General features: G+C 44.2%; 1 protein-coding gene across 2 annotated transcripts; it reads left to right on the top strand.

The window, feature by feature from the left end:
- The first annotated feature begins 23,624 nt into the window (after positions 1-23,624).
- TAOK3 (TAO kinase 3) lies at positions 23,625-70,488 on the top strand. Of its 2 annotated transcripts, XM_027714376.2 has the most exons (20): positions 23,625-23,714; positions 24,893-25,104; positions 27,305-27,376; positions 28,363-28,464; positions 29,376-29,421; positions 30,344-30,440; positions 33,071-33,184; positions 34,059-34,150; positions 36,153-36,246; positions 37,647-37,728; positions 42,760-42,927; positions 45,756-45,962; positions 54,781-54,915; positions 63,345-63,581; positions 64,147-64,275; positions 65,204-65,407; positions 67,725-67,964; positions 69,130-69,342; positions 69,713-69,895; positions 69,999-70,488. In XM_027714376.2, exons 2-20 carry the CDS (start codon positions 24,985-24,987, stop codon positions 70,158-70,160), a joined length of 2,697 nt encoding a protein of 898 aa, XP_027570177.1. In that variant the 5' UTR covers positions 23,625-23,714; positions 24,893-24,984; the 3' UTR covers positions 70,161-70,488. The 2 variants fall into 2 exon arrangements, with proteins under 2 accessions (XP_027570177.1, XP_039240126.1); XM_039384192.1 differs by lacking the exon at positions 45,756-45,962.
- The last annotated feature ends 387 nt before the right edge of the window (positions 70,489-70,875 follow it).

Here is a 70,875-nt window from a genome sequence, read left to right as displayed (position 1 = left end):
AACTGGCCCGTGATTTATTCTGTCTTCTCAGGGGAAAGGCTGTATGTAACATACAGGGGTTTTATTGTTCAAGAACTTTTGTGCTGCCTTTTTGTTAGGGCAGGTGAGGGGAGAACACTTTTCCTTTTTTACTGGGAGCTTCCAATATTTTGTAGCATCTTTGCTGCTTTTGTGTCAGACCACCTTTGAAAGGGGCATCTGCACAGTTGAGTTTTACTTTTACATTTTCCTACATTATCTTTGGTTTTTCTCCTTCCCCCACTATCACTATCCTCCTTTATGTTTTATATGCAAAAACTGAACATCAGATACACCTGAATGTTCTCCTTAAAAGCTTGCACGTTCAGGGGTTTGATCCCTGTTACTGGCATAGCAGCACTATAAATGAACATGCTGATGTTCTACAGTGAGATTGGGGAAAAAAAATTATCTAATGAGACACTGTAGTGGAGGGAGCAAACCTCAGAAAGGAAAATTGCTTTTCTGTTTTATGAACAGTCAAAATATTTTGGAATTAAAAGCGAAATTGAAGCTGGGTAAATTGATTTTTCTTTTTTCTTTGTTTTTGAACCACTTAGAGCTTATTTTATGTAATTACTGAGGCGTGACTTTAAATTCTGGGCAGGACTTTGTGGCTTGTTAGCATTGAGTTGAGCTTCTGATGTTGCAATGAAGAAGGAAGTGAGCACGTGTCTGCCTGGGGAAGGGGAGAGAGAAGCACTTCTGCCTGCCTGCCTAAGGTGGGATTTGCAGCTGGCTGGGTATTTTTAGCTTCAAACCACCTCATTGTGAATGTGGATTTTGTTGTTTTTTTTTTTTCTTTTTAATCAGAATGTTTGGTAAAGTAATCTGTCGGTTACCGTTTTGAAGGGTTTTTTTCATACCAAAATGCACTAAACAGATGAATTCTTCTTCCTAATTTTATTCATCAAAGGGTTTTTTTATTCTTAAGGGTTTTTAAACCTCTGAAGCTGGTGTGGTGCATTTCACAAGTATCTCTGTCTGCTGTTGGCTTTTGCAGTTGGGCACCCATAGCTGAGGATGTTGGCATAGTAGGGATTGCAGGGAGGGGCGAGGCTTCATCCATCGGCCTCTGTATCCTCTGTGTTTCTCCAGCTTAATTAAAGGAAAAAAGGAGGGAAAAATCGTGGATCTGATTTTGCTCTTTTGTGTTTATGAGGACTTTTTCGTGGGTAGGAGGGAGAGGCAAAAGATACCAGCAGTTTCCATGGGTGTGTTTTCCAGTCGCTTGCTGGAGCAGTGATTCACCTGCGTTCAGTTGTTCATCCTGGCCTGAGGCGAGACATATAGAATGTTTCCATTTTAAGCTCTTCAGCATAATGGATGAATAAACTCACCCTTCCAATGTTGACTTTTGCCACAGTGGGTGAGCTTTCCTCCCCGGGATCTCTCTGTTTTGCTGCCCTGGTCTGAAATATTTGCCCTCTGGAAACTCTCGGTGTGCCACCGGAACACCCGTGGAAGAAAATGTTCTGACCATTATGCTGCAGGGTTGCTGATCTTAAACTGCACTGTTAAAAAGAACAAGTTTTCTCAAGGCACACAGTGATGTTTTCCTGGCTCCCTACCTCTTCCCCCCCCATATCAGATGCTCTTAAATGCCGCCAAACTTCAGCAATCTCCAGGTCAAGCGCATTTGCTGCAGCATTAATAGTGTTTGTTCCAGCTTCCATAAAGAAAATTAAGGAAGTTTTTAATAAATGGAAGCCTGCCACAGGAGGTAGCACACAAGCAGTAGTAGAATGGACTTTTTACACCAGGGAATATTCTTCAGCCTTTGGTAACTAGAGATTAGTTAGCTGGGGATCCTGAGCTGTCTCCTGGTCTTTGGTCAGACTGCCAGCTGCAGGAATTGTGTTCCTGCCCTTTGTGAGGAATAGCTGTTCCCTTTAGGAAAGGGAAAGCTCTCTGTGTGCAGGGGAAGGCCCCTGCTGTAATTTTGGGAGTGAAAGAGCAGAGGGTAGGTATGGCTCGTGGTAACCTTTAATAAACAGCGTGGTGCTCACATGGCAGTGAAATGCTGCCCTGGTTGTGTGCGAGGGCATGGAGTTTTGAAATTATTTTTATAGTGCCTTAAACTGTCTCTTATTGACTCAGTTTGGCTGTAAAAATCTGAAGACTTATGATCTAAAGCAAGCTTTCTTTTACTGGCAGATCAGGTGTATCTTAGAGGTCAGTTTTTCCTCTGTTACCAAAACACTTCTGTTGCTCACGAAGGATCTGCTGCTCTCGCTGTGGTTTTCTTTCCCCAAGGATCATTTCACTCACTGAGCTCCTGTTTGGGCTCAGTTTGCTGGTGTTTGTGGTGGCCCTTTCACATTTTCTGCTTGGAAATTTAGAGTGTCTGATTGGAAATAAGACAGACCTGATGGGGAATGCTTCCAATGACTGGTGGAATAAACCCACTTTGGAAGGAGGGGCAGGGCTAGGAGACATTTGCAGGGTGAAGAGGCATTTCCAGGCTGATCATGGCAGACGTTCGTGTAACTGTCTAAATTCCTTGTTGCTTTTCCAGAATCTTTATATAGTAATCTGGGCATATTCCACTGTTTTCAGAGGCAGCTTTAAAGTTTTGTCCTCCCTCTTAAATTAGATGCCAAATTATGCATTTACTGAATTGAATCAAGAAAGCTCTGATGGTTCAAGTGGAAATCTGGAGCCCATGTGTAAGGCTGCCAAATTTATCTGCTGAGGTGTGTAACTTAGAGCAGGTAGTTAAGGAGCTCTGCTGCCTGATATAAACCCAGGTCCCAAACCATACCAGAAAGCAAACCAAAATCTGCCGTGCAATATGTTCGAAAAGCTTTTGAGTATTAGGACACTTGCTGGGCTGCAGTTAATTTTAATTAAGATATATCTTTAATTAGCTGTCAGAATTGTGCCTCAGATGATTTCGAAGGATATTTCTTTTTATGCTGGTCAGCTTATTCCTTGTCCTTAGAGTGCTTGGGCTCTGTGTGTCCCTGTTTGGGAAGACAGTTGAGCCGTTTGAAGGCCACGTTGGTGTCTGTGCAGCCTTTAAAATCTGTCAGGTTTGTTGAGTGTTTGCCTTGGGTTGCCCTTTGAGATTTACAGTTTGTTTTGACTGTTACTTTATCTCACTTTGTCAGTAAGTCCAGTCTCTTCTGGCCATGAGCGATAGGATGGGAGGATTAGGATGTTCTTGGAGCCTGTGCTTGGAATGCTGCGCTCCAGGGTGCGTGCTTGGATTCTTTTTTCCCTTAGTCTTTGTGTCGAATGTATGACTGAAAGAGCTGTAAAGTTATCATGATTATATAAATGAATTAGATGGTTAAATGTTTTAATAATTCAGATATGAAATGACCTTGCTGCTTGCACTTCCTTTGGTGTTTTGGGGTATTGGCCCATCTTTGGTGACTAAAGAATCCAGTGTTCTGCTCTTGCACAGTGAAGGGGCTTCCACTGCTCAGCTCATTTATTAGTTTTTAAGCTTGATACTGACATTTCACTTTCGGATTTGGGAACTGTTTTACACTGCAGACACAAAATAAAGTTTAATGAAGTTTAATGGTCATATTTTTACAGTATGGTGGTTGGTTAATAAATAGCCCCATGGCAATTTGGGGGTGTTTGTGTTATTCTGAACAGGCTGTGGGAATGGCTCTGTCTTCCTGACTTACACTTATATAGCAGTAATGGACATGAAATAGTTTTTAAAACCACTTGAACATGTCAGTGCTCACGTTCAGCTGTTTACCAGAGCTGTGAATGAAGCAGTGCTGAGAGCTGGGGGTCTCTATATTGAAGAATTCATAGAGATGTACTTCAGGGTGGGTTGCTGGTTTTTAAAGAAGCATTTCAAAGCTATACACGTTCTGTGTGTGTATAATGGGGTAGCTGAATCATACTCTGTAGCAAAGAGCATTTTAAATCTACTTATTCATCCAGTGCCAGCACAGGTAAAATCTTTGGATCCTCCTTTTGTCCTGACCAGGTGAATGCAGAGCTTCAGCAGAAGATTCCTGATGCCTGTGAGTGTAATTCAGCCAGGTCTTAAGGGTGAGAACAGAGTCAGGCTGAACTCCTTCTGCATCCCATAAAGGCCCCTCAGGGATGCTGTGCTTCGTGAGCACTGTCAGCTGAAAGCCAAATTGGGGCAGCCAGGTCACTGCACGGGTTCTGCAGATGTTCCTGGGCTGGAGCTTCTGGCCATGAGTGACCTCAAGTGCCCAGCAGCCCTTAACGTTGGGAAGCACTGCCGGATCCTGAGCCTCCTTGGGTTTGGGAAATCAGTTCATGCAGTTCCTGGGAGCAGCAGTGCTGCACTTGTCTCCCATCAAAAATTAAGCTGCTTAGAAGCCACAGTTTTTAATCTTTATGGAGAAGGAAATAGGAGCATTGCGAGCACACCTTATATAATGCCTATAATTACTTAAATTATAAACTCCTGGGCATACAGTTGGCACTTCACTGGAAAGGTGACACATGACAAGGGCCATTTTGCTGAGCAGGTTTCCTGGAGCAGCTGCCTGTGAGTTGTTCTTCAGACTCCCAGAGATCTCTCTGACAAATCTGGTTTGGTTTGTGTTTAAACAGTGCTTCCTGTAGCATAACTTAAAATATGTTAGGGCAGATTTTGGCCATTGTATGCATTGGCCCGTCTGTGCACTTTCCTGTGGCTTCAGGGAATTTGGATTTGTGTTTTTTGGAAAGCAGGAGGGACCTGGGATTTGGATGGATTTACATACGTAGAAGTTTTGGTTATAATATTCAGATTTTATATCTTTATCTCATCTTTGTAGCACTGATTGCAGCTTGAAACAAGATATTGTGTATGTTTATATGCTTATGTTGGTTATCTTTTGACTCTGCTTTGGTATTGAAGGAATGTTGCTTTACAATTGAAGGCCATGTGTCTGAAAAGTGAAGAAATACTGATGAAATTTATATTCTCCCTCAGAACTAAAACCAGCTATGATTGCTGCAGTGGTGGTCTGTCCTTTACTTCGTTGCTACCACCTGTGGTGATCTGGTATTTTGGCACAAACCCTTAATGTATTATTTGCAAAAAAATCCAGCTGCTTCACAGCAGGTGATACCTGAAAATCTCCTGATCAGGGGTCTTTTAAAGAAAATTCAGTGTCTGGGGGGAAAAAAAATCATAGGCTATGTCTGCTGGCAGGGGGGTCCTGTTGGGAAAAGCCGTGTGTGTTCTTACAGTCAACATTTATCACCTGATACAGAGGACTTGTTTATACCACTGATTTCAAAATAAGCAACTTTTATAATGGACTCAAAGCACCACAGACTATTGAAATGTTTAGCTGAGCTATGTGAGAATATATATTTAAGCTCATGCTTGGAGAAGTTCATTGTCAGGATAAATGTTGCAGATAAATGGGTGATGTCACACTTTACAGAAAGTTCTTGTGCTAAGAGAGCTGAAGACTGGGCTGGGGTTGCACAGGGAGCCTGCATGAGTCTGAGGTCATTCTCAGTAAAATTAAACTTTCTTGTGGACTGTTACTGGGATAGCAAATAGTTTTTTGTCCTCAAACTTAGGGCTTGGAGCTCTCTTTGCAGTCACCTCCCTGGTGAAAAATAGTGAACCTTGTTCCGTGTCAGTGGTCTTGTGTAAGCAGCTGTCCTTCCAGCTGCTGGCTTGGGGTGGGTTTTTTAGGCTCACTCCTTTGGTGGGTGAGGATGTGACTTTCAGGTATTCAAAAGTGAGGTGGAATTTCTCTTTTGTCCTACTGGATTTTTATCAAGAGTCCCGGTAATTCAAGAAGGCCATCGTGTACTCTCTGAAGGTGAGACTGCTGCTCTTCAGTAATTCTAGAGCCTGAGGCCTTATCTGGAAGGGTTATTAGTTGGCTACTTGCACACAAATGTTTGAGCTCTCCTTGTCAGATTAGAAGTCAAAACTAAAAACATTTTAGCTTTAAATACACAACCAGGACTGTATGAATCTTCACAGCAATCCAGTATCCTCCCAGTTTCCTTGCAGCTGTTTTCACTGTGGAGTAAAGGTGCTGAAAGTGGTCAAAACAATATAAAATAACTTCATAAAAGTTTGGCTTGTACCTTGAATTTGTACATAGGAAAAGATTCATCTCTTCGGTACCTGCTAAAGTAAAAATGAGTTCTGCGCTGTCAGTGAGGCTGCATTCCCTCATTAGAGACCATCTGGTAATGTGACCTGACTCTTAAAATCCAAATTGTTCCGACTGACCAGCCTCCAACCTGGAGCTCGGGTAAATTTAGATTTTGCACATCACAGTCCCTCTGTTACAGAAGGGCGTGGCAGCGTGTTTGGAAAGTGAGGGATGAACATGACCTGGGTGCTTTTAAGCTCAGGGTTTACTCCTGAGGCCAGTCCAGAGGCAGCTGCTGTGGATGTGTTTGGGGAGGGACAGATGTGGTAAGTGATTATACAGTTAATGATGCAGCACTTGAAAATGGAGGCAAGTGCTGTGGGGTGTTGAAGTTTTGTTGCATATTTACTTCCCTCCTTCAAGATGTCCTCAAATTCTTGAAATTTATTTAAATTAGTTTCTATTCCAGTCTCTTCTGACCTTTGACAAGATTTACATTGCATTCAAATTAAACAGGGGAATGTTTTCCCAAAATAATCTTTCTAACTGTAATCTCTTATTTGAAATCTGCAGCCAGTATGTTAAATATAATGAACATTTATTGATAGAAATGATTTCCTCTCATTTGTGTGGGTGTATATATAGTCACATCACTGTTTCAATCACTGGCTGCCTAACTGGTTCCTAGAAAATACAGGGGAATTTCCTCCCATGACTCATCTTGGAAGTAGCAGATGCTACATGCTCTCAAGCTGTGTATGGTAGTTCTGGAGTCTCAATAAATATAATTGAGTGTTGGGGACTCAAAAATATATTGGATTACTTTAATGATTACACACTGCTGCTATTTATCCCTTTCTAATGAGAACACTTAAGCCAAATCTTTATAAAGGTCCTGGTGCTTCCTTCCCTTTCTGTCTTTTAGCACTACTGTGAAAATGTCATTCCACTTTGAAATGTCATTTTTACCCTGTTGTCACCAGGGAGTGACTCCAATTTTAGTACTTTAAGGGTCTGAGAGACCTTCCCCCTCTTTATTTTCCTTTTTTTTTTTTTTTTTTAACTCTTTAAAGTGACTCCTGAGCCACTGACAAGCAGTTCCAGTCCCTTATCAGCAGCAGATCGTGTCGCTGCTGGGTCTGTGCTGCTGGGGGGTTTCTGGGAGACTGCTGATCCCAGATGCAGAAGTGAGTCTGTGAGGGCTGTGCCATGGCCAGCAGAGTCACAGGGGCCTCTGCAGGGTGTGTGTCATGGTGTAGGTTCACATGTGGTGGGGTCACGTCGGGTGTGCAGCAGCACGAGGAGGATGGGCTTAAAGATGTGATGGAACCGTGCCCTGCTGGGATGTCCACCTGTAGCTGGGAATTTGAGACAAGGAGCTGCCTGGGCTGGAGATGAAGGTGATGCCTGGCCTGGAACACAGCTCTGTGCTGCCACAGAAGAGGCAGGAGGGTGGAGGAGGAGAGGACAGGGACAGTGTGGAGGGATATCAAAGGGAGTGGCTCTCCTGCAAGCTGAACGTGCGAGATACCCAGCTCTGGCTTGCAGAGTCCAGGAATCAATTCTCATTTCAGCATTATCCAAATAAACCCAACCTACTGCTTCAGCAGCTGATGGGCCTCTTGCTGCCACTGTGGAGGTCTGGATTCCCACGCAGGGATGGATCTTCCCTGGAGGCACACAGGGAAGCCTCAGAATGTGAGTGGAGTGCTGTTGTGTCCAGATCCACTTCAAATCCAAGAGAGCCATAAGGCTGGCCCTGTTCCACGGTTAAGTGAGGGCTGGCTTTGCTGAGGGTAAAATTTAAAGCTTTGGGAAGCAGCAGAATTCCAGGCTGTTGGTGTGCAGGGCTCTGGGATGCCCTTACCCAGCCCCTTTGTGTAGAAGCTTTAAGACCTGGAGACACGTGGCCACCTCATGCTTGGGGAATATTCCCTGAATTTGCTCTTTCAGTTGTCCAGGACACATGGTATTTGTTTTCCTGATGTGTGTTTAATCTGGGGCTTGGCAGGTTGGGAAAGTCACTCATCCTGGTGTTGGGGACTAATCTGGAAGTGAACAGAAAAATACTGGCTGGGCAATACAGCCAGGGATTTTGGGGGGAAATGCTATTATTCAGAAACACTGAACGAGCAACGTGTGCCTTATCTTCTGGGACACACAGTGACATAACTGAGGAAGGATGGAGTTACACTGTCACTCGAGATTTTCATGGGAAAAGGCTCAGTCCTTAAGTGCTTTTCCTACTACAGTTCGTGCAGACTGGGGCCTCCTCTGGATTGCAGAAATGGGCTTTTCCTGTAGTTGCAGTGCAGGGAGCAGCAACAGCTCTCAGTGGAAAACTGCAGCGTTGTGTTTGGATGAAGAGCCAGTTCTGCCAAGCCAGACCCAGTTGGTGCTTCCCAGCCCATGACTGGGGGGTGAACGGGGCAGGGAGGGGTCCCTGTCCCTGCTGTGCCTGGAAAAGGGGAAGCCTGGAGCTGAACCTTGCTGTGCTGCACTTCCCTAGAGAGCAAGGTGAGGAGAGGCAGTTCCTCTGTTGGGCTTCATGCATGTTTAATGGAGAGTTTAAGCACAGTATAGGCTTGCTCTGTAACCTCGCTGTGCTCCTCGTGTTCTCTGGGAAAGTTTGTTTCTGACCAGGGAAATCGGTAGCTGAGTGTTTTCAACAGTGTCTTCACTCAGCATAATTTCAAGTGGTTTGAAGCCTCTGTGTTCAAAATAAATTCCTTTTTTTCCCCCCGAAGTCTTGTAACACTCAAATTTGGCTGGGTTGAAATATTCAGTTGTGGTGTCTGTTGTTTGTATACAAATATTTGGTGGTTTTCTCCTGTAGCTACATTTTTGAAAGTGTTGATTTTTTTTTTTTTTCCCCAGTATTGTGAATATTAGGAAGAAAACCACAAAACTGTGTGGTTGCTGAACACAAAAGGGCTGATCAGAAGAGTCCAGTGTAGCTTTCCCTCCTCGGAGGCAACTGCTTTAAAATTTTTAGTTATATTGTGTAAAATTCATGGTAGCTCTGGTTCTAAGGCCTCTGTCCTTGTCATATTAGATTTAGTTATACATTTATAATGGGTATAGATTAGTTAGGAAGACCCAGAAAGGAGTTTTCCCCCATTTTTCCAGCCTAGAGTATCCTTTTCTAGTGGCAGGAGTGATTAGAAGCTCCTGTAGAGTGGTGACCCTGGTGCAGGTGACTTTCTAAAGTTCCCTGAACTCCTTTAAAATTTTGGGCTGATATGACCCTGAAGAAAAATATTGAACTATCAAGAATTTATTAGTTAATACTAGAATTTTTCATTTCTTTAATTAGTGGTAATATGCCCCAGCCTGCAGAAAAACATGCTTCATTCACAGAGTGTCTGGGCTGTGTTTAAAATTAACCAGAACAAAATAATGAGCCTTCCAAGCTGCCCTGCAATTGAGAAGTTGTCTCCAACTAAAAATATTCCTCTCTTAGAAATGAGATTGGATTCTTTCATAGTTTTACTGCTAGTATCCCCTTAGGTTCATTATGCCTTAGATGCTGAATCTGTAAAATAGGGCTGTTAATATGTACATGAGGCACCAAGAAGTGCTGGAGACTTTCAAAAACTGATAATTCCTTGATTTATTCATAAAGCTGGGAGCATAACTCTTGCAAATTTGATCAGATGCCAGTTCCTTCAGTAGCCACTCGATCCAGGAACCTTTTTATAGCTGTGCTAACATCTCTGAGGACTGTTAGACTTAATTAATGTTTAAGACTCTTGTACAGAACATGTCATGAAAAGGGAAGCTCTTCCACGAGAGCGTGGGGAGCAGGCAGGAGTTTGGCTTCAGGGAATGGGAAGGCAAAGGATGTACCAGCATTTGAGATGAGTAAGTTTGTGTCTATTCCCTCACTTAAAAAATATCCTGTTTGTGGTTTTTAGAGAATTACTGTTATTTGGGGTGTTGAATTGACAGGGGTGTGTGCGGAATCCTTCACAAGGACTTTCTTTTAGACACCTAAAGGCAATTCTAGGATATAAAAAACACAGAATGGCCTTGTTAAAAACATGTACCCCTCCCAAAAAATAGTTTTTCTGTGCTGTGAGTACAGCTCAGCCTGATAAAATGGTCCTGAAAATGTTCACTGTCAGGCAAAACACTTTAATTTCTCCCATCTGCGAAACAAAATAATATTTATATTCTCTCAAGGGTCAAGTGTGGGGACCCTTTCTCTGGGAAACTGAACATCTTTTTCTTGTACATAAACTTGTTATGGATCCAAAAATGAGTGTTTTCTCATGAACACTGACATCTCCCTGCACAAATGCCCTCAGAAGTGCAATGCAGAACATCATCGACCAGCAGGAAAACCTTTATCCTGTGGGCATGCCTGGTGCTTCTGGGACTGCTGGAAAGTTGTGTGATATCCTTTATCAGGAGGAGATTGTTTTCATGTATTGAAAACTTGCTTAAAAAAGGTGTCAGGAAACTCAAACCTCATTTCCCCGCTCTTCTTCCTCAAGACATACTTCCCCAAAGTCTAAGTTATTAATAGTAATATATTCAGTGGAAAGGAAACTGTAATCACAAGGTAGGAGTGGTTGCATAGATGTTTGTATAAATTTACTTGGGGAAAAAAAGTTGGATTATTTCAGAAGAATTTGCCTTAATGCTGCGAAGGATGAATTTCTGTGGTGTAGGTCCCTCTATCTCACGTAAATACATTTCTTAGGGGAATTTAAACTGAGTATCCATCCCCAGACAGGTGAAATTCACCCTGGGAACCGAGAGGAGAATGAAATGTGGGAAAACAGGAGGTTTACCCAGCTCTGGTGATGGGAAAGGACTTCAGTCTGTCTTAATAGAAAGCAGAACTGGAATAGACTGACGTAAATGACTGATTTGTTTCTGATTTAAGTCCAACAACATTGGCTGCAGGGGAAAACACTGTTGGCAAAGACAGTCCTGGTGATGAAAGCTTTACTGTGGCAGTTAAGCTTAGTTGTCTTTAGACAAAAACCTCATGTTTTATTTAATCTCTATTCAGGCTTTTTATTTTTTTCCCCCCCCCTGGTTAAAAAGGTAACAAGTGGGGCATTGAGACCGTGTCAGTGAATGAACTTGAGACGTTTTATTCAGCAAAAAGACCGTTTTGGTTTCTATCAGAAAAGTTTAATGGCTTAATTGCTTGAGATTTAAGATTGTGATACTGAAATTCTACTACAGTCTTCAAAGCCTGCTTTGTTTGCCAATGCTGGCAAGGCAAGGTTTGCAGAAAAAAATAATGAGGAGGATATTTAAATAGAAAATAGGGAGTTTCTGTCAAAAATCAAGCTCTGTAGTCTAGACTTAAAATTAAGGATGCCCAGCCTTATCTGGTGGTCTTGAGCTCTGTGTTTTAGCCTGCAAATACAGCCTTGCAGAGTTTAAAAATAAGCACTTGTGTAAGGAGGGCCTTGCTCACACAGTCATGTTGGTTTGGAGCTATTTTATCTCAGTATCTGTCCAAATAAACAAAGCTTTAAGTGGTCAAGTGATGCCTAAACATCTCTCTCTGGAAATCATTAGGCTGTGGCTGCTCAAGTGGCTGTGAGAACGTTGTTTAGATCAAATTAGGTGCTTAATGGCAATATTTGTGTTGTTTTAGCCTTGGCCATGATCAGATGTATCTGTTTGCCAGTGGGGTCCAGTCCTGAACCAGCCTGGATGGTGATGGGAACTGTGGAATGCTGATCTGTGTATTATGCTTCTGCTTAATATTTTTACTATTGTATTATCTCCAGTAACCATCCTTCTTACTCCCAGAACATCCTTGGGATAAGTTTGACAGCTCCAGGGAGCTTTAGAAAGTGTAACTGGAATTTGTCTGTTAGATGAAAACAAATCTTCAGAGAGAAAAAGTGGCTTTTCCTTTCCTTGCTGTTGCTCCAGAAACTTGCCACAGAAATAATGAATAAAAACCTCTGGATGTGTTTCCTGTCTTCAGCTGTTATTCACTCTCAACATCGTTGAAATACATTGAAGTACCAAATAGAATTATAATATTTGACAGGGATAACTTCTTACCAGGAACAATAAAGGTGGCTGAAAACAGTTTTTGCCACTTGTTAACAGCAGGTTTGGAGTCAGATGGTTTGAGCAGGTGTGTTTGAGGGAATGAAAAGAGTGAAGTGGGAAGGGAACGTGCTGGAGTCTGACAGGGGTTTATTGTCAAACTGTGGGTCGAGAGAGAACTCCTGAATAAATGCAGAGGGCAATGGGTGTAGTGTGTGGGTGCCAGGAGCAGTGGGATGGGGTGGGTGTGATGCACTTGTGTGTTATTGAGGGCGGCGCTGAGCTGGATCTTCTGAGGGGACAGAAGCCCATGGAGCTGCTGCTGGGGTTTTGCCTTGATACAGGGATCAGACATCCCTGTTGTCTCCTCAGCGAGGTGGAAATGTGGGTCATACCTGAGCTTTCTGTTCTGAGCCTTGCACTCGGTGCTGAAAATCAGGGAATTCATTAATCGAGCGGGTTTTGTTTTTAAAACCAGAATAAAAGCGCAAAATATGTTTATGTCCATCTGTCTGAATTAGTTGCTGTATTTCTAGTTGAAACTTGTTACTTTTGGCTATGTTTATTCTTTACCTCTTCTCAGAGGGGAGAGGAAAGCACAGCCTTGCTGTGTGCTCTTCTTAAATGCACCATTACCCTTGTATCTATCCCCAGTGTAAGCTGGCCTTATCTTCAGTTTACCTTCATGCTGACGTCTTCCTCTGCATCTAATACTTTTATTTCTCTTTCTGCTTTATATCTGCAGCCTTTCTCATGTATCTGATGTGGGATATTGTATTTGAATAATACAGTATTTTTTATCTTTAATTTCTGTTGTACTTTTGGCACGGCTTTCTGTCATTGCATTTATCCCAACACTCCATTTGCCTTTTTTTTTTTTTTTTTTTGTCTGCCTCTGCACACTGAGCAGATGTTTTCAGAGAGCTGTCTACAGCAACCCCCAGGTCTTTTTCCTGTGTGGTTACAATTAATTTAAAATTCAGCAATGTGTGCGAGTAGCTGAAAATATTACTACTGCTGTCTGTTACCCTATTTTTGTACCAAATGCATTTCATCAGCCACTCTTCTGCTGCTGAGATCTCTCAGGTCTGAGCCACTTGAGGTGGACCTGGCTGTGTGGATTTTTTAAAATGAAGATTTATCATCTCTGCTGCAAATTCATGTATGTACAAGATAACTGACCAAAACATATTTGTCAGTTTGGTGTTAAATTTGGTATGTACAAATCTGTGTCAGTACTCTAGCTGCTGTCTCAAAAATAGCAAACTACTAAATGGCTTTTTTGGTGGCGATTCAAGATAGTAAATTATCATTAGAGCAAAAATAAAACTCAGCCATATCTTAGAGCAATCTCTTAATGGTTCTTCTTGTGCAGTGTTTGCCAACGAGCCTGGATTTTGTTGCTGCTCAGCCACTGAACACACATTCCAACATGAGCTGTCAGTCCTTTGGCTGCTCTCAGGCGGGGACACTTCTAAATTATGGGGGCGTTTCCTTTCCTTTTGGTGTCCTTTTTGTCACATTTTCTTGTTTTAGTGATGCCTCTGACCTGAATTTCCCTTGCCTGTTCCTCCTGCCCTCAAATGCCAGCGTGTCTGTCACTGCCTCAGAAGCCCCTTTGTCCCCCCAGCTCCCCTTCCAGGTGCTGTCTCCTGGTGTTTCTGTGCAGATGTGCAATGATCTGATGTGATTTAGGGATTTGACATAGAAGTTGGGCCAGCAGTTAATAAGTTTGACCCTCCCTTCCTGATATCTTCCTTTTCCTGGACTCTGTAAGTCTTCAGCTGTTTCCATCAGGGAGCCCAGTGAGCAGAGAATTCCATTGAAGCTTTGCACATGATTTCTCTCCCTGTGGTACCCGTGGTGTCTTTTGCAGCATCCGTTTTTCATTACTGGGAATTCCAGCAGACAGAAATGCACTCCCTGTTTGTGCTAAAAGGTTTTCTAGTTGGTTGGCAGAGCACTGCTGCTCTGATTATGTTCATATCAGAGCATATTGCACTGCTGAAGTATCTCATAAAATACTCCGTTGCCATGGTGATCTACCTTCCACTTTTCCTAAAAGGACCCACGAGGTCCTGGGAGACAGGCTCTACTTTCTTTGCCTGTGAGAAGATTAGTCACATCCCTTATTTTCCCCTTTTTTTCTGTCTTGTTTTCTTGAGGACACCAAGTAGTTTGAGTTTACTGATAATTTTTTTTTTTTTCTCTCTCCGGGTTTAACATTCTGAAATATTAAATCTCAGTAGGTTAAAGCTCATCTGAGGGGTGTGCCTGTACAGAACGATGCAGTGCTGAAACTTGCATTTGGAATTTCACGTGGAAAAAAATGAAATCGAAGCATAGATTATTTAAAATGAGAATTAATGTCAGTTAAAACTGTATATTGATTCTTCACGACAGCAATGCTAATTAAAAAGCAGAGAATGCTGAGGGGATGGATACCTGGCATATCCTAATCCAGCTGACTATTTCTCCTCTTCCCTGCCTCTGTCATCTCCCTTTGGTGGAACCAAAACCGAGTTTGCCTGAAGAAGGCTCTGAGCTGACCCAGAGATTTAAGTTCATCTTACACATCTGATTCCAGTGCCCAGTGGAGCAACTTCTGTTCCAGTTCTAATTCAAATTTTTTTTTTTTTTTTTTTTTTTTACTTAAAGCTGCTAAAAATCTTCATTAAAGCAACCTTAGGGGCCTTTTCTGACCTGATAAATCCCAAGAAGACAAAACTTAAGGCTGAAATCACAGACCTGGACCTCTCCATTATCCAGCTACTTAAAGAGTCTGAGCACTGGATGTTCTGATGTAATGGGAGTGATGACACTGTGTGATAGCTATAAATTCAGTCTTAGCTCAGAATTTGTTGTCTGCTAAAACAAAATGATTGTTTCAGTTCGGAATTCAGCAGAATTTGAGGTTTTTCTTTCTTATGCCTTCTTAATTTTCTTTTTCCCTTCCCTGTAACGTGTGTGAACGTGCTTGAAGGGAGGAGAATTGCTTAAACAGCATTTGTGTGATGCTGAGGGCACTCACTGATGAGTAAATCCCTCCTGCCTGGGGTGTTGAGGTACTGCAGGAATGACTACCTTGGCAAGGTTGATATATTTATAATTTCATTACCCTTATTTGCTTTTATTCAGATCTTTGAGCTCTTTGGTGATTTATTTTATGGATGTTCAGTCAGCCAGAAAACCAGCTTGCCGTGTCGATGTGCGTGATAGGTAAATCAGCCCAAAAATCAGCGTGAAAGCAGCAGATGGTTGTTCGGTGGGATTGCTGCCCCAGCTCCTTCTAATCTGGAAACCTCAGTTTTATTTGTGGTTATTCTTTGAGTGACCCTGAACAGGGTTTGGTTCTCAATTTTAGCAGCTTCTGTGTTTTGTAAGTGTGATAACTGCTGCATGCAAATGATGCTGTAATTGTCATAAGGGTGTTAAAATGATCCTGAAGAAGAGGGACCCACAAGTGGAGTGTCTTATAAGCACATGTGATGGCCAACAGAACCAACTTTGAGTCCTTTCTGGGTGTTGGATAAAAGCAGCACATGATCCTCCTTCTTTCCAGAGTTTCAGCCATCCAGTTTTCTTTTCAAAGAGTAAAAACCCTCTTTTCTTGTTCACAGTTGTTAGATTATAATAATGACATTTTGGACAGTAGCCATCCATATCTCACTTCTATGCATGTCTTTTAGTAGTAGCCATAAAATACATGTTATAGGAGAATAAACTTAGAAAGCCAGTGACTAAGTCATGTAATATTAGTGACTGATAATTCCTTGGCTGGTATGTGCGAGACCAAGTTTGTTGTCTTTTAATAATAGTATTTCCACATGAAATTGAGTTTTTGTGGGTTCTTCCAAATGAGCTTTTTCATGTTTTAACTCCACTGCTGACTTTGACACCTGAATGAAACAGGTGTAGCCATTTTTTAATGATAGGAGCGTGGACCAAATTCCTGTTATTTCTGTTAATGGTTGCAGTTGTGCCTCTAAATAGGTCAGGAGAGCTGGATGTGCTGGAGTTGGAGGCACTGAGGGTGGGTGGAGCAAAAATGATAAACTGCCATAGTCGGAAAGGCTGTTTCCTAAAGAGTTATCTCTGGCTGGCACAGAGGAGGCAGGAAGGAAGGAGGGGCTGCAAAAGGAGAAGTTTTAGTAGGGAGAGATTCAGGGAGCAAAGAAAGGGGGAAGTGTAACACAGTGAAGACAAGATGTGCTGGGGGATATATGTCACAGATCAGGGAATGCCAGGTTGGGAATGTTGTGGAATGCTGTGGCTTTCTCTGCTCCTTAAACCAGCAGCAGTACGAGGTCAGGATGCAGAAGCCTTTCCCTCCAAACCCTGTCAGTGGAGAGGACAAACAACACCCAGTGCACTGTGCAACTCACTCTCTGTACAAATTAAAATGCTCGGGGTGGTTTTATTAATAAATAGTAAGCTCATAATGAAGACTGTGGATTTTCTTAGAATCATGAAGAACATACTTCGCACTTACCTTTCCCTGTCTCTTGAAACAGGAGTAAAAAAATTTTAAAACCCCCACAATTTGGTTTGTTGTGAGAAATGCTCTGACCCTCCATGACCAAAGAATGTCTTTTCTTTCCTCCTCTGTGCACATAGCCTGCATCTGTTTCCTTATGTTTTGTTAAGGACCCACTGCATGACTCCTTTTGGCCAGTTTTACTGTGATACAGCTTCCAGAAAATTAGCATCCCATTTAAATTTCCTTGCAAAAGGAGAAAACCCAGGATTTTTAAATGAAAACGTCCTTTTTCGAAGTCAGCTGATGGTATGATAAAATCCACGTAGCTACACCAGGACACTGTGTTACATCAGAGGATTCTGTTCATTGTCTTGCACTTACATAATGAAATCACATTTTGCCCCAAATGGTATCACAGGCTTTTCATGTGTAAATATGTACATATCCCTCCCCTAAAAAACACCTTTTCCTTGTGTAGCACAAGGTAACTGTCCAGTAGCATAATTATATGTTAACCTCAGTTAGTTAAATCTAACAGTTCCCTGCAGTTCTGACTTCAGGGGCAAACCAGAAGTCAGGCCATCAAGCGATCATTTCTTATCAAGTCATGATAAGAAAAGTAATTTTAAAACTCAGATAATTTTGTTGTATTCAGAGGTGTTGTAGCAGTCGCTTCCTACACTTCACAAAAACTCACTTTGAGATGGAGATGTGGTTGCAGCCTTGTTATGCCTTGGCTATTTAAATGACCTGGTGGCCCCTGTGGTGGTTTCAGTGTCACCAGTGGGGATCCCACAGCTCTGAGTTGCAATGCAGGTGAGCAGGAGCAGGTCAGCATCACCCTGGACAGTCTGGAAAGCTCTGGGAATAGATCTAACCAGTTGCTGGGTTTTGGTTTTTTTTTTTTTTTCCCCTTGATTATGTGATGGTCAAAATATAAACTCTTTGAAAAGTATCTGAAAATAGCTTTAAACCACAAAATGGATACAGCTCTTTGGAAGCCAGTACATTAATAGGTAGGAAACTCTGAGTGTGCTGGTGTCTCTTGAGGCTTTCATTTCATAAACAAATCCAATGACTTATTTGTGCCTCTGAGTAGCACACAGCATAATACTCATCAATTTATAATGGTCTGCAGTTCACTGTCTTTTAAGCAACATGATGAAGAGCCTGATAAAAATGCTACAGGAAAAAAAAGAATCTGACGAAAATAAGGAGGCAATTTTCTCAATTTCATGACCCACATGTGATGCTTTTTAGAGATGTTTTGATGAGAAGATCTGATGAAATTTGTATTTCTGTGTATGATGCTATTTGGGGTTATGTACATCAGGGTTTAAAATGATTCATGGATCTTTCCTCCCTTCCAGATGTACGACTGAATTATTTCAAGTGTGCCATGATGAAATATTATGAAATGTTGTTGCTGGGAGCAGGAAGCCTTTTTCTTTCCTTTATTTTTAATTAGACAAGGTTTATTTCATGATTGAAAGTTTTTAATCTTGTTAACTAAACCTGAAAAGCCTTAATAATGCATTCTAGGATTTATGGTGAAATACATGCTCTAGTCCAAGACATGTTAATTACCCTTAAGCAAAACAAGGGCATGCATATTTTCATTAAATTGTTTTAAATTCAACAGTAAAACCATTGGGAAGCAGCACCCAGTGTGTCTTGCTGTGAAGTTTTGCTTTTTCATTATGTATCCATGGTGGAGAATGATGCTGTTCGACTTCTAAAACAAAGCCCAGGCTGTACCCCATGATTTTGGGTAATTAGGGTTACACACATTTAGCAAAACAGTGGAATTCCAGTGAACACAATGGGACTATTCCTTTGGGGAGGCCTGGCCTGTGGCTTGACTTCATACTTGTTGAAATGTTCCCGATGACTAAAACTGATTTTTCTCTTGACTTTAAGCCCACTAGTTTTATATTTTTATTTTGTAGTAAGTTTATTGTCTTATATTTTTATTAAGAAGTTTATTGTCTTATGACACGTAAGTAATAGTCACAGGGGAGTTGTAAATGGAAAATTTCCTTTAAAACTACTGCTCCTCCTCAGGAAGAAGAAGCTGCTTTGGTTAAGGTCTGTATCTGCAATAAGACCTGCAAGTTATTAGTTGGATTTCATATCCCAGGGGCAACTGTGCAGTCAGAACAGTTGTGATTCAGGAGTTTTATTAGCATGAGTAATCCTGTGAACTCCACATGACCTGATGCACGAGCACTGGACAATGCTGAATCAAAGGATGGAGTGGTAGGGTGGAATTCCAGGTGGATTGCTGAGCAGAGCACCAGGCAGAGCCTGAGTCTTGCAGTCCTATTTAGAAGCTGTAGGTGGTGAAGGGCTGTGATTGCACCCAGATATTAATACAAATGGTGTGTGTCACTGACTGGAGCGTTCTGGGAAGTTATTTCTTGTAAAAGCAAAGCAGTAGAAGTGGTGTTTGAGGAACTGGTGTTTGAGTCTCGGCTGTTAATGATATCACTGAGCTCCTTTTGTGCTTCTGTTACATTATCCAGCTTTCCTAGCAGACTGTGTCCCGATTCCTGAGCCTGGTCCTCCCGCTGTGTGCCCTCAGGGAACGCTGTCCTGATATCTGCAGACCGATTTCAGATTCTCAGGAATATTTGTCTTTGCTGCTGAAGGTCACTGGGTCCCTTCCCTTTCTGTTCTGTACCAAGAGGATTCATTTCACTTCTGAGAAATCTGTGGAGAGGACATGAGAGGACTTGCTGCTCCTGGACCAGAGTGAAATCTTCTCTGAGTATCTTGGAATCGGTGATTAATTTAAGCAAACAAAGGCTGTAGTACAAGTGCTTTTTGTGCACACCATCAGCAAACTTGCAGGTAGCTTGAGTTTCTGTTCCAGATCTGTGTATGACTGGTTTAAGCATTAAAATAAGTTAGGTGCTAATATACTTGGAAAAAACATGTATGCCGTGTTGAGTTTCATAAAGTTAGCTGGGAAAGTAATTTTTGCAATCAGAAAATTACACTGAAAAGCTTAAAATACAGAGGTGGAAGAGTGTTTCCCAAAAAGCCAGAGTACCTACTTCTGCAAAGTAATGGGCTGTTCATCCAAGGTTGTGGGTCTGCAGGTGAGTGGACCAGCTGGAAAAGCCTGGGATGAAGTGTTCTGTGTTTGGCCTTGCTAGCCAGCCATATGTACCAATTCAAGGAAAAGGAAGAAGCTCCAGCTTCTTAAAAACAACAGAAAAAAAACCCCAAACCAACAAAACAATGTCACTTTGCATGTGAGGGCTGCAGTGGGACTTGAGCATGTGCCTACTTTGGGCTCTAAAGGTTTCTTACTCAGGACAGTTGTTACCAGCTGAATTTATCTCAGAATTTCCTCCTTTGCGTTGTCTTCCAGATATTGGAGAGACTGAAATGATGGAAGGGGACTCTGTGCTCGTCCTTCTTGGGAAAAGAACTCTGGTGTCAATTTATTCCCCTCAAAATACTCGTCTAAAAATGGGTGCATGAGCTGTGTCACGTTGCTCCTCCTCTGAGTGGAATCTGCTGCTGGTCCACCCTGTTTCCTGTAGTTTGTTTTTCTGCACGGAGTGGAAAACTTTGTCCTTGTTTTGGGAAGTACCCTGGTGTAGTTAGGAACTAAAATTAATGTTGTGTATTTCTGTCCACATTTCAGACAGGCCTTTGGTGCTGCGAGGCGCGTTTCAAGCTGTGTTTACAGGCCACACGCACTTCGTGGGGATGCTTGGAGGGTGTGGGAGCTGTGCTGGGTGTATTGGATGTGCTGGGAGATGAGGGAACTTAAGGATGCTGGGCAGGCTGCTGGTTGACAAAGAGGGAAATATCTTAACTCTTCTGCTACTGCGCTTTGAAAAGACACCTCATTAGCAGTTACAGAATTTGGTGTTCTCAAGTTTGTCTTATTCATGGATATAATTTTAGATCCATGGGTTATGTAGAAATGTGGATAGTTCAGCCCCTCTTAAAGGCACTTCCAGTTATGTTTTGTTCTTTCCTTTATATTTGGGTCAAGGTCTTTTCTGTTGTTATTAATACAGCACCTAGAGATCGTAATTGGCGGCGAGAGAATCCTTGTGCAAAAGCAGTAATTCATGCTTTTGAAATGTGAGGCTTTCCTAGGATTGAGGAAACTGTTGGAAAACCCTGTGTGTTTGCTCTGGTAGTGTCACTTGTCACAGCATTATCCAGGGCCCAGTCTCTGAGCAGTCCTAGTGTATCATTCCTTGTTCGTAGGCAACATCATCCTGCTCTCTGCTTCCTGGCCTGGCTCTTCCCATACTCTCCACCATCATCTCCTGAAACTCTGTGATGATGCCCCAGCCCCTAAAAGCACGAGGTTATTGTACTATTTAGCATAAGGAAGGAATAGAGAAGCCTTGTGAAACACTGTGGTGAGATGGCAGTGGGGCCAAAACTCTGGCAGTAAGTGCCCACTCCGTGGAGAGGGCTCGTTGTGACTGGAATATTCCAGAGCTTGGGTTTGAAGGGAGAGAGGAGAGCAGAAATACAGCAAACTGCTCCGAGCAGAATTGCTTCACTGCTTCAAGAACACCTTGTGGTTCTCAGAGCAGTTCTCCAGTGTTTCCCTCTTGCTGTGGGCACTGCTGGCCTGGGCAAACTGCAGCTTGCCAGGTGCATTTCCCATAAGGAATTTTAGAGCCATTTTGCATTCCTCTGCCTGTGGTGTTGCATTGCCACATAGATGTGTCCAACTGTGCTCTGTAATCTTCATTAGAGAATTTTTTTCCCCGGAGAATCTTTTAAATATTTTTCTCACCATCATCTCTGATGCTGCATTTGCTCTCAAGAATTCATCCTGTATTTCTACCCCTTTGCAGGATTTCAGAAATGGGGCACAAGTGGTTTTTCCTCCAAGGCAGGGATTTTTCACTGGTGATTGTTGATTGGAGAGCTTTAATTTTCTAGGCAGGCAGTTTGAGGGCTTGTCTGAACAAAATGCTGATCTCCCAAACCCTGAAAGTCTTGAGTCACTTGTCACTCCCCCAAATCACCACCAGTGTGATTAATGCTGTTTCCATTTGAGGTCTTCAGAATATGCAGAATCTCAAATGCTGCTTTAGAAGTATGAAGAGCAGAAATCAGGCTTCTAAGAGAAATTGTTTCTTGCTTTGTTAATCCAGTAGTTTGGTAATGGAAAGAACTTGCCCAAATTGACCTACCTTGAACTTGAGGTTTTCTACTAATGGCACTTGACTCCCACAGTGCTCTGCATGTTTTAAACCATTTTTATTTCAGTCTTCACATATCTAGAAGAGAGTTGTGATATTGAGGATTTGTGACCTTGCCAGGTTACCTGGGAGGGGTGGGATGTGTATCTGTGGTGTTTTACACTGTCCCATGGACAAATTGTGCACTTGGTGCTGTGATGTGGTTGTACAAAGGGTTCTCAGTGCTTGTCCCAAGGCACTGCCAGCACTGTGGGATCATATGGATCACCCTGTGATCGTGTTCAATCATCAGGACTCAAGTTACTCTTGATACACTTTCCATCCTAAGTTTTTCTGATAATCATTACTGGGAAATAACAGCTTCCTGCTGAGAAGATTTACTTGCCTCACCACATATGCCTGTCCCGAATGGAAAAGGACATTATTACTTGGGGCTGAGCTCTAAGTATTGACATTTAGCTTCCCATTTTAAATACCTTGAATATTAGGGCTGCACAGGCTTCATTAACGGCAGAGAAGTTCATTTGACTAGAGATGGATAAATTGCTTTCTCTGTCAGTTTGTTTTTATTGTTCTACAGCCAAATGGATTTTTCTGTTGGCTGAAGAATGCCAGACCTGAAATACTGCATTCTTTGCCCTGTCTGCAGGCCTGTAGTAAATACAGCACCTGTGGGTGAGGCCAGTCAGCTGAGAATGAATAATCATTTCATTCATTTGGCTTTTGTTTATACTTGAGATATTTATTTTTTTTTTAAAACTAAGCACTGCAGAACCTTTTTCTGGTGCTCTTCAAGTAGCTGTTTAACAGCTCAATAGTATTACCCTGCAATGAGAACAGCAGACAAAAATAACATTTTTTGGTAATGTTAGCTGTTAGCAGGAAGACTTCTGCTCATTTATTTTTTTCTTAATAAATGGGAAGATGAGTTACTGTATTTGTCATTAAGTCAGGTGCCTATGAATTCAGATTTTGGCAATAGAACTTTTGCAGTATGCTTAACTTGGAAGCATTTCTACTGTGGATGTAACCACATGATAACATTTTCTGTGAGTTCAAGCTGATTTCCAGCTCTCCCTGTATCCCACTGCTCTGAGAGGACAGCGGTGGCTCTTTGGGAATGTTCCTACACCCATAGGAGTGGGTGACACTCTGAGTAATTGAGACCTGATTTCAGCTGATGAGTCTCACTGGTTGCCCTCCTTTTCCATCTTTTCATTCCTTATGCTCTCTCTGGTGGAATTCAACAATGTTTGACTTACTAATGCCCAGGACTTTCTCAAGAATCTCGTGTGTCATCAGGTAGAACATCCAGACAGAAGTAATGGACTCAGCTTTGTCAGCTTACCATGGAATGGTTTGGGTTGGAAGGGACCTTAAAGACCATCTCATTCCACCCCCCTGCCATGGGCAGGGATGCCATTCACTAGATCAGGTTGCCCAGGGCCCCATCCAGCCTGGCCTTGGACACTTCCAGGGATGGGGCATCCACAGCTTCTCTGAGCTTTGTCCTTTTTATAAGCGATCTAAAAAGCGTGGTCTGAGAGGGAACTTCCACGCTCTGCCTGTGCCCCTGCAAGGTAAACAGTCCTTATGAAAGCCAAAGAACTTGGCATTTAACCCCTTTTCCTGGTTTTTTTATCTTGCAATGATATGGAACGCAGGAAGTGCACATCCTCACCCAGAGAGGCACCATGAGCATTCCCAGCCAGTGCTCCTCTAACTGCACTTTCCAACGGGGCCTTGTAGTCACTAGTCTTTACTGGACGTGGTATTTTTGTGTATAAATAAGGTACAAAACTTAAAATACTTTTTCTAAACCCTGCTATTTGTTTTCCTTTGCAGAATAAGAGAGTCGGGGGGGCCGGGAGCACAGGACGATGCTGCTGAAAGGAGTGTGAGCCACGGAGCATGTTTGGTGCCACAGTTACCCAGGTGGGCTCCTCTAATTGCACCTCTAATGAACCACAGGCTGTGGTGCTTGCTGCTCCATCAGTGATCCTGAGTCAAGAAGGCTCAGGCCAAAATTCTGCCCTGCTTTCCTTGTTCCATACAGATGGCACTTGCAGACTGAGACCTAAAACCTTTTACTTGTGTCTTAATTTTATCCGATCGTTGGGTTGCAGCTGGTCCCTCTTTAGGTGTTACTCTGGTTTATATCTTGAGGTAACCTGAACATTTCATGCACAGAGAAGATGTGGTCTCGAGAGATGAGGTGCTGAACTACATATGTGACAGTAGTTCTGAGACTTTGCTCCAGGTGACTCATCTACAGATCGTCTGCTGGGTTTCACAAGTCAAAAGCAGATGGGTAAAGGCTCCCATCACTGCTTTGCACACCAGTATTTAATGAACCAATATAGATTTTTCAGGATGTTTTGATAGGAAATGGGGAACTTTCTGATGTTTGGATGTTTCTTTTCTTTATCTGCCATATATATAAAATTTTGGGGACGGATACTGAAAATCTTCACTTAGATGCTGCTCAGTTCTGTGCTGTCTTAATTATATGCTTATGGTAAGGAAACATGTTCAGGAGGCAAAGATCTGTCTTATGTGGTGGAGTCTAGGATCCTTCAAAAGCAATTCCATGTCCTGGAAGCGATCACAGTCCAGCACCACTGGCTGTCTTGCAGCTCTGAGTAAATAAATAGAGAAATAACAATTATATGGCTGCAAAGTGTTGCTGTGGAATGGCAGCTAACTTTTCTACTAGCACCAGCTGGCAAGTGGGAGTGAAAAAACAAAGCAAACAGCTCAGAAAAGTAGGAGGAACAACAGTTCTAGCCTAAAAACTGACACATTGGGAGCCCAGCATGAAGAATAACAAACTCCTGTCACAGGATGTTTTGCATAGCAACAGGACTCTTGTCTTCAAGTGGACTTTAGTGTAACTGCAGCACTTGCTTCCTGTGTGAGATAAAGACCTGTTGTGCTGTGAATGCATTGTAATCTCTATATCTAAATGGGACTAATAATTAAAAAGAATTAGCTGAAGGAAGCGATAGTGGAGCCTATTGCTCCTGAAAGTGTTTCCTCTTATTTTGCCGTCAGAGAAGCGAGAACAGAGACTCGTGGAAAGGAAGCAGATGAAAGATGAACTTTCTCCCCAGGTGCTGAATGCTGCCTGCAAACTGCTTTGTCCATGAGGGAAGGAACTGAGTGGGAATTGAGAGCACGAAGGAGTCCATAACACACTTCAAACATGCGCAAAGGGGTGCCAAAGGACCCAGAAATAGCTGACCTGTTCTACAAGGATGATCCGGAGGAAATATTCGTGGGTTTGCACGAAATCGGACATGGAAGTTTTGGAGCAGTTTACTTTGTGAGTATGGTTCTCTCCTTTTTGGGAAACAGAGTCATTTTAAGTGACGTTTTGGAGATTTTCAGCATTTGTAGAAATTAGCATCCTTTGAGCTTCTTAGTGCTTTGTGTGTGTTAATTTTCTGATAACACATCTCAAAATAAGTGCTTCCAGAGCACTCCTGAGCTCTTTACAGTAGCTCTTTCTACTAACACTTCACTATAGTCTTATTAGAGCACCCAACCATACAGGTCAAGTATATAGTGTTTTGTGCTGTTTGAAAATTGAATTTAAACAGTTGGAAATTAATTTGCCAGACCTGGAGTTTCAAGATACTCTAGTTGGAGTTCATATGCCTGTAAATCACTGCAAATTAATAGCTCTAATGTCTTCAATAGGAAATTCTTACATGACAAGAGCAAAGAGGAAGTCCTAAGAGAAATGGGAATTCAAGTGGGAATAATTTATGGCATTAATTGATACAGTCAAGAGAATTTAATTCAGGAAGTGAGAAGAGTAGTGCTTTTACAGTTGGTATCAAACAAAGTCAAATCCAAAATACTGGGTTTGGAAATAATTTGTAATCCAGTTGCCATCAGTGAAACTAAAATTGAATCAGTATAAAAAGTCAGTCCAAGACAAATTAAAGCTGCTTGGTAGCTTGATCAGCCACTCAGAAGATCAGATTCACTGGAATTGGGGTTTCTGAATACCAGACATTATTAAAGTATTCACATAAGATCTGTTACACCTGTAACTCCATAGGCTGGGAATAGCTGACATGAATTATTTTAAGCACTCCAATTCACTGTCTGGAGCTGTGTAAAGTGATGGAAGTGTTGCTAGAACAGGACAGGAGCTCGAAATGTTGTGTCAGATGAGCAGTGCATGTGTGTTTTGAGGGATAATGATATAATTCCTCAAGGTATAATCTACAAATATTGCCAAAACTGCTTCAGCAAGTGGCTGTTTGTCAAGTGTGCTCGTACAGCCCTGTCAGTTGGTTCAGCCAGGAGGATCCCAAGCACTTGGTACAGCCAGAACTTTTCCCCACAGCTCTGGCAACATGGCACTGTGTCCTTCAGGGACAAATTCCAGCTGGAATGTGAGATACCGCAGTCAGGTGAAGATACTTGGAATTAATGTGACAGAAATACAGCATTAATACATCTGTCTGAGTCAAATACTCTTGATCTTTTCTGTGCTGAATCAGGAGGGCGAGTGGCTGGGAAGGGTTTTGCCTTATCCATAGTTCCTTGTTTTCAGCTTTCTCTCTCTCATTTGAGGAGTGTGTGCTGTGAGCACTCTGTGTCACCTCCCTTCAGTAATTCCTGTGCTCTGTTGGCTCACCCAACATCACTTTTCTTTGAAGTCACTGCAGGCATCACGAAAGGTCTTTCGTTAATACGTTACTTGAAAGCAGTTTGAAAGGAGGATTTACCACATTTAGCTCCTATTATAGTTTAAGCTTTTAACTGTCACTAATTTTTTTTGTCCCAAAAATGGTTGGAGGTACAGAGATTTCAACAGCTCTTTTAAGAGCGAAAGCTTGAAGTTTTCTGTCCTTAACATGCAGAAATGAGGGCAGTGCCAGTGCAGGCAAGGAGAAATCTTTCCAAAACTGAATTTTCAGTCTCCATCCCTGCATCATACAGGCTGCAGAAAAGTACAATTTTGAGTCAGTACAGAATTTTGATGTCACTACTACATAATGTACCTTGCAAAACTGAGATCTGGTGCGGTGAAAGGGAGGCTGAAAAAAATTCCAGAATGAATCATCTTCTTGAAGCTGGGAATTGAAATAGCCATTGAAGAGTGTCAGTGTTGTATGGAGGTATTGGGTGAAATCACAGAGATTTTGGTACACCTCTGTATTTGTCTCCTTGGAAAACATTTTTCCAGAGGTGTATCTAAAACTGGTTTTGCTGCAGTTGCAATAAAACTGTGTTTTGCATGTTTGCTTGGTTTGTGTATCAGTACAGAGGTAACAAGTGCAGTAACTCTGAGAGGGGAACAGCAGGTGCGGAGAGATAAAGTCAGGGAAAAGTATCCTAATAGTTGTCTGGTAAATCTTATCACAAGGAAGACATCTCTGAGATGTAGGAACTTGCAAGGTTATGATAGAGGAGGAAAAAAGCCTATGTTTGCCACAGGCACAGCTCACTCCATGGGGAGGAAAAAAAATGAAGCTTTTTTCAACCTATTTCTTTCCCTACTCCAGGCTACAAATTCCCACACTAATGAGGTGGTGGCAGTCAAGAAGATGTCCTATAGTGGAAAGCAAACGAATGAGGTAAGATGGATAAAGGCAATTTTTCCTGCAGAAGCTGTGGCAGCCATAGTGTAAATCTGAGCAGTGAAATGAGCTGCAGGTTTGATTTGACCCCCAGCAGAACAGCTTTTCATGGCAGGAGCTGCTGCTCCCTTCCTTCCATGGGAAGCGTGGAGTTTTGTGGAGGGAAAATGAGTTTATGCAAATTTTGACAAATAGTTCAGTTTAAGGAAGTGAATGGGGATTCAAAGTGCCTGTATGGGGGTTGTTGCAGAAATAATTTCAGTAATAGTGCAGTAAGAGCACACTGGCCACTGGAGCCATAACCACAGCTCTCTGTAATGTATAACTCACATGAAACACTCTTCAGGATCTATAATCTAAAACTGCAGAGACCTTGTATTGAGAAAATCAGTCTCATTTCAAGTGTTGCTTTTTAATTGTTCCTCTTATTTTTGCGTTGTGGTGCCGTGAACTTGGGTCCACTGTTCCTTTGGACTGGTGCTTTGACATGCACTGCAGGGTGTGTTTGTTTGTTAAGAGCAAACAGGGATGTTTTAAACTCATTTTTCCTCGCTTCCCTGTTGGTCTCCCAAATGTCAGTGGTTTTATGCTGCGTTACAGAAGGAGGTGAGCAGCTCATTGCCACTCCCTGTAGCAATTCTGGTGTCTCGTGGGGCAGGTGGGTTTGTAACTAAGTTTGAGACCCACTGTGTAAAACAGTAGCATTTAAGTAAAATGTATTGCAGTTAAAATGAGGGGAAAAAAAAATAATTTTTGCAATCCTCAAGCTGTTTAAATGTGTCTTGGGGATGTCTCAGTGCAGTGAGGATCCACACAGCTGATGTTCAGTTGTGCTTTTACAGCTCTGACTCTTACCATCTTCATATTGCACAGTAGTTTTATGGTCGCTTCTCAGACTGTCCTACAGCGTGTGGTGATTGAGAGGACGTAGAGGATTAAGCAGACAAATGTATTTATACTTTTTGCCTTTTCATTTTCATTAGAAATGGCAGGATATCATCAAAGAAGTCAAGTTTCTGCAACAGCTGAAGCACCCCAACACCATAGAGTACAAGGGCTGTTACCTGAAAGAGCACACGGCATGGGTGAGTCAGTGATGGGCATTTAGATCTGCATGGGCAGAGAATGTACAGCACAGCAGTCAAATACTCAGTGCAGGCAGTGTCTATACATGCAGCAGTACTCATCCCATGCTGCCTGCAGACCCTTTCACCTGAAGAATCTTCCAAGTAATCCACAGGAAATAAATACTTAAAATATTGTGAGAAATCCCTGCTTCTCTGAGGCAGGTCTCTGTGTTCATACAGATTAAACACTTACTAAGGAACATCCTCTACAGCTTCTACCCACAAATTTCTCAGTGTCTAAACCCTCTTCACAACCTTGAAAGATGTCTTGACGTTGCTGAAGTGCTTGCAGGATCTTATTTTGTTCACCATTGGTTGCATTTCTTGCAACTTCAGGTTTTCTTTGTGTCTGTGGCTGTTTCTCAGCCATTCGAGCAGGAACTGTGTGTGGGGAAGTGTCTGCCCCTGTTACTTCCAGAATCATAGAATCACAGAATGGTTTGGGTTGGAAGGGACCTTAAGGATCATCTTGTTCCAATCCCCTGCCATGGGCAGGGACACCTTCCAGAAGCAACATTATTATTGATTATTCAAGGAAAAGGCACAGAATAAAGGGCAAGAACTAACTTGCAACACTGTCCTTCCATGTCTCAAAGTCTGATTTGAATTTCCTACTTGAATAGCTGTAGAGCAATACTGGCTTTGTGGTGAAACAGTACTAAAATAAAGTCAGATTTTGAATCTTCTGATTGAAAAGTAACAAATGCTATTACTTGGGTAAATATTTTATTTTTTTTTTAACCAGGGCATTAAAGTTACCATGTGACTTAAATTTTCTATGTGCAGCCCTTCCTTAGTTGTAAAGACATTTTTATAGTTTCAAAACGCTTCAAAAAGTGCTTAAAGGCCTGATTTTTTTTTTCTTGCAGTTGGTTATGGAGTACTGTTTAGGATCAGCTTCTGATTTGCTAGAGGGTAAGTTTTACATAGTTTTATATAGTCTTTGGTTTTCTTTCTGCTGGTGCCCCTACTGAGTATGGTGGGAGGCTGTTTTCTCACAGGCTGGGGATTTGCAGATAGTAGAGGTGGTCTGTCTGTCCTGCTCCATTCTGTACCTAGAATCTGGGACATCAAGGGTAAGCTGAGACTTTCCCAGGAGACCAGTGCTGTATGCATGTTTTTGTGTTGTAAAATGAAGGTATAAATGTGTATAGCAATGTTCCTGCAATTGGTGCCTTCTTGGCTGAAGCAGTCTGCCTATTTTCTGAAAATCCATCATAAAATCCTGCAGAGATCACCTTTGTCCTTGCCTTGTAGTTTGTAGGAATAATTACAGATGGTTGAATAGAACGAGAGGCTGATGTGACCTCAAAACTAGAACAGCACCTGCAGAGAAATAGGGAATCTAAGCCAAAGTTTGCAAAAACTAGTACTCCTTGTGGGCCAAGTCTTCTGTGTGTAAGATCACAGAATGGTTTGGGTTGGAAGGGACCTAAAGGTGATCCAGTCCCACCCCCTGCCATGGGCAGGGACACCTCCCACTATCCCAGGTTGCTCCAAGCCCCGTCCAACCTGGCCTTGGACACTTCCAGGGATCCAGGGGCAGCCACAGCTTCTCTGGGCAACTTGTGCCAGGGCCTCCCCCCCCTCCCAGGGAAGAATTTCTTCCCAATATCCCATCTAAAGTGGCAGTTTAATGCCATTAAGATACAGTCAAGCCAAAGCACATACTGGTCGTATTTAGGGATATATGGAAGGTGTTTCGGGGCACCTCTTTGTACCAGACTTGGGGGAGTTCCTTCTCTTCCACTTTCTCAGGAAAAGATCACTCTTAGTTTCTTCTGTTTTTTGGGGTTTTTTTTCTTGATTTTTTTTTTTTTAATTTATTTTTTATTAGTTCACAAGAAGCCACTTCAGGAAGTGGAGATTGCTGCCATCACCCACGGTGCCTTGCAGGGGCTGGCCTACCTGCACTCTCACTGTAAGATCCATAGGTAAGGCTGGAGCTTGGGGCTGCTGAGCTCCTTCCATCTGCTCTTTTCTGATGTCTAAAATCTGCTTCACTGTGTTTAAACAACTCTGCTAAAAATTATTCTACCAAAATTCTCACTAATGGACATGTCAGTACTCCTAGTGCCAAGGTAGATGTATAAAATAAAAGCTGTTGGCTGTTAGGGAGTGTATTTTTTTGGTTGAAATAGTTTAATGTGGGTCTGTCCTGTGCTGGATTCTCTTCCATGTTGGCAATAGTTCTCTGCAGACCCCGATAAAAAAGAATGTTGGCACTAAACACTAACAGGAAAATATCACCCTAAATTTGCCAATTAGAATGTAGTGCTATGCTGGTTTTAAGAGAATATTTTACATATTAGAAGGTAAAGCTTTATGCTTTCAGAAATCAGGCAGTGGAAGTGTAAGTCAGGGATAAAACCACTTCAGGAGAAATCAAAGCTCACAGGCAGAGGAAGATTTTATACAGGCACTTCCTAGATCTGTCGTTCATAATGTGGTGTTTTTCAGGAGTTTGGATTTCTTTTTTTTACTCATTTGTCAGCAGTGTGTTGCATGTTCTCATTTGATTTCATTTCTTTGGTCTAATTTTGGGTACCACTGATATGTCAGGGACTTGTGAAGTGGATGAGAACTGGATTAATGGGTGGGAATTCATCAGAATAAAGCAACTTGAAACTGATTTATGGGGCTAAAAGCCTCTTTGTAGTCTACTGGAAATCTTGAAACGAAAAATTGGTGTATCTGAGGCTGAGTCAGTGAGGGATTTTTAGAGACAGGAATTATTTGTTGCTTGTTAAAATAACTATTTGGGGCATATCTATACATGGTTAAATCATATTTAATTAAAAAAAATAAATGCATTCCAATTTATGAAATGAAAATATTATTTTGGATGAGTCCTTTCCCCGTATTTGCGTGTAAAATACCTGTTTTGAAGTATTTTACATGTTTTCAAAGTGCATTGAATTGTTATTTATAGTTAATGACTCCCTGTATGGACACTGTTGAGAATGAGGGGGTTTTTTTGATAGCACTTCCTAGCATGGTGCAGTTATGTGTTGTGAATTCAGCAGTTTCCCCTGATGAATAATACCACCTGCTCCATGTGGCCTTTCCATCAGCATCCTTGTTCCATATCAACACTGGAATGGTTACTTCCCTTTCCCACTGGGAAGTTCCTTTGCTGTTGCAGAGTTCTGGGAGCACCCATAAGGGATTTGCTGCTGGAAGGGCCATGTGGGTTGTTCCTATTGATCTTCCTAAGAAAACTGAGAGTGGAGATCTCATCAATTCATGTAAATACCTCCAAGGGGAGGTCAGAGGATGGTGCCAGACTCTTCTCGGTGGTGCCCAGCAACAGGACAAGAAGAAACTACCATAAACTAAAACACAAGTTTCACCTCAGCATGAGGAAAAACTTCTTTATGGAACAGCTTCCCAGGGAAGGCATGGACTGTCCCTCTCTGGAGACATTCCAAACCCATTGGGACACATTCTTGTGTCACCTGCTCCAGGTGGCCCTTCCTTCACAAGGGAACTTGGGCTGGGTGATTCCAGTTGTCCCCTCCAGCCTGAACTGTCCTGTGGTTCTGAGACCTGCTGTTCATCCAAGGGATATTCCACCTTTTAACTTCTGGGATGGGAAGGCAAATCTGCTCTCCCAGAAAAAAAACTTGTCAAGGGATTTCTGGGTTTGCGTGTGAAAAGGAGAGGCGAGAGAGCCAGTCCTGGCTGGGCGGGGAGCAGCGTTTGCTGCTGTGCACCACTCCTGTGGCCCTGGGGACAGCGAAGGCAATGCCGAGAGGGAGAAAGGACCGAATTTTTGGGAGCGGGGACCGAATTTTGGGAGCGGGGACCGAATTTTGGGGTCGGGGAGCTGGCGCGGGGGGGACACCTGGTGGCGAGGGAGCGGCACTGCAGGCCCGGCCTCCCGCGCATCCCCGCGCCCGCCGCATCCCGGGTCACCCTGCGGATGGCTCGGGAGGAGACGACTGTCGTTGTTTAATCGCAGGCACAAGGCTAGTGGATATATTGCTGGTGTCTTGACGTGGCTGCTGAGTCGTCATATAGAATCACAGAATGGTTTGGGTTGGGTTGGGAGGGACCTTAAAACTCATCTTGTTCCAACCCACACCTTCCACTGTCCCAGGTTGCTCCAAGCCCTGTCCAACCTAACCTTGAACACTTCCAGTGATGGGGCGGCCACAACTGCTCTGGGCAACCTTTGCCAGGGCCTCACCACCCTCACAGTAAAGATTTTTTTTTCCTAATATCTAAGCTAAACCTACTGGCTGTCAGTTTGAATCCATTCCCCTCGTCCTGTCACTCCAGGCCCTTGCAAATAGCCTCTGTCCATCTTTCTGGTAGCCTCCCTTCAGGTACTGGAAGGCTGCAATTAGGTCACCCCAAAGCCTTCTCTCTTCCAGGCTGAACAAACCCAATTCTCTCAGCCTTTCCTCATAGGAGAGATGCTCCATCCCCTTGGTTGTTGTACAGGGAAGGTAGCAGTGGAGGTGACAGCAAAGGGGACAGCATGTGTTCTCTCTCTCTCTCTTGTACTTTTGAGGTGTTCGTTCTTGCACACATACTTTTCTCTTTTTTTCTTTTAAAGGGATATTAAAGCTGGAAATATTCTCCTAACAGAACCAGGTCAAGTGAAACTCGCTGATTTTGGGTCTGCATCTATAGTCTCCCCTGCCAACTCTTTTGTGGGAACGCCTTACTGGTGAGTAAAGCCTGTAGTACTTCAGTCCTTTATAAAACTTACCTTCCATTTTCAGTATTTCACAGTAATATGTAGCATAAGAAGTTTTATTAACCGAGCAGTTTTCCTAACATCCCTGCATCCAGGTCTTGAGGAAGTGTGTCTTTCCTCAGTGTCCATGAGTAGAGTTTTAGGCTGTGCAGCACTTGGAAATGCCACCAGTTAATGGCTCCACTGTTGCAATGCCATGGGCTTAAAAACAATTAACATTTGCCATAGGTAATGGAACTAAAACAGCCCCATGGAGAAAGGCAATCCTGTTAATCTGGCCATGCAGACTGCAAGTCACACAGCCACTTAAATCCTGTTTTGAAGGAACTTGCTGAAGGGTCACTTGAGTTCCTTGGCATTCCTAACACAGTGGACCAGCACAGCTCCATGCTCCACTGATTTTGTGGCAGAGGCCCCAGGAATTGCTGGGAGGTCACCGTGGCCCTGAATGAGGCCATTTGGCAGGAAGCCTGTTTGTCTTGGACGAGCACAATTTAAGAGGCTGGATTTTTGCAGGCTGGGCCTGCTTCTTCTTCTTCTTCCCCTGCCTCATCCCTTTTTCTTGGACCACCTTATTTCCCCACTATTCCAGACATCCCTGTTCCATTCATAGATATGCCCACAGACTGCATAAATCTGCTGGAAAATTCTCCTGGTGTGCCAGTGGGAAGCTCACCAGCTCTGGTGAGAGTGCAGGGGATCCTTTTCCCTCATTTAGGGCTCTCCCAGCCCTTGCTGTCTGCCTGCAGGTACAATGCCTTTGGGATTAGGGGGTCTCCCTCATTTTATGTGCTGGGAGTGACATCCATGTGCCCTAACCTGCCCTTTGCTCTGTGGTTGGCAGGATGGCACCAGAGGTGATCCTTGCTATGGACGAGGGACAGTACGACGGGAAGGTGGATGTCTGGTCCCTTGGAATCACGTGTATCGAGTTAGGTGAGTAAATACATGGCAGCTGAGATGACTAATTCCCTGTCTGCAATATATTAGGAAGTCCTGAAAAAAAGGAAGATTCTTATTCCTCATAAGAGTCCTTTTTTTTTTTTTTCTCTCTTTAAAATGCCTGACTTGGAAAACACTGACAGTTGAGTTAAAGATTTAACTCGCTGGCAAGCCACTGATGTGCTGTGTTTCCATGTTAGTCTGGTGTGCTTGGTTATTCCCTTAACAACCAGAGGATTCTGCTCTTGTGTGAGAGGAAACCATCATTTGTCATCTGTATTTTCCAAGCTGGATTCTGAGAAAGTTGTTCCAGCTGTTATGTCAAGGGAACTGGTGTCCTAAGGATTGTGTGTCAGGAGGGGCTTAGGTTTAATTTTCAACTCTTCTTACATCCCTGCTCTCTGAAACAAAAATCTTCAATCTCAGCTGAAAGTTTGGGCCATGAATCATTGTGGACAGGCTCTTTACATGAGAAGAGAAGGGTTTGCACTGCAAGGGCAAATGATACACAGCCTGGAGCAGATGTGGATGTGAGGGCAGGTATACAGAGCAGATTTGGAGTGCATTTTGATTTTGAATATTGACCTTGCATGTGCTGAGTATTCTCAGAAATAGTCTTGATATGGATTATACTTAACATAGTACATCAATAACTTATTGTGAGGGTGAGTTCACTGAAAATGGTATTGATAAGTGTTTAATCAGGAGAAATACATGTGAGATAACAAAGAGGGGATGTGCAGAATGGGAAGAAATGTTGTCTCCAGTATGGAGATGGTGATGATGTAGGTGACTGGTAACTGAGGGTTGTATTTCATGTGCCAACACGCTGACACACTCTGTATTTTGATATAAAAAATGCCAAAATCAGAAGTTTTAGACTTCTCTTCTTCTGCATGGCCACTGGGTTTTGTTTGTGTGGAGTTCAGCAATGTTACAACCTCTCAAGGAGTAAATCACAGCAGTAGGAGAGATACTGTGCAACCTTATGTGGACAAAACTCTCTTGGTACCAGAATTTCTGTGGAGCTTTTCACTCAGGAACCTCAAAACCATTTTACAGAGTTGATGGATTTCCTTTTTTTTAGTATTACCCCTTTGGGAAGTATTAAACTTCTTTTTAAACTTCAGACCTTGCCTTTGCATGATTCCCTGTCTGAAGATGGGGTCAGGTAGAAGTGGGAGGAAATCTCTTGTTGAGCAGCACTTGGCTTAATTTCTTAATTCTTTATTTCTTCTTAATTACTTGTGTAGCTGAAAGCAAGTAGTGCTTAAAGAATTTAAGCAAATGTGGTGCTTTGCCTGCGTGTGCATGGCAAGGACAGGTGACTGCTGTGACCTGACATGAACTGAAAAATCTTGGCATCACTGACTGGCATGACTGGCCTTGGGTGGTGATGAAAACCAGCCTTTCCCAATTTCTGTGTGAGATCTCTCCTGAAAGGTCAGGGGCTGGTAGGCAGGTGCCCTCCCAGTGCAAGGACTAGGTAGGATTTTAGTTAGGGGGAGTTGAGGACACATCTGGCAAGTGAATTTGGTAAACTGTCCCACTTGCACGTCCTGCCTGTGACAAATGAGGCAGGCAGCCCCTCTTTCCCACGATTCAGATGCTTCAGCAGTGCAGCAAAGATCTGTAGGGATTGATACAGCATGTCCTGGCCCTGACCTGCTGTGCCTGAGCTCAGGTTTATTTAGTTGCAGCTGATTTTACCACAGAGAGTCAGGTATGAGATGTTGCAGCTAAGATAAAATTTACTGGAAGCTTTTCCTTATAATTTGTGTCCTGCCAGTTTTGGATTTCATCATTCCTCTCCAAGTGAACAGCAGCTTTTCTGGAGTGGGTGTCCTGATCTAACCTGGAATATTAAAATAATTAGCCTAAAAGATGTGACAACAGCAATGAGCCATGGATTCAGCAGTGATACCCTGCTTGTACTTCCATATCTTTCTCCTCCCTTTCCAGGCTGCCTTATCACACCTTTCTCTTCTCTTTCTAGCTGAGAGGAAGCCTCCACTTTTCAACATGAATGCAATGAGTGCCTTATATCACATAGCCCAGAACGATTCCCCTACGTTACAATCAAATGAATGGTAAGAGAGCAATTAACAGATTATTTTTGTTGCTTATTTCCCTGAAAATGCTCTGTGATGCTCTGCACGGTTAAACTCTGACAAGGAAACTGTTGGTTGCAGTGCAGTCATTTGCCTCTGTTCTCAAGTCATGCTCCTGTGTAGGCTGGCTCAGTTTTGCCCTTCTGTCACTTTGGCTGTGCTGCAGTCCAAGTGAGTGGAGGTGTTAATTATGGGGCTGTGGATGCTGTAGGAATTAAAATATTCTCAGACGCGTTAAATCGGCATCGGCGAAGTTTCCAGCTGCGGAAGATCCCTGACAGAAAAATTGTCGGTACCTTTGTGCAGCTGAAACGTGGAGAAAGGGAGGGGAGGGATGCACAGAACAGAGAGGAAATTGGATATTTTTTTTTTTCAGTGAGTGACTCCAAAAGCCATCAGAGCTCTGTGGCCAGTTAACGCTCCCCATGCTCCAGGTGTGTTCCGGAGTCTGAGCTCTGACACAGGAATGCTCTTGTTATTCTGTGGGAGCAGAGGGGTTGCTCTGTTTCCTGCTCCCTGTTCCCGAGAGTGGAGTGTTGCTGTGGAGTGGTGCCTGGCAAGAATCTGCAGAAGGCTTGAAACAAAAGCTCCTGGGGAAACGTGAAGATCCCCCCTTTCTCTGTGGGGCAATTGAGCAGCAGAACTATTGAATTGCTGCTCGTTTTATCCAAACCACTCCAGTTTCCTTATTTCTTCATCTCTGTTTCATCTGTTTTTCAAGATTTGAAGAACTTGGTCTCCTACCTGGACACTGATACCCATTTTCTGTGCAGAGTTTGCAAAGCAGAGTAAAGATAACTGTGAATAGAGCATAAAAATCAGTGTTTATGGTCCCCTGTTTGCTCTTTGGGGCTCTGAGGGCACAGGGAGTCAGCGAGGTGGCTTTTATGCAAGTTCAGTGGCACTTAAAATACCAGTTTTCTTCTTTCCACTTGTGATACAACCTCAAATAAAGCCTAAAATATTGCTGAACTAAGCATTGCATTGAGAGGCTTTAATGAGGCAGTGTTACAAGCTCCCAGAGAGTAATAATGAGTGTGTTTCTGGACTTCCCAATAATTTCATTGTCATCTGTTTTTCAGTAGTTGAAGGAAAATTTTAAATAGTGACTGGCACATGTAGTTCTTCCTTGGTTTTTGGTTTGTGGTTGGGGATAGTTGTGTGTCCACTTCTGTTTCAACAGTCCTTAATTGTGAAAGACCTGATGGGATCAACTCACTCAATTTGGAAAATTCAGTTAATTTCTCTGCCCTAGAACTTAAGAACAAATTAGTCAAGATTTTTCTTTTGCTTTGCACTTATAAGTTGGCATATATTGCACATCCTAAGCTTCTTTTTTTCATTTAGAACTTTTTTTTTATTTTTTTTTTCATTTACAGGACAGACTCCTTTAGGGGATTTGTTGATTACTGCTTACAGAAAATACCTCAGGAAAGGCCATCATCAACAGATTTGTTACGGGTAATTTATCAAATCTTTTCCAGAAATGTGGGGGAAAATCTGTTTGTCTACCAGGATAATTGTAAAGATGGTGAACAAATACTTGCCCTTACAAGAAAAAAAAAAAAAGGTTGATTTTGCTCTTATCTGATTCAATAGAGATTGAGACTTTTCTTTTAGGCTGTTTATTATTTCCTGACTTTGTCTGTTATGTCAGTCAATTCTCTTTGTAACCTGATGCTCAAGATTTGAACTAGTGGAGGAAAGCAGAGGTGGGCTGTGTGGTTAAACCAGTTCTGCTGTTGGGTGAGGAGTTACTTATGTTGGAGAACTTGCAATCCTCATGGGATAACAGTGTGAGTAACAGGGATTTTAGCTGAAGGAAAAACCTGTCAGCCCAAGAGGGGTAGAAGGATTTAATCTTGATTTTTATTTTTTAACTGATTTTTTTTTTCCCAAGAAGATGCTTTTAATGAAAGTATTACCAGGGAGAAACAGGTCCAGAGCTGGGTGAGTTAAATCTGTGCTGCAACAGTGAATTCCAGCCCGTAGTTTGTGTAGGCAGCACTTGGGGGTGTGTTTGCTGCAGCTGGGATGAAGAAGGAATTTTCAGCAGCCTCTCTGCCATGCTGTGCCCTGAGTTGTGACCCTGCTGCACTGTGTAGTCTCTGGAAAAGCAGAGAGAAATGAGGGAGGAAACTGGATGCAACCCTGGGGACAGAGGGAATGGGGAAAACTACACCTTGGTGAAGCTTAGTGAAAGCAAAGACCTTTCTGGAGCAGTTGCACAGTTTTGTGTAAAGTGATGCAGCTGTTAACTTGCTGATGCTCCTTTTATTTATTTTTTTTTTCTCCTTACCTTCTCCAGTAAGGAAAAATGCTATTTCCCTGTTGTTTAACAGGCAATACTTGCTACCAAACCTTTATGGGGTTTCTGTGAGATTCAAGGCTTGTAATTTGTTACAGGCTGTTGCTTTTGGAGGTGATAGGAAATCTAAAAAGCCATTTAATTGCTGCTCAAAATCTAGAGTTAGCCAGTCTTCATGAGATACATAGGAAGTAGCAGATCTTTTTGCAGAGCTGGCAGTGCTTTGAGATGATCAGAGGATTGAGGTCTTAAATAAAGATTTACAGATAGGGACTGATTATTGAAAGGAATGTGGGTATTGGAGATGGGAAGACACTGGATGACTTATGATTGTCTCCTGTCCAGAGCAGGATTGGTCTCTGTGGAATGCTCTGAGCTGTCTTGTCTTGTGGGTTTTTTTGACAGACACAGATGAAATTCAGAGGGGTTATCCTGACCTTTTTTCTTCTGATAATACTAATGTGAGCATGATTAATTCTTTACCTGTCCATACCTTTTGGGTATATATTTTTTAATGATCTTTCTGCCTGATCTCACAGAATATTCTGAGTTGGAAGGGACCCACAAGGATCATCAACTCCAGCTCTTTAAGTGAAGGGATCAAACCTACAACCTTGGTGTTATTAGCACCATGCTCTAACCAGCTGAGCTCATCTCAGGGTCACTGCAGCTCTTGGTTTTGCTCTGCTGTAAATCATCCATTTGGGTCTTTCTGATCCTCTTTTTGTTTATTTTTTTTTTGTTGTTGTTGTTTTCTTCTTTTCCTACATTCATGCATCACGCTTGGCAGCTAAAAGCAGCACTGAGAGGATAGGCCAAGGTTAACTTCCTCCTCTAATCAAACCACCAAACTTAAAAGTTGTTTATTTCTCTTTAATAGTTTCTATACTGTACCCAGTTAATTAAACTTGTTTTGAAAATAACTGAATCACTTTGGAAAGGGCCTGTACAGGTCCATAATTGCCAAGAGCCTGTGGGAGGGGGACTTGTGCTGGGAGTGATGTTTGCCAAGGTTTTGTCAGTGAATCATGAATCAGTTCCAGTTTAAGTCATTTGGTTTCAGTTTACCTGAGAAATTATAGGAACTGTTTATAACTCCAAGGGCTTTGTGTTTGGGAAATTCAGGAGCAGCCTTCCACTAGAAGGTAGGGAGGTGTGTGAAATCCTGTTCAGCCCCTTTTCCATAAGGCTTTTTCCTTTTCTTTTAAGTCTTGCCTTCCTTTAAAATTGATTAGTAGCCCTGCTATCCCTCTGGTTGCTGGTGCCAATTGCATGACATGCTGCTATTCCACACCAGGTAAACAGGAGTCAGCTTTTCCCTAAATAGCTGAGCAGAGGCATTGCTGGCTCCACTGGGTGTGTTGCTTCATTCCCACAGTCGGTCCGATTGCTGCTCTGTGTCCACCTGACAGCCTTTCCATGCTGCTTTTTTGTGCTAAGGCTTCCATCAGCTTGTGTTTTATGGCTCCTCTTGGTGCTCTTTCAGCTCAGTAAAATGCATTTTTCTGGGTGTTTCTGAGCCAGCTTTGTGCTCACTCCTGTCCTCTCTTTAAGCCCAGACCGCAGAGTGTGTTTAACTCTCGTGCCTTCACTGCAGGTAGAGGCTGATGAAGGAGCTGTTTGTGCTCTCTTTGGCACCTGGTATATAGATATATTTTTTTTTCTTGTGCTGTGGCAAATAACCAGCATTTTGTTCTCTGATTCTGCTTGTAGCACGCTGACCAACTAATAGGTTTATGTTGTGGGTTTTGGAATGATTCATTCCTGTGGATTGGCAGCCTTGCTGCTCTCTAGGAACAGGCTGAGTTCACTGAAGGATGTGATTTCGTGAGTACCTTAGGTTGGAGCCTGTACAAACAATTAGAGCTGAGATCTCAGTCTGAAATGATGTATATTCAGTATTTTACTTGGTTTTAGACTTCCACAGCAGTGCTTCCCTCCTGCAGTAGCTCTCCCAAAAGCTTCTTAGTTTATAAGACTTGGAATATTTTTTGTCTTTTGAGGGCTTTTCACTTGTGTGCCATAAACAGGAACAAAGACAATTTTCATGGCCGTATTTTCTTAAAGGAAACTGAGTTTTAAATGATGTGTTTGAAAATTAACTCAGTTTCCACTCACTATCCTTAGATGAAAATAGTCAAATGACTGTAGTGATGTTAAAATGCAGTTGAAATTTTAAAAAAAATCAAAACCAAACCACAACCAAAAATGATCTTACTAATATTTTTCACTTTTAATATTAAAATCAATTATAAAATGTGTTTTAAAATCCTTTCCCCCCCCTATTTTTCTCAACTTGCCTGACATTCCCAGGAGATCTGAGCTCTGGCAGTCACTTTTCCAGTCAATGTGCTCCTTGCCCTTGGACTAACAGCTTCTTCCTTTTTAGTCTGGGGTTTGTTGGTTTGGGGGTTTTTCTTGCAATTTGGAGAAAGTACATAAATTAAGTCCTTTCAGCCATCTTTTCTTGGAGGTGCACAATACCCAGCAGAGGGGTGACTGCATCTTTTATATGTAATTTAGACAAATCAATCATAGAATCATAAAATATGCTGACTTGGAAGGGGCTCATCAGGATCATGAAGTCCAACTCTATTTTTATTTAGACATTTTAATTTAGACAAAATCCATTTTAGTTTAGACACATAATGCAAGTAGGCAGTCACAATTGTATTCTCATTTTGCAAGAACCTTTTGGTTTGGTTTTCTCCCCTGTGTGTCTGCCCTTTCCATGTGGTCACACTTTAATATCTGAGTGGACATACAGAATGGATTTAAGTTCAGGATCACTGTTCCAAATGCATTGCTGCTTTCTAAAAATGATTTACAATGAGATAAAAACGTGTCCCTTTTCTTTTTCTAGTCATAAATAAGCTACAAATTGTTGCTGTTCACAGAGAAGTAAATGGTGGTTATCTCCGTTGAGGAGCAGAAATGATTCATTTTGTTTCTGTGCAAAATGATGTTTAGAACTTTTAGCTCTGATTCAAAAATAAACACCATCACTACAAGCAAAAAATGGGTACTGAAATGACTGGCTGTCCCCATTAGCAAAACTCAAATGCACAACAGTTTGAATTCAATTAAAAACTAGAAATAAGCCCGTGGCATGATACTTCCCTTGTTTATTTACAAATCATTAAAAGATTATTAGCTCATCCTTTCAGCTCTTTTGTTGAAGACTCCTGTTTTAAGGAGGACTGGGGTTTCATGTGCTGGTTACTCCAGCTCCAGATGGATGTTTTAGCTCTTGAGACCCTGAGCCCACAGCAGAGCTGTGAGGCCAGGCAGGCAAATGTGACCCTCCCGAGGATTTCCTTGCAGGTGGGTCCAGCTGTTGAGGCTCTGACAAAAGCCCCTTGTGGCACTTGCAATGCACAGCAGAGAACAACTTTTTTCCCCTCAGTTTCTTCTTTTTATTGTAAGTTTTTCTACAAACTTGCAGAGGATGTTTGTGCCCTAAGGCCGCCTCCATGGGTACATACTAAGCAACAGACTGAGCTGTAGTGATACCATACAGAATATTGGCAAGTACACCCAGGCTGGCTGCTTTAGCCAAAGTTAAATGGGAAAGCTGGAGCCTTTCCTGCTGTATTGACAGTTGTACAGTTCAGGAGAACGTATCTGATAAATCAGGGAAGAGCCTTTAATCATGTACTTAAATACCATTAAAGAATTTATTAGGTCTGCCCTTATGACCTGTGCAGGAGTTGATAAAAACATGATTTTGTTTTAAGTCTGACTACAAGTGCTTTAGGTATAAATAAACCTTGCAGCCTTCCTGCTGGTTTTATGTGTGATTTGGAATAGATGGATGCAGGAGAAATCTTTTGCAGGTAGTGTTGCAGAGTCAGGATTGATCCTTGTTTGTCCTTTGTGCATTTTGTTCATTCTGAAGCCCTCTGAGGTTTGAAGTGGCACTGTCTTGTACCTGCTTCAAGTGAACCCCCCTCAGGAAGGGGCAAACCAACTGTGTAGCCTGGAGAGCTCAGAAAACCTGACCCTGGTGCCAAGCTCAGGGTGTTTGGAGTCTTTCAGAAAGAGTGTTACCAATTATGGAATATTAACAGACCAATCACTGAATGGGAACTGTCACTTCAGGGGTCTCAAAAGCCCCCGTGTCCCTGCTTTGATGTCAAACATTCCAGTGTCACGTCAGGTGCTTTTTATTTCCTTTGATTTAGCACGACTTTGTCCGCCGAGACCGACCCCCCAGGGTGCTCATAGACCTCATCCAAAGGACAAAGGATGCAGTGAGGGAGCTGGATAACCTGCAGTACCGGAAAATGAAGAAAATCCTCTTCCAGGAGACACGGAATGGCCCTCTGAACGAGTCTCAGGAGGAGGAGGAGGTACTTCTGTTTTGTCACCCCATTTGCACCGTTAGGAGTAGTTTTAGGGCAAGCAAGATGTTCCTCTCCTTAAGGTGGCAGAACGAGCACAGCCTAGGTGAGGAATGCTGTTGGAATATCATTTGGATCAGCAGAGGGGCAGGATAGGATACTGAGTAATAGTAGCCCTTAGTGAGTGCTAAAGCTGCCAATAAATGCACATCTAAAACTTTGGGTTTATTTCCAATGGTGGCCTTTCTTCTGGAAGCTTTAGGGGAGAAACTCACTCAGAGGGAAGTTCTTTGCAAGAGGTGGTTCCCAGACTGTGTGAAGGAGGGTCTTTGACTGCCCAAACTGTTCTTTCTCATCAGCACAGTCAAAACCACTCAGTGTTAATATTTTTTCAATTACCATAATTTTACTGTAAAGCCTATCATAAGCTGAGAAACAAGTCACTGGATTAATAAGACTTATTTTTTTAAATTCTTTAATATTAAAGGAGAAAAAAGTTAAAGGTTAAAGACATAAGACTCATCTTCAGTTTAAATCTTGTAATAAACAACCCACTTAATCAGTGTATGATAATTGACCTTAACTGTGGAGAAAGAAACCAGTCATTTTTCAATTGATGAGCTTAGATGGAAATTAATGTCACTTGGTGCAGGCACATTGGATAAATAAATCCATGACTGGTTCTCACTGAAAAACATTGACAGACAAATTGATGTCTGTATTGCTTTTGCTGCAGTGTAGTGAGGTAATAATACACAGAGAGGTGCCCAAGCTCAGCATGTCTTCAGGGACTTGGTTTTGAGGTCAAATGTTCCTTTAAAGCTGAACTAGAGCTCTGGTTTAAGGAATGGGCACCTGGGTGTCAGGTGGGAGAGGTTCAGGAGGGGGGAGACCAGCACTTCATGCTCTCCTTCCCTGGGATGGAGATGCACAGAAGGAGCAAGAGCAGCATCTGCTGTGATTAAAACTACCAAGTGCTGCTCCTGTTTTGACCTTCCAGCTTCCAGACCTGGAGCTTAGCTGGGGAGTGGGGGATTGTCAGACTTCTGCACTTAAGCCTCCCAAGTTTCTCTCCCCATGCATGGCAAGATGTCAGGAGAATGACAGGGCAGGAAAGGTGCCAGGGAATGGGTTTCCCACTTGACTGTTCAGCAGTTCCAAGCTCAACAGGATACACGTGGCAGTAGTAGACTCAAAGATGTCTCTCTTGTTCCTCCTGTCCCCACTCCTCAAGAAACGGGGGAAAGAGCTATTGTACCTCCAGGAATTCACACTCTGCATGTGCACAGCATGCTCTGCACTGCATTTGACCCCTGAGCCTGTGTCCCACCAGAGGAGGTTGTATTTATTGCTCGTGTGTGTCACTAACTCAGCAGTGGAAGGAGAACAGCACGTGCTTCAGTTGCTGCCTAACTGGTTACAGCACCTGCTCCGCTGTGGATGCCACAAGACACTTCCTTGCTCTGCCTTCTGAGGTGGAAGAGGAGCCTTACAAACCTTTAACACTCAGAACACTACTAATGCTTTCCTCAGAGCTCTCACAGGAAGGTTAAGGTCATTTGGAAAGTGTTGAAGCCAGGAAGCCAATGTTAAGGTTTCATTTGCAGTCTCATCTCTGTCCTTTGTGCATAGACACTCATTAATTACACAGCCATTGCCTCATCTCAGATGCTTCGTTATGTTATTTCTCCTGCAACTTTATATAAGCATCCTGAAAATATTTTCATTCTCATGTTCTCTGTAAACCAGTATTATTTTGGATTTTAAGTGCTCTCATGCAGGCTCTGAATGATCTGATTGCTTAAAAAATGATCTCACAATCAAAGACAAATCTGTCAAGTCTCAATTTTATCTTTCTGTCAGTCTCCAACAAAATGAGTTCCCTGTTAATTGATTTGTAATGTAATTCTCCCCAAGCTCCCTTTGGAGGCCAGCACAAACTGGGTGCAGCAGCAGGCTGTTCATTTTAGTGAGTCAAGGCTGTTTAAGACCAGGAGCTGAAGGATGTTCAGAGCTCTGTCCTCACTGTGAACTCCTTGCAAGCCTCATCAATGCCACTAGTTAATTACAAAGGACTCCATGAATTCACTAAATCAGTCCAGACTAAGCACATACTCTGGGATTACTCTACTCCTCTGAGTATGGAACAAGAGAAAAGGCTGCTAACTTCTGAAATTTGTCTGTAGAATCCAAAATACCTCCTACATGAGGAATATTTATTTATTTATATCTTAAGTTTTAACCCCTGAAATAATGCAAGCTTTTCTGAGTCAGCTCCTAAAATTCTTCATTCACCTTCATCTTGGCTGAAAACACAAGGTTTCAAGGGGTTTTTAGCTTGATAAAACATAATTGCTGACTGCTTGGGACATGGAGGTTAAAACCTCTACACCTGTTAAGCACCATGTAGAATTTATCAAATAAGAAACCAGTGGGTCCATTGTCTTACATTTTTTCTGATTCAGGAAATGTGTTGGAGCATTGTTGAAATTCGAACTTAGATATTTTTTTTTTCCCTTTTAATTATGAGACTCCTTCCACCAGTCATCCAGTATGCCTGGATGTCTCCTATCAAGCCAAGAGCCATGCCCAGACTTACTGATACTTGAAAAAAACGGACTCGAAGCCTGATGCAGTAAGATTACAGGGGAAAAGGCAAAAGCTGCCTGCCCCATGTAGATTATTCCACAACCCAAGCAACCCTGAGAAATGTAGTTGGCAAAATAATGACCTTGAAGTCTGCAGAGTCACCTCTAAAACAGACTTTGGGCATTGCAGGCTCGTGCTGGGCAGGTGATCTCCTGCAGTATCTGTAACTGATGCCCCTTGTTTTATAGGACAGTGAGCATGGATCAAACCTGAGTAGGAAGATGGACAGTCTGGGCAGCAACCATTCCATCCCCAGCATGTCTGTGAGCACGGGCAGCCAGAGCAGCAGTGTGAGCAGCATGCAGGAGGTCCTGGATGAGAGCAGCCCTGAGCTGGTCATGATGCATAGTGACGAGAGCACCATTAATTCCAGTTCCTCCGTTGTTCACAAGAAGGTATGTTCCTGGTGCTCTCCATGGCTTCCTGCAGTCCCTCTTGGCTCGCCCGGTCCGTGTGCTCTGGTCTTGTGCTGAGCCATCTGCTGAGAGCAGGAGCTGGTGCTGGGCTTGCCACAGTCAAGTTCTGTGGGTTGTTGTTTTTTTTTTCCTATAAAAGCATTTAAATAACCTCTGAGAACAGAAAGAGGCTGCTCATGAAAGAGCTGTGAGTGCCTAGGCAGGGTTCACCCAGACTTGCTGCATGTGCCTCCTCGCCCGGCCCCGCATGTGCACTTCTCCATCTCTGCTTGGGACATCAGTCCTTGTCTCCTCGGGAATGACTGTTCTGTGCCCTGTGCTGTGCTGACAAGTGGTCACAGCAGCTCAGCTAACCCTTTACCAGTCACAGTGTGTGATTAAAATCCGCTTGCACTTGGATTTCCCTCATGAGAAGTGGAAGTTTGCAGAACTTTGGACCCTTCCCACGAGGTATGTTTGGAGTCAAGTTCCACTCGATGCTTTTCTGCTCTTTTGCTGCATGCTGTGATCTGCTGCCTTTCCTTTTCTTGGTGCTAGGTACCAAGCTAAAGTTGTCTAGCTGTAAGTCAGCATCTAATCTCAACTGTTTGTTTGACTAAAATAGTTTTGGCTTGGCCTTAGCAGTGTCAATTGCTAGTGGGCAGCAAAATGTAGGTTGGTTGTGGGATTGCATTTGCAAGGAACTTCAAAGTGTATGTTTTTGCTTTTTGCCAGAGGAGGTAAAACAGTACAGCAGCGTGAAAGCCATGAATTTCTTGTTTGTAAGGTTACAGGACAGCCTGGTTTTAACTAACTAAATATTTGTAAGCAGCTTTTCCTCCTGAAATACAGTGTTTGTGTCACTGAATATCGAAGTACCTGCAAAAGGGAGCTTTTGAGACACTTGGTCTTTAACAAAAGATGGCCTTATGTATTTGAAGATACTGGCAGATAAGTTGCACAGGTTTCAGGGGTTTACATCTTTCTGAAATACATTTGAAAGCACCTTTACAGAAGATTTTGTTTTCACCTCTCTGAAAAAAACTAGTGTTAAGTACCAAATGCCAAGCCCAAGTAACCGTACTGAAGGAAGAGCAGTGCCACTGATGTGGTTTTAGTTCTGGGTGGTTTTAGTTGAAGCTCTTTCTCATTTTGGGTAGGTTCAAAATGTGTTTTAACTTTAATTTCACATTGTTAAATAGTCATATTTACTACAGCATTGAAATAGGAGTTTGAGGGGCTGATTTACACATGGGTTATAATGTTACTGCTCAGTGTCATTACAGTTGATGAAAACAGAATGTGAGCTGCTCCCAGCAGACATAAATGGCATTTGTGAAAGGAGTAGAGTTCCTGCTTGTTTTAAGAAGAATGTTTTGTTTTATAATGGTTGTATGGCACTTCTGAAGTACAAATACAGGATTTCTGGTGCTGTGAATTCAGTCCTCTTAGAATTCTGCATAGCTGTTCTTTTGAGATTAAGGCATTCAGTTGAGTAGGATGCACAAACATGACACCACATGGAAATTTTTATCTGGTTTGGAAAACCAGGGTGATTTGCACACTTGTAACTGAATTATTGAAAAAGAAATCACCTGTAGATCCCTTAACACAGGTGTTTTAGGGTAATTTTGGAAGCACAAAGACCAGATCTGCACTGATGGTCGTCTTCACAGAAGAGTTAACAATTGGCTGCAGTTGCTGATCCTTGCAGTGGAGTAGATTCCTTCTGCATTGGAAAATGCTCCCCTCAGTTGGATGTATGCATAAGGCAGATTTAGACTGTGTGCAGCAGGATGTATTCCAGTCTGCAAATATATTGTTTTAATTTAGTACATGATTTTTTATTCTCTGTTACTTTGGCAAATGCAATTTTAAATGGAAAACTGCTTCATGTGTATATCAGGTATATATTAATACACATGAAGAGACTAAATTTGGAGCAGGACACTTCAGGGGGTTTATATACACATAGGTCCCACTTTATTTTCAAGGTAAAATTCCTTGTTCTGACAGGACTTCAGTTTATCTTCGTGCTTTAACTGTGTTTCTGGGAGGTGTGATGAAGCTGTGGTGAAGTGTTGGGTGTCACTCTGGAGCCCAGCACAAACAAAATGGGAAGAACCTGGGGTTCCAGTTTAATTTAAGCTTTTGTTTTGCATTTAGTCAGCCTCTAAAGGCTAAAAAGAAAATACTGATGAACATGATCAGCCAGCTGTCTGCATTATGTGGGCAATAGGGTCACATACGAGGTGGTTTTGACATGGGTCAAATCAAAAGTGTTCTGTTAAAACTATGCTATTCCACAAATGTGTTAATTAACAACCTCCAGATGTACCAGGCTGTGTAAAGGGACCAAGATGGCAAAATGGCCTGGATTGTTGATATTTTCTAAGGCTCAAAGCTCCAAAGTGTGAGAGGCCTTTCAGTTTTTTTTGGACCACAGCCCCAGAATGTCGTGTGTAACCAAAACGTAGGATGGAAGAGCCTGTGGTCTTGTGTGAGATCTTGTTCCCAGCCTCGAGTGCTTCAGAGAGCCAGTCTGGGGTGGCCTTGACCTGGGGTAAATCAGGAGCAGACCATCAGCTGTGTGGTGCTTGGCTGGGTGAGGCTTCAGGCATCTGCACTGAGCCCTCCTGGCGTCTCTGACCAGCCCCCCTGAGGCAGAGGCAAAGCATAAGAAACAGGCTGATGTCGTAAAAAGCAGTGGTAAACAACTCATTTTCTTTCTTTTTTTTAACAGCTGCTAGTTGGCTGTAACTTCCAAAAATGTTTTGTGGTCACAGGGTAAGTGAAATGACCTGTTCTGATCTGGTTGGTTTTCACTGGCTGTACTAGTTCAATGATGGCAGAGGTGCTTGGGTTTTGCCTGGTGGAGGATAGCATTTGGGGTAATTCCTCCATGGAAAACAGGCACAGCCTCACCCCTTCCACAACACAAAAGCTTTGGGACAGCAGTAGAGCTCTGTGTTTTAAACTTGTGCTTTGAGCAAAGGTGACTCCCACCTGTCAGCAGAGTACAACTGGTAGGGTGGAAGAAAAATCGCTGGACAGGAAGAAAACAATAATAACAGTAAAAAGCCATAATTGAATGTGTAGCTTTTTGTGTAATTTAATTTAAATCTGTGTCCTAAACTCCTGGGAGGAAAAAAATGGCCATAATATCTGCTACTCGGGCAGGAAGGCTGCATCCTCCCTTCCTGGGATCTCAGTCCATCCCTGGGATCAAAGCCTGCTCCCTCAGGATACCTTAATGACCAGCACATTCTTTACAGGAAATTCAGATGTCCAGCTTGGGTGAGCTGTCCCACTAAGAGTTTTTCCTTGCCCCCTTGCAGGTTTCAGGTTGTTGCCATGTACATCTCAGTGTGTTCAGTGTAAGAGTTCTGGTGTTCTGAAGTCTCTTTTCTGAAGCCAGTTAAATAACTCTGCTTCTCCATCCAAGGATCATCCTCCCAATGGATTTATGTTCTCATGTCCATCTCCTGCTGGGAGCTTGTTCAGCTGCACAGTTTGGGAGATGAAAAGTAAATGAGACCTCTAATACAAACCCAACTGTATCTGAGATCCCCCCCCAAAAAAAGCCAAAAAGGGGCAGGGAGTTAAACTCCAAATACACTGGGCTTGAAAGACACATAACCTAGATTTTAAAAGCAGATAAATATCAGTTATTTCATCTTAAAAATTAGGATAAAGAGTTTGGCTCCCAGAGTAAGACAATAAAATAAGAGTTATAGACATCTGTTGATGTATCAAATGTTTTGTCACCTGCTTTGTTCAGCTGCTGTTATATTGCAGTGTGGGCACAGGTGGCTTCCCAGAAATATTTTGTTGCCCTCAGTGAATTTATTATTATTTTATTTCCACAAAACTATAATAGTAAAATGTTGTACTCTTTTAATCTAAATAAAAAGCCACTACAATATTATTTTGCTCAACTGCAGTGCTCAGTTGTTGCTAGTTCTTGCTTCAACCATAAAATCATCAGTACTTTCTGAAACTTGGGCAATAAAATGTCAGGGAAACCTTGTGATTAAAATCTAGTTTATAACCAAAAGATGAAAAGAGGATGTTTGCAGTTGATCATCACAAATTCTTTCCCAATGTCTGTAATAATCAGGGAGCTCTGTAATAACTGCTGCAACTTGAGTGACTTCCCAAATCCATCAAATTACCCTGAGCATGTTGCCTGTTGGTGCCATAATTAATGTGCAGCATTCATGGCGAATTCTGTGCATGGAGAGTGCTCTGGTGTGGTGGCTCTACAAGAGTTACAGCTGAGGCAAAGCTGAGGGTGTTCTCCTGCATATCAAGATTTATGATTCCCACTTGGAAAGGACGTTTTCTATGAGATGTAAAGGATATTTATGTAATTACTTAGTTTTGGCTTGCATGTGCTTGGCAGCAGTGACCCCTCCCATACCTTCTGGAATCAAGTCAAGCTGGTTGGGGACATGAAGCCTTGTCTTGAAAGATTTTTGATACTTAAACCTCTCTGTAGATTATCAAGGCATTTAGTGCAATGTATTAAGATGAATGATGACACACTGTTGTTTTCCTTGCTCTTTAAATTCCTAGAAGGCAGGGATTTGCTGCAATTCCACTGAAGTCCTTACTGTGGCTCGGAAATTGCCTTTCCCATTTGTCTGGGAGACTGGCAGCCCTTCCAGTTAGTGACTCCTCCTGTGTAAACAGCGTTTGGGAAGGGTTTTATTTGGTGTGGATAACAAAAACCACTGTGGGCAAGTGGCTGTTCCTTCTAAGGTGAAAGTGTAGCTGTTCTGGCTTTGGGCTGGTCCAGGCTAGTCAAAGTTTGGATGATAAAGCCCTTTTTTAAGTGAGGAAGGTGAAAAGGCACTGTGTGGTAGAACTGGGATGGACTCTAGGGAGTAAAATCCAGGTTCTTACTCTGCAGGGTGACCTTGGCAAGACTCATGGTTAGAGCAGGAACTCATGTGCATTGTGAGATGCTCAACCAATACACCAGGAACAGCTATTTAGATACCAAGCTGGGAGCACCACTTAAGTAACTGGAAGCTCCACCATCTCTGGTCAGACAGTACTGTAGAAATATTTGAGAGGCTTTTGTCCTGGCAGATATGATCAGCCAAATACCCCCATTTGTTGTGATCAGCCTGGAAACTGTTTACGTGGATGATACAATCAGAATAACAAATTGTTCCTTTAGTAGGAAGTTGAAGATTCCAGATTATTGACCCTAAATAGAAGGATTTAATGTGAAATGTGGTCTTGAGTATGCCCAAAGTTGCATCCTTAAGGCAGATATTGCAAACCCCACAGAAAACAGATGACAAGTGAGATACACACAGATGATACATTACTTTAAAAACAAACCAGGGTTTGAAATGCAGATTTGGGGCCGAGAGATACCCTGACCCGAACTCGATGAGTTTTTGGGGTGCTTTCAGTCAGATTTTACTTACTGAGTACCTCGAGCTCAGGTGCCAGTTTTGAGTCTTTGTTTCCCACAAATCTGGAGCTAAAAGTTTTGAAACAAAATTTCCTGATCCGTGCCAAAACCTGAAAGGCAAAATGACTGCAGTGCCTGTTAGCAAGCTTTTGGCAAAAGAAAATAAAATTAAAAGAACAGAGATGTATTTTCTGGGTTTGCAGGTGGATGTTTGTCATAGTAGCCATCAGTCACATCATCTGAGGAAGGTGGAGCTGGCTGCTCTTAGGTTTATTTCTCTTACTAGCAATCTCTGTGGCAGTGTAACCTGTTAGACTTGGTAACTGTTCGTGCCAAGTGTTTTTATTTCTGGTAGTGTGGCAGCTTTTTCAGATAAAAATACTTATGTCACAGAATTTAGCCTGTGAAAGTTCCATGGGCTTAGCTGAGAGTTAGTAGTAGATGGCTGCCTGATGCAGAATCCTCAAATCCCAGATTAAGGGGTGCCAAGGACAACCACTGAGCTTTTTGTCCCCTTTCAATTGGCCTTTTGGCTTTCTCAGTTGCAAAGGAATTTTCCCATTCCTTGCCCAGCCCAGTTTGAAATGGAGAATGTGGTTAATTCACATTCCTGAAGGGCAGTTAGCTTCTGCTCTGAGCTTCTTATTGCACTGAGGTAACGAGAAGTCCCATGAAACAAGACCAGGGTGACACTCTTCCCTCTAAAAATCCACCTCTTAGATAACAGAGAGTAAATCACAGATTAATTTTCCTGTATAAGCAGTAATTGCAATTTCAACTTGTCATTTTAGGGGGTGTTTTGGAGCATTCTGAAAAACCTGAATGCCTGTTTTAAAAGTTTTTGGTCTAGATTTTTTTTTTCAGTGATTTGCTGCTTCTCTGGTTTTAATATTTCACATTCCTGCTGCCATACTAATGTAATGGAGAGAGGGAACATGGTCCAGGCATTGGGATATTGCCAGCAGACCTTAAGAACCCTGTGAATGACCATGGGTGATAGTTGTCCTGTCTCCACCTTCATTTCAGAGCTATAGTAGAGGAATAGTAGCTCTTGTTTCCTCCATGGTTCAGGTGGGTGAGTCTTGAATAAATCTCTACCACAGGCCTTCTTTATTCAGCTTTATTTTTTGGTGAGGTTGTTCCAGTTTCAGCCTGTAAAAAAAGTTCCCTTTGGCAGTTCATAGAATCATGGAATGGTTTGAGTTGGAAGGGACCTTGCCTGGCTGGGGGGCTGCTGTTCCAGAAGGCTCCAAAGCACATCAGTAGAAATATCAACCCAAAAGGTGATATTGGTCAGCCTGACTGCTTTGGTTTATCCAGGATATCCCTGACTGCCTTGCACAGAGTCCTCCTTACACCTGCTGTCACCTATTGAGGTGGAAGTGCTGCAAGGCTGTGGAAAATTAGGGATTGATGTCCTTCCAGTGAAGCCACGAGTCCGGTTAAACCGATACTGTTAGACTTTAAATGTTTAATCAAGGTTTTTTTGGGATGACTGTTCTAGAGCCAAGATATGCCTTTCTCAGGAATGTGTGCAAGTCTGAGAGCCCTGCCTGTCACACCAGCATGCCCAAATTGAAAATGAAAGATCAGCCCAACTGCCCTTCTGTCACAGTGCCTCCCCTGTCAGACAGTGCCACAAATGTCCAGTATAAGGATGACCAATATAAAATGAAACTGTGACTTTTTATTACACTCCATGTTCCTACTATTTCTGTGGAATACTGTCCTTTTTAACTGCTTTGGCTCATTCTGTGTCCTTGTGGTGGGTGTGGAGGAGCCAGTGCAGGCTCAGGGGTGGCCTTGGCCACTGTGCCCTCTGTGCAAGGCAAGGGGAAAGGTGAGCGTGGAGCAGGAACACTCAAAATGAAGGATATGAGGAAAGGTTTGGGGTTCAAAACACTTTCAATCAATGTGTTGTTCAGCTCTTGATATCAGCATTTCTGTACCTGTTTGGGTTTTGCTTGAGACTGTTTCCAGAATCCTGTTGAAAGGGGCTGAAGGTGTGTGGGTCTGGGCGAGAAGCAGCTGGAAATTGAGGCCAGTAGAGAGGGAAACCAGGTGTCTGCAGAGTGGGAAAGGGGCATTAGGATAGCAGCAGAGTCCTGGTGGAGATGCTACTCCATGGTGGCTGGTTTGTCACCACTGGGCTGCTCCTGCTCACCTGCAAACACTTGGTGCATGGAGCCAACTGTTCACTGCAAGGGGTGGTGTCTTTAGAGGCTCTGGCAGCCTTTATTTTGCACCCCTGACAGCTGGAAACTTGATTTAGTTCAGGAAGAATCTCAGTCTTCCTTGGAAATGTTAGGAGCTGGAGTTTGAGGACGGGAGTCACAGAACTGTGGTGGGTGACAGCGTGGCAGGTGTGTCATCACTGCTGCCCTGTGGAGTGGGTGCTGCTGTCCGGGTGTGGTGAGGGCAGTGGGATGTGCCCGGTGTCCAAAGGCTGCTCCATCCCAAAGGTGTAGCCTCGGGGCAGTCACCATCCCCAGTAGGAAAACTGTGGTGCCGTTTTTTGCTGGCCTTTCCGCCAAGGGTTTCTCCTGGAGCTTTGTTCCATTGCAAAACCTGCCCGCTCCGTTTCGGGGAGGCACAGCCGCTCCCGGCGAAGCCTTGGCAGAGAGCAGGAGTGAGGCTGCACCGGGAACCATTCGTGCTAAAACCTGGGAGCTGTTGCTTTAAAAGGGAGAAAAAAAAAAAAAAATCCTTTGTGGGCTGTGGAGAGAAAGTGCTAGAACTGTGCAGGATCATGACTGGAAAGCAGGATCCCTGAGTGGTCACGGAGGCTTTCCTGGTCCTCTCCAGCCTGCCGTGGATTTAGCCAGGATGCTCGTCCCCCACAGCAGATAGCAAACAAGGGACAAAGAAAACCCTACTGAGGACAGACCGCTCGGCGAAGGGAATGAGGCAGGATGTTGCTCTTGTGTTAAAAGGGAACATCATCTCCGTGCCTAGACATGGGAATCACGTTTTCACCAGGATCGCTGGGTTGCAGTGCTTGAACCCGACCTTCCCGAGGACTCCGATCGCTCTGCGCCGCCTCACGCTCCCCAGCCGCTTTTTTTTTTTTCGCACATATGTAATACTGGAGGTTTAAAAAAAAAAAAAAGAAAAAAAGGAAAAAAAAAAAAAAGAGAGAGAGAGAGAGAGGCAAGGCAGCCCGATCCAGGGATTCGGAGGCATCCCGCTAGCGATCAGCTGACGCGCCGAGCCGAGCTGCAATGTGTTGCTTATTCATTTTGTACGGTGGGAGCTGCCGGGAATAGCAGAGAGCTGAACTATGCCTCTCCTACAGCCGCGCTTGTGCAGACAGAGGGGTGAGAGAGAGGCAGCCGCCGCGGGAAGAGCACAGCCGGACTTTCTCCTTGTTTTTATCCATTTCTGCAGGATCATGTATTTATAAGGGATGAGGTGGGCCACAGGGATCGCAGGCCTGAGGTGCGGCCTACCCAGTCAGTGCAGAATCAGGCCCTCCACTACCGGAACCGAGAGCGCTTTGCCACAATCAAATCAGCATCTTTGGTAAGAGCCCCCCCACCCCATCCCACCCCACCCCAGCTCCGAGCCCCCATCGCCTTCCTCTCCTCCCTGTGCTGTTGGTGGTGTTGGCATAGCAACTGGATATTGCACTGAAAGAGATTTTTACCTCTGTGTGTGTGTGAGAGAGAGAGAGAGATGTAAATGTGGAATATATTTAATTTCTCTGTGCATTTCCACCGTATGCAAGATAACCCACCTTCCTGGGTGAAGTTAATATCATTTCATCCCTCCTCCCCCCATTTCCCACCTATCCCTTTTGTTAATATATTTATTTGCATGTGCTTAAAGTGTGTTATGAGCTGTGTGAGAGGTGCTGGAACGCTGTGGAGGTGCAGATGCAGATGGGGTTTGGGAACAATAAGATCCCCGCTGCCCGCCTGAGCCGCTGCCTGTTTTTTCATTCATTCATTTATTTCAAGCAACTGTACCGTGACTGCATTTTCCAGCTTGATCCCTTGGAAGGATTGCTGGGCTGCGATAAGGGAGAGAGAGGGCTTACAGCGGGCTGTGGGCTTACAAAGGGGAGGGGGATGGGATGAATCCATCAAGATTTGTACTATTGCAAATGTGATTGCTGTGGATGCCTTTGTAGTAGGGAAAGGGGTGTGTGCCGGAAGAGTTAGTTGTGTGCCGCCTCCCCCACCTCGGGCTGCGGTCGGGAAACAGCCTTTTCGGGGGAAAGCACTGAAAAAATGGCCCTCCAGAGCTAAAATGAATGTCATATTAAATATTTCAGCCCGATGGTATTAGAGGTCAGATGGACGGGGAGCGTTAGAAAGTACCCACGGTCTGGCCATGGCACTTGCTCAGTGCTATGACATCATCCTGGACCAACCCCGAAATTACACCAGCGAGCCCTCCCCTTCCCGCTTCACCCTCCCTCCACCGTGGGGGTTCTCCTTCCATACCACCATTTCTTGATCCCCCAAATCCCTTCCCATTTCTGCCTGCAAAAGGCACGGTGTGTGTGCGTGTGTGTGTGTGAGTGTGACCACAGCAAAAGGTTGTGAGGGGAGGGGAAAAAGCAGCAGCAGTGCCAGCAGCCAAAATTTTCCTGTGTGATTGTTGCTGCTGCTGCTGTTAAAATCTAAAATGATGCTGTGGCATTCCTGGGAGCGTCCAAGTCCCATCCTTTGCAGGTGTGCTTTGGGGTCCCCATACCCTGAGTGCTCCCCAGGCCAGTGTCCCCTGCTCCCCTTTCCCTCCCTGCTCCCCCCCAGTTTAAAGAGTGACCTAGAAATGTGTGTATTAAAGGACTTCATGCAGCACACCTGACACAGGCAATGATTCCTGGTCTCCTGGAGACCCTCTGCCCTGGGAATTTTTCCCTTTTGTATGTGTGTGTGTTTGCACCCAGGGTAGTGCCAGCACTACTGCCTGCACTGAGCAGATAAAAGTAGGACCCAGTTAGGTTGGCTGGAGGGAAGAAATGATGAATGACTCAAGTATCATACTCCAAACATACATACAATTTCATTGATAAATTGATATGTGTGTTGAATATATTCATGTTCTTTTACTCCCTGTGGAAAGCTGCTGCACCTTCTGTCCTGCCTGAGCAGCAGAGTCCATAACTCCTGTCTTCCTTGAATTTGTCACCCCTGGGGCTACTTGGGTGGCTTGGAGGGATTGCATGACCAGGTCCCTTTGGGAATTAATGAAAGTATGGGCTGTGAGGTATTGCCAGAGCTCTGGGGAAGACAGCTCGTGTCGCAAGGTCACTCCTAAATCCCATGGCAGCCTCCTGTGGGGCTGGGACTGTGTCTGCCTTAATTCCTTGGTCACTTGGATTTGCTAAATCTCTCTGCTTTGGCGACCAGGTGATGATAAAGATAAAATCAATCCTGGGTGGGGAAGATGGTTGGCTTTCTGGAAAACTTCTCTTTTTTGGGTTTTCTGTGGAACATGCTCTGACAGGGACCGTTTCTGGGCTCACGTGGGGACAGCTTTGGGTGCACACCTCAGGTGGGCAGTACCTGCACAGCACAGTGTCTTTGGGGGAGTGGGAATCACACTCATTAGCTCCTAAATTGGCCAGCGGGCCTTTGGAAAAGCACATGGAATTATGTGTCTTGCAAAAGCTCTCTTGTCCCCACCATACACACACACATGTATCCCCTTCCAAGTGTAGAGGGAAGTTCCCAACCTTGGTACTCCAAGGTGTTGGTGTGTCCTTAGCTTCTGGGGTTACATGGTTGAGGGAGAAGTTTCCCTGTGTTTACCACAGAAATATTTCACTGTGATGAGCTTTCCCTTTAATAATCTTGCATTCCCACCTCTTCATGTTCCAAAATGGAAATCCAGAGGGAGGGAAAACCCCCCAAGTTTAAACCTATTGCACAGAACCTGGGTGCCAGTGCCTGTGTCTGAGGTGCCCACGTGGTGTCAGAACACTTTCCTGTCGCTGTGGATTCGGTCACCACTCAGTGCCTGGGTGATGTCAGTGGGCAGTGATGCCAAAAGCTGCTGCTCCTCTGGCCGAGGGAAAACTTCTGTCAGCCTTCCTGTCTCCTACTGAAATATCTATGGAGAGGGCAGGGTCAGTCATGGAGCTGAGAATGGCCAAAAGGTGTCTGGAATTTACAGCGCGAATCAGAAATTCAGACTTTATTCACCTCTCCGTGTTAATTTACTCTTTCTGTGGCATCTGGAAAAGATGATTCCTGTGTGAATGGATGTCCAAGATCCCACAGTGTTTTAAAAGCAAGCTTTGATGGTTCCCTACATCCTTGCTGCTGCCCATCAGTGGGTTTCTCAGCAGCTGGGAACACCTTCCCGGGCACAGGAAGGTTGTGCACTTGGGAGCATCAGGTGGATTGTATTGCAGAGAATCAGCAAATGGGAGTTCTGACCCCAAATTCAATAGTATGGGGTGGTATTTGGGTGTAAAAACTTCTTTTTATGGGATTTGCTGAACACCACCCTCCAACATGAAAGCAGGGCAGTGGGACAGAAGAAAAGCACCAAGTCTGGGGGCTGTTCACAGCTGTTCCTGGTGGTGCAGTCCAGGGCCTGGGGCCTCAATTCCTTGTTATTCAGCCTTAGATCAGGATACTGCAGATGGAGGGAAGACTGTCATTCCTGAAAGGAAGCTGGATCTATTTCCAAAAACAAGCTGAAGCAGTTTCAGCGAGTGCAGGGGTCACAGGAGAACTCACATTAGGCAGCTGAACACTCCGGATGACCCAGTGATCTTCAGAGTGATTCCCCTGCCCTGTTGCTCTGCAGAAGCATCATGTGAATCAGAAGCAAGCTGGACAGTCTTCCAGAGAAAACAGTGAAAAGAACTATCCCCAGAGAAACAGGCTGTGAATGTACCTTTCTGGTCTTTCAGGAGTGCCTTGATATTACTCAGGTTAAAGAAAAAAAATGAGCAAATGTGGGTTAGAAAATTGAAGGAGCTTAACTTTGGTCATAATTCAATCATCAATTTTAATAGTCATTTTTTTCCTAGATCACTTTTCTCTTTAATCATTTTTTGTGGTAACAGAAACCATCACTCACATGGAACAGTGGTGGAAAATACCCTGCATATTTCTGCTGTTGCAGGGAAAGTTGCCATGTGAAATGGAGATCAGGTACCTACCACATCTCCATATTCTTTTGCAGACTATCAATGATACATAAATTAAAAGTTACAACTAGAAATCTAAGCCCTGTGTTTAAAAAGAAGGGCAGAGGTTCTGCATGGTGATAAGACTACACATATAGTTATTTTCAAGTGAAAGTTGTTTTTTAAATGTGTTCAGAGATGCACTGATCTGCACTTCTGGGTACCTTTCAAGTTTGACCCCTTAAATCCCCACTTCCTCATGCATCTCCTCAAAAGCTGCTTTTACAGTTCTCAAATTAAATGATCAAATAGTTAAAGCTTCATGAAGTCATCATAGAATCACAGGATGGTTTGGGTGGGAAGGGACCTTCAAGCTCATCTCATTCCACCCCCTGCCATGGGCAGGGACACCTTCCACTAGCCCAGGTTGCTCCAAGCCCTGTCCAGCCTGGCCTTGGACACTTCCAGGGATGGGGCAGCCACAGCTTCTCTGGGCAACCTGTGCCAGGGCCTCACCACCCCCACAGGGAAGGATTTCTTCCTGACATCTATGACATCTGATTTCCTAGAAAGATCAGACAGTGTGGACACTGTTTCAAAGGCCTTGGCATTCCCTTTGAAGTCCAAATGCCAGCAAAAGAAGGATGTGATCTCCAGGGTCTGCAGAGCCAAATGTCCACATCCACGTGAGCAGGATTCCCTGGATATAGCCAGGACAGTGACACCAGGGCAGCCTGGCTCCCAAACCAGGTGCCTTCACATGAAGCTGTTCCCTTGCACCCTTTTCTGCTGAAGCAATGACTTCTTATTCCAGAGGGTCGAGTTTCCCCAAATGGATTCATCAGGCTTCTGCCTTGGTAGACCTTTGCTCTAAAATTTCTGAACTTGTTCTTTCTCACCTTTGAGTTCTCTGAGAAGCTGCTGGTGGAGTCTTGCTCAGTGCTCTGCTTCATCCAGCACAGAGGAGCTCAGTATTTTGGTTATCAAGAGGTGAGAATAACTGTCCTTTAGGAAAGGGTTCAGTGTCTTGGTTAAACAATGTAGAAGAAACTCTGAACAGCTGCTGGTTTGGAGGAGAAGTTGTGAGCTCAACTCCCTTATGTAAAGCAAAAATCTTGGAGGGGTGAAAGAGAGAAAGTTTGGATTTTATGGCAAGTGAACTGCCTGTGGGAGTAGGTTGGAAAAGACATCTCTCTTCTCAGTTCTGTGTGTGCCAAAGATACAGAGAGATAAGAAACTGAGAAAATGTCATACCTTAATAAAAGCTGTTCTGGTTTGTACAGGTTTTTGGTTCTGCTGATGACCTGATTGATTATTGTGTGCTGCAGAGAGAGCTCCAGGAAACTGCAGCTTTCTGCTGTGAAGGACCCTGACATTTTCTGGTTATGTGCAGAACAGGTTTGGCAGCGAGCAGTTCAGTTGTCATCTTTTCCCCCGTCCTAATCTATGGGGTTATGGCTGGGGGCTTCCTCATGAGGGGCAGCACCAACCTCTGCTCTCTGTGACCACTGACAGGACCCAGGGAACAGCTGGAGCTGTGTCAGAGCAGGGTTAGGTTGGATCTCAGGAAAAGGTTCTTCCCCCAGAGAGTGGTTGGGCACTGCCCAGGCTCCCCAGGGCAGTGGGCACGGCCCCAAGGCTGCCAGAGCTCCAGAAGGGTTTGGACAACGCTCTCAGGGACAGGGGGGGATTGTTGGGGTGTCTCTGCAGGATCAGGGGTTGGATTTTCATGATCCTTGTGGGGCTCTTCCAGCTCAGGATATTCTGAATAGTTCATGGAGTTCCAAGCGTCGTTGTCAAAGAACACCAGAAAGGTGATTACTGGAACATCCCCAAATTTCCTTTTTAAAATGGTTGCTGGAGCTGTTCATTCATTAGGGGCTTAATCTTTAAAGCCATAATCCTTTATTCATTCATGCTTAGTCTGAAGGACTTCTGTGGTGCTGAACTGGGCATGTTCAGTAACTAATGTTCATTCCTTCCAAATCCATCCCTCCCTGAGATCACCATGTGCAGACTTTGTCTTCGAAGTCAGAGTCCTGAAGAGCATTGGGCTTGACTGGAGATTATGGTGATGAATTAAGTCCTTATCATGAGCACCTGAATGCAGACATTAAATCTATGAGATCACCACCAAGTCTGCTCTTCTTCTCTCTCATCTTCAGGAATGGAAAGCCACTTTTTGTTTTCTTCAGACTTTTTAATGTCTCATCTTCTGAAAGGCCTTATCAGCTAAGCTTATAATTAGGAATTGCATCCTATTGTTAGGGATAAATATCCCAGACTGAATGGGAAATCTTTCCAAGATGGAATTCTTGTCATGATAAAGCTGAGCAAAACTGGAAATGGGGTGGGAAAAAAAAAAAAAAAGGATAACAGTTAATGATTTTTGCTGTAAATAAAACAAGTGCATGTTCTACATCTCATTAGAGATCAGACCGAAGGGGAGACTGGTGAAGTTCTTAGAGGGTTCCTAGATCCATTTTTCTCTTCTGCTCTTGCTGTTTGCTTTGTTCTGCCAACTCCTGGGAACGGAGTGTGCCGTGCAGAACGTCCCACTGCTCACAAAAGGGCTGGGCCTCAAAAATAGCACATCCAGGAAGATCTTGTGCTGCTGCGTGGAGGTTCCCCTGTCTCTACAAGTGCCTGACCAGGTCTGTTCTCCCCAAGCTGGATGTCATTCGACATGGTAAATGGCATGTGTGAAGTGTGGGGGGGTTGCCTGTCTTACCTGGCATCTGTCTCTTGTAATCAACTTGGATGGCTTCTCAGAGGAACTTTCCTCACCTGGAAGCTTCTGGCAGAGATCTTACTCTTGACTTACTTGACTGAAGCGTGCCAGCTCCTACAAACACTTCCCAGCTTGTGCAAAGTGTGGCTGTCCTTGGTATGCTTGGAAAAACCAAAAGCTTTCTGAACTGTAGGAATACACAGGGCTAGCACTGTGTTTGTGTTTCCATGATCATTCCTACAATCTCACACGCTCCTGGTGGCTGGCTGAGATCTGTTCTGTTACCTAGTCCCAAGCATTTGAAGGCTGCTGAGGTGTAAGTATGTGTTTAATCCAGTCAACTTCAGAAGCACATCCTGAAATTCCTTGCACAAGGAGGATGTGATTTACACCTCATCTCTTACCTCGTGGTGGATGCTTGACCTCGCTAATCCACCACCACCCCTGGTCTGACACAGTGCTCTGGGCACGCTGGTCCTTTGGTTTCTTTGCCATCAGACATTTCCTTTTCCCTCTGGGGTTGTCTTTGGAAGGGATGGGGGGAGACAGAGGCCATCCCCTTCCATACCTTCATCCTTTCACGTCTCATTTCTCTCCTTGGGGCTCTGGCAATAGTTTTCTGGGTTGGCACCTATTTGCTGTAAATTGCTGTTAATCCGTTCCAAGGTGAAGGCTTTGAGAGGCTCTTCCTAAGCTCCTCTTCACACTCCTCCCAAGTGCTGGGAGTCATTTGAGCTGAGAGAGGTGGCACAAGCTGCCTGCCTTGGGTGACATCAGTTGGGGTGTTAATCTTGCCTGGTGATTTCAGAGCTCTTACTTGATCAGTGCTTCCTGTCACCTCCTGGTCCTGGCGCACAGGGCTGCCAGCAAGTGCGCTGGGTTTGCTGCTCTACAAAGCAGCTGCTCTTCTGTTGAACCTGAACCTTCTCAGGTCTGTAGGTACATCCCATCCTGTGTCTGAACTTTGAAAATCCTTGAAAAACTGCCTTCGAGTGACAGCAGCCCTGTAGGAGAGGCCAGTTTTTTGGGCTGCTCTGGAGGAATCCATCAGCAAGGCTGGGCTCTTGCAGGCTGCAGGAAGGGCTGTTGGTTTGTAAAGTGTCACTGATCGCCTTCAAAGGGCTGAGCTCTTTGCTTCACACTTCAGCACAAAAGTAGAGATCCCCTCACACAGAATCAGGTCCTCCAGTTTTGGCTCCCAGGTCATAAAAAGGATCAGCAGATCTTTATATGTGACGTTCCTGAGACTGTCTTTAAGAAAATAGAAATCATTCTTAGACACTTTTCTTTTTTTGAAATGGAAGCATCACCATTTGCATTTTTTTCTGAACATTTTTGGCACGACTTACTGGGTGGTTTTTTTTTTTTTTTTGCCTTCCTTTCGCATGGATACACTTGGGCATGGAAATGAATGTGGAACTTGTGAGTTTGTTTCAGCTGAGCAGGGTTTAAAATCTGCTTAGACCATCTGATCAATCTTGTTAAGAGCACACAGTTCCAGAACAGCGTTCCCTTGTTAGAAAACTTTCAATTCTAGGAGGGAATGAGCTCAGTCTACCATCCTTTTGAATTTTAAGGAGAAATTTTGAAGGAGGCTACTCATAGCAGGAAATAGGTGTTGAAGGACTGAATTGGCATTGGGGCATTACTTGAGAAGGAAGGAAAGAATGGGCGGGTTGAGAGGTTCTTAAAATGGATCCCATCTTGTAAGTCCATGTCACCCTCAGGATTTGAGTCCTGTGTCTGAAAAAAGTTATCCCCTGTGTCTGAAGAAGGTTGTCCATCATCCAGCCACCTTTGTTTCCAGATCTCCTGCAGTGTTTCCTGGAGTGATAAATAACCAGTAACTTCCTTTATTTGTAACATGGCGTTTTCTGCTGCGTTACCGAAAACACACACAGCAGTCTCAGGAAAAGGTGGGGGGGTCTAAAAATCAGGAGAGAGAAACCTTATGTCTCTGTGACATTAAACAGCAGCACCTCTGAAACCTGGAGCAGCATTCCCTGAAAGCTGATCTCTGAGAGGACAGCAAAGCAGGGCCCGGCTTACAGGTGAGCTCCAACGTGGAGACAGCTTGTCTGTGAAAGGCAGGCCGTGCAGCACTTCTTCCCCTCTCCCTGACATCAGGTTACAAGACAGATCCATGAGCATGAGCAGGAGAACGAGTTGCGGGAACAGATGTCAGGATATAAGCGGATGCGGCGCCAGCACCAGAAGCAGCTGATCGCCCTGGAAAACAAGTTGAAGGCCGAGATGGACGAGCACCGCCTCAAGCTGCAGAAGGAGGTGGAGACACACGCCAACAACTCGTCCATCGAGCTGGAGAAGCTGGCCAAGAAGCAGGTGGCTGTGATGGACAAGGAGGTGAGTGGGGTTGGAGGGAGAGGTGAGTCCAGGTAAGAGAAGATTGTGGGAGTTGCTGCTTCAACCCCACGTGCTCTGCGTGGTCACTGTCCAGAGCTGCCCTGGCCAGTTTGGTGAACCAGCCTCAAGTCATCCTTCTGGATGATGGGCACTCCATTGGCATCCACCAGTGCCACAGCCAGTGACAGCTTCATAAGAGAGGCTGGAGATCCTTGTGGGGACCTTGTAGGAGCTTTGCCTCGTGGCTGAGGGGATGACAAACCTTGCTGCTGCTCCTCGCTCTGTTTAAAAATCAACATGTTGATCCACGCAGTGAATTAGTGGGGTTGTACCTCCTGGGGGGGTTTTGGTGGGGAGATGAGAAGCACAAGAAAACTCTTACATTTATATGGCCATAATGGATTTTCAGTGCAAGCAGTTTTCCTGTGGCTTAATGCTCATGGCTTTGTTTAGCACAGTGAGGGAGGAATGACCAAAAAACACAGCACAAGACTGATCTGTGCTGGATTCTGTACCTACTCACCCTTTGTTTCTCTATTATTTTTTTCCTCTCTGTACCTTGCAGGCAAAGGCAGCTGCAGCAGATGAAAAGAAATTCCAGCAACAGATTTTGGCTCAGCAAAAGAAAGACCTGGCGACCTTTTTAGAAAGTCAGAAGAAACAATACAAGCTTTGCAAGGAAAAGATTAAAGAGGCAAGAAACCCTCATTTTCAGGGCTGAAGGGGTGTGGAATGAACACAAGCCAGTCTTTGGTTTTGATAAAGCAGAGCCAGCCCAGGGGTTTAAGGGATCCTGTCAGGCTTGGAAGCAAATTTAGATGCTCAGCAAATAAAATTTCAGGAACTGGGACCATCTGGCAGCATTTTCAGAAGAATCTCTGGGGGTGCTAGAGGTGCCTTCATAACTTGCTGTAGAGCAGAATCTTTGAAACCAAGGGTGATGAGGGAAAATGGGACTTCACAGAGAAGTGAATTCTTCTTCCACTTTCTCCTCATCTGTTTTTTTTTATTTAAGGTGTAAGTACTCAGAGCAGCCATTCAGTGTCCCTTGACTAAAAGCCCTATGATCACTTATATGAATTAGAAGTATGTATAAAAATGTAGTATATGGCTGATCTGTGCCAAAGTGCATTATTTAACTACAGTGTCCCCACCACGCTGCAAAAATAATTTGCTGTTAAGAATGTAAAGGTGAGAAAATGAATAGCAAGGAGCCCTGTTCTGTGATTTACAGGCATGAGACCTGTTGAAGTGAAACTTTAAACCCAGGCTGGACTGTTTGTAAAGCAGGCACAGAGCTGGGAAGGGACCTGAGGGGTTTGACCTGTCCTCCCTCCTGGGCAGCCAGAGCCTCCCCTGCAGCGGTGTGTTACTCTCTTTCCTCTCAGTGCTGTTCACTCCCCAAATGTCTGTGTTTAGTGGCTAATTTTCCTCCTCTTGGTGTGGGTCATAACAACTCTGGAGGCAGCAGGGCTGGGCATGGCCGGGTGATGGGTCAGGTTCTGCTGGCACCTGGTGTTGTAGCAGGATTTTGGGGTCCTGAATGGCAGGGATGTAGCCAGTGCCTCCTGCCAGCCCTGTGTGACCGTGATCCTGAGGGAAGCCTTGTTTTGCCCCTGCAGGAAATGAACGAGGACCACAGCACGCCCAAGAAAGAGAAGCAAGAAAGAATATCCAAACATAAAGAGAACCTGCAGCACACACAGGCTGAAGAGGAGGCCCAACTTCTCAGCCAGCAGAGACTCTACTACGACAAAAACTGCCGTTCCTTCAAGAGAAAAACGATGATCAAGAGGCACGAGATGGAGCAGCAGAACATTCGGGAAGTATGGCACTCCTCACTTCCTTTCCAAGCATTTCTTTAGCTGCTTTAGCTCCATGTCTCTAAAACAGCTGCTGACTGAGGTTAGATCTTCATGTGTGAAGTTGCTAAACAGAACTGGGGAAAAAAGTGGGGAAAAAGCTGTGGGGAATAGTGTTCCACACAGCTGTGGCTGCTTTGATTAGCTGAGGAGGGGTGGCATCGTTGACTGGCAGACAGAAACATGATGTGGGATACCCACCCCGGGCCAGATGCCTCATCTGAGCTCCCAGGTGTTGGATTTTGGGGGATCCTTTGGGCTGCCTTCACAGCACAGGGCAGTTTGTGAGAGCTGTGGGATGGGGCAGTAGTTTGTTGAGGAGGAGCTATTCCCATCCTGCTTTCCCTCATTAGTTAATGCCTGTGGTCAAATACCACTTTGGAGGAGGAGTTGCTACTTGTAGATTTTTCTGTAGTACCTGAATTCTTCATTTATGTTATTTTTGGATGAAGACTATCAAATAAGAGGGTATTTTAGTGAAGACTGAGTGAGGAATGGTCAAAAATATCTAATTGCACTTGGCCTGCTATGTCAAATTTTCCAGCATACTTTTCACTTGTTCAGAGCTTTGCCGCCCTTGACTTCAGATGTGCCTGGGGCTGCTCAGCTGCTTTGCAAATCACATCCAGACATCTCAACTCAGGCACGCTGAGAATGAATGAGTGTGAAAAATCAGATTTGGGCACCCTTACCCCAGCAAGTAAGAGCTCTGTGGCAGGGATGAGAACAGAGTTCAGTTACCTAGCGTGGCATTTAACCAGCAAACACACCCCTGAGCTCCTGCATTTAAGCTCTTAAGAGGGACCTGATAATTTTCAGAATGATCTGATTGTTTATGTCCTGAAAATAAAATCCCTGCTAACTGCTTCAGATACACTGGATCTGACACCTGAAGTAAATAACACTTTCAGAATGTGGCTTTCATGATATTTTTAAGTAACCACGGAGGTTCTTTTTGTGCAGGTGGGAAAGTGTTTGAGAGGAGTGGAGTGACTCTGTGTGTGTTCATGCTGTGTGAACTGAAATCGGGTGTGGAACGGGCTCCAGAGAGGCTGAGCTGTCCTGAGGTGAAGACAAACATGCCACAGCCTGTTCAGTGTCCCAGCTGCCTTTGTGCCATTGGGAAATGATCTCATTTTTAATCTTGGCTGTGGGGGGAAAATTTTTCTTAAATGTAAAGACGTGCAACACCCTTATGGCCAAGAAGGCAGAGACAAGCCCAGGCCCTGTTTCCTTGCCCATCCTCTCAGCTCAAACCTGTCCCAGTTGTAGCAGCCAGAGGGCCTGAAGTGCCTGTTTGCAGGTGCTGCTGTTGAGAGACACAACAGGATTACAACGTGTGAGCAACAGCTCAGAATAATTAGATTTTTTTATTTTTTTTTTGCTTCTCCTGCAGAAACTCATTAGGCTGAGGCAGCACTGGGCCCTCCCCAGGCCTGGCACTGCGTGTGGTGTGGGGCAGCCCCGCTGTGCCTGTCTGACTCCAGCGTGGAGCAGTGAGGTTGTAAACCTGAGGGCTGGATCTGGGATGTACCAGCAGACCATCTGTGAAGTATCAGCAAGGGGTACAGCTGGAATCACAGCTCCACTGAGCTGGAGTCAGCTCCGTGCTCCACAGGTTGTGGCTGATACACTGAGGCAGAAATACAGGCAGTTATCAAGAGGGAACTGGTGTCTCCCCCTTCCTTGGCTTGTAGCTCAGTGTGGGTTATGCTGGACTGTGCAGAGCTTTACTGCACACTGTGAAACCCGGTGAGCCTTGGGTTCTGTCCTCAGTTTAAAAACGTGCTGCACCTTGGGCCAAAACCCACCTGGACTATTCTTTTTCTCACCTGAGGTGGTGTTGGAGCCCTTCACCACTGCTTTGGCCATTCTCATAAAAGTGACCTGGGAGAAGCCTCATTCCAGTACCAAGCAGGGGCACAGGGGAATTTAAACCAGACAACAGGAGCCTTCAGTTCTGTCAGTGCCACCAGCCCTGAGTTGTACTTATTAAAAGCTGCTGTGATTCTCAGTAATCACAGAGGGCTTGTGTGGGGTCCCAGTGCCACCTGCTGGGGACTCCCGGGGCCATGCCAGAGCTGCTGGATGGATGGATGGATGGATGGAGGTAACTGTTAGCATCCCCATGGCGCTGCTGGGTTTGTGTTCCCCTGTGACAGACGAAATCTTTGGTGTCATGTAGACAAGTGACCAGGACACTTGGCCTCATGACCTCGACTGCAGCATCTCCAGGTGGAGAATCCGTCCCTGCTGAGCCCTTCCTTGTGCTCTGGTGCAGGAGCTGAACAAGAAGCGGACGCAGAAGGAGATGGAGCACGCGATGCTGATCCGGCACGACGAGTCCACGCGCGAGCTGGAGTACCGGCAGCTGCACACGCTGCAGAAGCTGCGCATGGACCTGATCCGGCTGCAGCACCAGACTGAGCTCGAGAACCAGCTGGAATACAACAAGAGGCGGGAGCGGGAGCTGCACAGGAAGCATTTCATGGAGCTCCGGCAGCAACCAAAGAACCTGAAGGTGCCAGAAGCTTTCCTTCCTTCCTCCTCCTCCTCCTGCCTCTGTCCTGCCGGGCAGGCAGGGCCGTGCTTGGCTGCCTCATCCGCGCTGTGGGACCGCTGCTCTCCACACCCTGTGCTCTCCCTTGCATCCCTTCCCTTTGCACAGGGCTGCTCTGCATAAGGAAGTTGTGGGCTGTGACAGCACAGAGCTCAGGGAGGGTTTTTTAGGTGCTGTGCTAATTGAGGCTGCTGGGTAAAAATAGTCCAGTTCTGAGAAAAGTGTTACAGAATTTGCTTCTGAGGAGCTGTGCTTTGTTCAGGCCCTCACTGGTGTCAGCCTGGAAACCTCGATATGGAGAGGGGTTGGGTGCTGCTTTAAGAGGAGAGGAGAGAGGACATGGGTGTGCTGAGCACTGTGCACTGCCTGAGTTCGGCTGCAGGTTGGTCACAGACCTCTGAGCTGCTCCCTGTAGGAAAGGCCTCTTCCTCCTCCCAGTGTCACAGAATCATGGAGTATCCTGAGCTGGAAGGGACCCACATGGATCATCCAGTCCAAATCCTGGCCCTGCACAGGATACCCCAACAATCCCACTTTGTGCCTGAGAGCATTGTCCAAATGCTCCTTGAGCTCTGGCAGCCGTGGGGCCGTGGCCACTGCCCTGGGGAGCCTGTTCAGTGTCCAACCACCCTCTGGGGGAAGAACCTCTTTGTAGTATCCCTCCTGACCTCCCCTGGCACAGCTCCAGCTGTTCCCTCGGGTCCTGTCACTGGTCACCAGGGAGAAGGCACGTTGCTGTCACTCTGTCACACCCTTGCTAGTTTTCAGATCTGCAGCTTCCTCATAGGGCACAGAAGCAGAATGGGAAGGAGGCTGTGAAAAAGCAAATGTATTTTGGGAGGCAGGTGGCAGGTGATGGGCTGGGTGACCTGCAGGAAGCAGGGGTGGAGGACAGAGGTGCCCTGGGCCGGGGAGGGCTGAGCAGGCCCTGTTCCTGGCCCAGCCACGGCCTGAGCTGGTGCTCCTGGTTAGGTCCCTGTGTGAAGCACACCCTGCTCACGAGCTGCAGGCGACAGCACAGAGCACAGAGGAGCTGTGGTTCTCACCAGCCCATCCATTTGGACGCACCATAACCTCTCCGTCCCCAAAGCTCTTTGCGCTCCTCACATCGTTCCTTCCTTGGCAGGCTATGGAAATGCAGATCAAAAAGCAGTTCCAGGACACATGCAAAGTGCAAACTAAGCAGTACAAAGCACTGAAGAATCACCAGCTGGAAGTAACTCCAAAGAGTGAGCACAAGACAATTCTGAAGAGCCTGAAGGACGAGCAGACGCGGAAGCTCGCCATCCTGGCCGAGCAGTACGAGCAGAGCATCAACGAGATGATGGCCTCGCAGGCGGTACGTGGGTGTCCCTGGGAGGGGGAGCAGTCAGGCTGTCAGGCCTCACAGCAGGCTGGGATGGTCTTCTCCAGCCACCGGATGGTTGTGTTTATAAGAGCTGTTTAAATAATGCAGCAGGTGGCACTTTCCCTCTTGGAATAAGGATCCCACAGAACACGTGTGGTTTCCCTGCTGCCCCTCGTGTGCTGGGGTTTAGAATTGGGTCTTCCCTGAGGCTCTGCCTCTGTGAGTGGGGAAGCTGTTCTTCATGATTTTCCCAATGCCAGAGGCTCCTGGCTTTGGGAAAGAAGAGCAGCCGTGCCAGTAGTGTCGGAGCAGAGGAATTACCAATGGAGGTGTGAGCGTTGTTTTCCCGGTGTCCTTACAGCTACGGCTGGACGAGGCCCAGGAAGCGGAATGCCAAGCCCTGAGACTGCAACTCCAGCAGGAGATGGAGCTGCTCAACGCGTACCAGAGCAAAATTAAGATGCAGACAGAAGCACAGCACGAAAGGGAACTCCAGAAGCTGGAGCAACGGGTGTCGCTGCGCAGGGCACACCTGGAACAAAAGGTACGTTCCGGGGGGAAGCTGCAGGGGGTCCCTGGAGCTCGGCTGGGACACGGGGTTGGGGCAGGGCTGCTGTGCTGGGGGCTGCTGACTGTGCTCGTTTCAGATCGAAGAGGAGCTCGCCGCCCTCCAGAAGGAACGCAGCGAGAGGATCAAGTTTCTGTTGGAAAAGCAGGAGCGAGAGATTGAGACGTTTGACATGGAGAGCTTGCGAATGGGCTTTGGGAATTTGGTCACATTAGAGTATCCCAAGGAGGACTATAGATGAGGTTAAATTTCTTTGCCATTTAAAAAACAAAACCGATAAAAAGCAAACCAAGTAAGGATAAAACTTGCAAACCCAACATTCCCCATGTTGACGGGCGTGCTCTCTCTCTTTCTGTCTCTCTTACTGACATCGTGTCGGACCAGTGCCTGTATATTCTTACTCCATCAGGGGCCCCTTTCCCCCGTCACGTCCCGGTGCAGGACAGCTCCTGGCAGTCTTTTCCATAGTATGTCACAGTATTGATGTCTCTGTGCAATGATTAAAAATGTTTCAGTGAAAACTTTGGAGACAATTTTAATGGAGAAAAAAAACAAAAAAAAAAAAAACACAAAAAAAACTCAAGTGGATGTATGTTGCTTTTGAGCAATCACTCATTTTACCACCAATCAATGAAAGTAAAAGCAAAAAAAAAATATTAATAATTAAAAGATATCTACGATCCCAGGGGGAGAGAGACTGAATCCGCAGCCTTACCTTAACTAGCTGCTGCATAATTTTATTTTATTTTTATTTTTTTGGTATTTATTCATCAGGAATAATTAAATAATAAAAAAAAATTTTATTAAAGATTGAAAAAAAAAAAAAATTTGATACATTTTACAGAAAAGAAAAAAAAAACCTAATCGTGCTGTACATATCAGTGGTGACATATTATTACTTTTTTGGGGGTGGGGAGGGGCGGGCGACGACGTGGTGATTTTTAGGAGAACCATGC

The sequence above is a fragment of the Pipra filicauda genome, unplaced genomic scaffold (assembly GCF_003945595.2).
Source record: "Pipra filicauda isolate LSUMZ 115617 unplaced genomic scaffold, ASM394559v2 scaffold33_size4404698_pilon, whole genome shotgun sequence".
In the NCBI taxonomy this organism is placed as follows: domain Eukaryota; kingdom Metazoa; phylum Chordata; class Aves; order Passeriformes; family Pipridae; genus Pipra; species Pipra filicauda.
This window is presented reverse-complemented; position numbering and strand designations above follow the sequence as displayed.

Coding starts and splice junctions, on each gene's coding strand:
- TAOK3 (XM_027714376.2), top strand. CDS start 24,985: ATGCGCAAAGGGGTGCCAAAGGACCCAGAAATAGCTGACCTGTTCTAC. Junction 36,247..37,646: donor ACGTTACAATCAAATGAATG/GTAAGAGAGCAA, acceptor TTTCATTTACAG/GACAGACTCCTTTAGGGGAT. Junction 63,582..64,146: donor TGGCTGTGATGGACAAGGAG/GTGAGTGGGGTT, acceptor TGTACCTTGCAG/GCAAAGGCAGCTGCAGCAGA.